This window comes from Rutidosis leptorrhynchoides, chromosome 6 (genome assembly GCF_046630445.1).
Source record: "Rutidosis leptorrhynchoides isolate AG116_Rl617_1_P2 chromosome 6, CSIRO_AGI_Rlap_v1, whole genome shotgun sequence".
NCBI classification, from domain to species: domain Eukaryota; kingdom Viridiplantae; phylum Streptophyta; class Magnoliopsida; order Asterales; family Asteraceae; genus Rutidosis; species Rutidosis leptorrhynchoides.
This window is the reverse complement of record NC_092338.1, coordinates 154,036,423-154,108,511: the sequence shown is the minus strand read 5'-3', so window position 1 is coordinate 154,108,511 and position 72,089 is coordinate 154,036,423. Positions and strand designations below refer to the sequence as shown.

The 72,089-nt window shown below is 32.2% G+C and overlaps 3 protein-coding genes across 4 annotated transcripts; 1 reads left to right on the top strand and 2 right to left on the bottom strand.

The window, feature by feature from the left end:
* The first annotated feature begins 20,789 nt into the window (after positions 1-20,789).
* LOC139856197 (homeobox protein LUMINIDEPENDENS) lies at positions 20,790-28,985 on the top strand. Of its 2 annotated transcripts, none has more exons than XM_071845450.1 (13): positions 20,790-21,133; positions 21,419-21,446; positions 21,553-21,683; positions 21,776-22,116; positions 22,214-22,307; positions 22,398-22,491; positions 22,650-22,779; positions 22,892-22,943; positions 23,128-23,168; positions 23,272-23,348; positions 24,455-25,048; positions 27,037-27,581; positions 28,052-28,985. In XM_071845450.1, exons 1-13 carry the CDS (start codon positions 20,954-20,956, stop codon positions 28,766-28,768), a joined length of 3,024 nt encoding a protein of 1,007 aa, XP_071701551.1. In that variant the 5' UTR covers positions 20,790-20,953; the 3' UTR covers positions 28,769-28,985. The 2 variants fall into 2 exon arrangements, with proteins under 2 accessions (XP_071701551.1, XP_071701550.1); XM_071845449.1 differs by having other exon boundaries at positions 23,128-23,177.
* A 26,909-nt stretch (positions 28,986-55,894) lies between these two features.
* On the bottom strand, positions 55,895-59,707 carry LOC139855495 (wee1-like protein kinase). Its single transcript, XM_071844723.1, has 10 exons — positions 59,397-59,707; positions 58,879-58,939; positions 58,727-58,796; positions 58,359-58,571; positions 57,967-58,034; positions 57,782-57,891; positions 57,628-57,668; positions 57,397-57,545; positions 56,838-57,191; positions 55,895-56,199 (listed from the first exon to the last, which is right to left on the bottom strand). The coding sequence occupies exons 1-10, from the start codon at positions 59,705-59,707 to the stop codon at positions 56,101-56,103; spliced, it is 1,476 nt and encodes a 491-aa protein (XP_071700824.1). The 3' UTR covers positions 55,895-56,100.
* A 1,380-nt stretch (positions 59,708-61,087) lies between these two features.
* LOC139854185 (uncharacterized) lies at positions 61,088-61,918 on the bottom strand. The gene has a single exon (XM_071843505.1). It carries the CDS (start codon positions 61,916-61,918, stop codon positions 61,088-61,090), a length of 831 nt encoding a protein of 276 aa, XP_071699606.1.
* Positions 61,919-72,089: the final 10,171 nt, after the last annotated feature.

Here is a 72,089-nt window from a genome sequence, read left to right as displayed (position 1 = left end):
ACCATTCATGTTATTCATTAAGCATTTGGAGAGCTTCATTTGAAACAAAACCGTGAAACAATTTGAAATATCGGAGGTTATACTGTTGAACAAGAACAATTCTACTACGTTCCAAACTTTTTTTAATTATTGTATCTTGCGACTGCACGATTCGATCAATACAACCTAAAAATCTATCCAAACTAGTATTTGCACCCACCAAATGTTTTTTTAACTTCGCGTGTTGACTCCCAACCCTATTGGTTGTGTTATTTCCAAAGTTGAGATGTTGATCGATCCAGACAGACACGAACATTTCTTTGAATTCGTTCAACCAATTCTTCTTTATGTATTCTAAAACACCTAGGAAAAAACCGTATTATAAATATAAAAGAAAATAATCGAGGTCAAATAGAATATATTAAATGTGAATATAGAAGACGTACGTAGTCCACGTCTACGTGGATATTTTATAAGGAATGATTCCAGCGTCATTGAATTTACTAGTAACTTCCATAACGAAAAAAATTCATCCCAATCACGTTTTATCTTAATAGTTGGCCTACACTTCTTTATTATATTCTGCTCAATGTGCCACCTACAAAGTAATCGAGTAGCATCCGAAAAAACTTCTTTGCATGCATTCACTAGAGCCATTTCCCTATCCGTAATTATAACACGCGGGAGCATGCAGTTCTCCAGCGTTGACTTTAGACAGTTCAAGACCCATGTATAGTTAACTGTATTTTCATTATGCATAAAGGCAAAAGCAATCGAAAATGTCTTCTTGGTTGAATTTACACAAACAATCTGAACAAAAGGCAGTTTGTACTTGTTCGTTTTGTAGGTGGCATCTATAATTAACACGTGTGGGAATGTACGCCAAATATTGTATGATGTTGGATGAACGAAAAATAAATTTTATAACTCGTTTAAAGCAGATGTAGTAAAGTCATAGACATAACCTTTAGAATGCAAAACGGACATGTGGACCTGCATTGGAGATTTGCCAACTTGCTCGACCATGCGAATTTTATTACGTGCGTTGTAAATATTCTTGATGGTAGACACATTTCTTGAGTTCCGCCTTTTAATTTCATATAGAATATACGTGGTAGAATATTCATCATTGTCATATCTTTAACGAAACTTAATTCATTATTAGAAAGTCTCCTTACATACGGATGACCCTCCATATAATGTACAAGTTGATGATTATGTTCATCACATATTACCCTTAATGTCCATGAATTATATTCATTAGAATATCTGCATTATAACTCAAATGGACAATCGGTTTTTTTAGTACCAGAAACTTTACTTGAATCTTTAACATTATATTGGCCGCTACGATCACACATCAATACGACTCTATAGACGAAACCAGAATAATTTTTATTCGACCTTTTTGTGACAACGACAACGCCAAGTGAGTATGCTAGGTTTCGTACCCAATCCCTTAATTCTTCATAGGACCCAAACGTCTGATAAATGTTTTTATCATCGATATTAATATTAATATTAATATAGCATTATATAACTTATTTATTAATTTTTTTTACTTTTTTGTTGTTAGACATTGTACCTGATTAGTTATAAATTCTGATGTCCTCGTATAAAAGTTACCTCCTTCAATTGAGTCATTTTCGCTAAAAAGTGACATCTGTAAATAATAGTTAAAAAAATTACATAAATATTTCACTGAAAAATGACATCTATCTATAGTTAGAATAAAAAATATAGTTAAAATTAAAACTTATTACATAAATATTAAAAAATATAGTCACCTCGTACTATGTTCAGTATCATTATAATAACTTAAGGTGTATTAATTAATGAAAAAAGAAAAAAAAAGTATTTGAGGGCATATAATGTAACTAATTTATATTCTGCCTATTAATTTTAGACTCATTTCAATCGATGTTATATTTGAGGTTAGCACAACACCACCACTAACTTAAGAACAACATATGCATGTATTTTCTTTAAAAAAAATTGCTCATTATTTATCCATACAACACAAGTCTGATATTTTTACGTATAGAACACAAGACTATATGTTAATGTGTATACTACCCAAACGAAAAACAAAGCAACAAAATAAGAGGTAGCTTATTAAAATTTATTATTAAAATAAATATTGAGCAAAAAACAAAGGACTCTAAATGAAAATTGGTGATAAAAGTACAAGTGGAGGGTCCTGCCATCCTCTTTTCCAAATCTCCCAGACCCCCAATTTCTTCAAAATCTTCATGGAACTCAATTTCTTCCATTGATGTCCAGATTTTTTTTTCCAGCTTTAAATCTATAAATAAATACACAGTAAAATTTTGGAGGCACCGGGGGTATCTAACCCCGGTTGCACCTATGGAGATCCGCCCATACCCACCACTGCAGCACCACTACCGTCCCACCACCTCCGTCCCAACTCATTCAGGCTACTGACTCAATATATGAAGCCAAACTAAAATATACAAAGACAAAAAGAAAATAATAAGAAAAAAAAAAAGATATAAAGGGTCTTACAATGATACAAGGATGAAGGATGAAGATGATTGTGATGCACACCAGGTTAAAATTTTGTATTTTTTATGATTAATGCTTGTATAATTTTGCTAGTGTGTTTATTGTTACTGTACTAATTTTTAACAAATATATATAAAGATTACTTAAAAGCAAGAAGTTTAATTACTTGTTGTTTCCAAAAATTCTAGTTAGAGGTTACATTTACTTACATTAAATCATTTTTTAAAATTAAATTAATTACAATAAGAACAGGAGTTGTATTGATTGTATAAAAAGTAAATGTAATTTTCTAGGAAGCCCACAACAAAAAGCTGACAAAAACAGTGGGTAAAAGTTTGACTTTTTTTTTATACGGTATGAATTTTCATGAACCTTCTCTCTCATCGATATATCTTCTCTCTCATCGGTATATTTAGCAATACCCTAAAATTTTGAGAGTCTCAAAAAATTTGGCATGCTTTATAAAATCACGCGTGAATCTTTTTAAAAAAGCTGCCATCGTTTTTTTTTTCTTACTTCTTAATTTTTTTTTTTTGATTTTTTTTTTGTAATACCTTAAATTTTATAAAAGTATCTTAAAAATAATTCTAAAAGTAAAATATATATGACATCAGCAAATGGGCTCTCCTTTTTTCTATTTTTTTTATTTTTTTTTACAAAGGGAGTGGGCTTTTTATTACATCATCTCCATAGCCTAATATAAGATTCGAATAGATCATAAACAATTTTACATAAACACTTTCTAATGTAATACTCTGACGACATTCACACTTAATTTGTCAGTTATGAGCTTGAGATTTATAACATCATACACATGAGTTATTTTATATTTTATAACATCATATGTGTGACGACCCGAAAATTTCTACCAAATTTAAACTTAATCTTTATATGATTTAATATTTTCGACACGATAAGCGAAGTCTGTAAAGTGAATCTCAAAATTTTTCAACTACTTTCATATATTCAATTACCCTTCGACTATTCTCGACGATTCACGAACAATTATATGTAATATATATATATATATATATATATATATATATATATATATATATATATATATATATATATATATATATATATATATATATATATATATACACATGATAACTTGAAAACGTTAACAAAGTATTAAATGTATTATACTGTATATCAAACTTATTGGTTTTAATATCTATTTGATTTATTTAGCTACGGAATTAAAAGATAATGTCAAACGATTGAATTAAAAGATATTTTTATCATTTATCAAATCCCACAAAGATTGTGATATGTTTATGGGTCTCTGTTGTGAAGTCCACTTTGATTTAAGAAATCTTTTCCTTTTTAATAGTATTTAGAATAGATGATAATGTATACCACAGGTAAGAACAAAGTGTCAATTAATGGGAATTAGACAAAAGTTAGTGGAGAACTAAATTTTATAGTATTCTATTGATTTAGATTCAAACGTGCGAAAACGTTTTTCAATATAATAGAAATTGATTATTAAAATATTTTTATTTAAATAACATAATTTGAATATATACTATAAGTTAGAATATTAATTGTTAGAATTAAATATATAAATAACTCGCATTAAAATAAAACATGTATTTAAAACGTGTTTATATTGAATATATATATATATATATATATATATATATATATATATATATATATATATATATATATATATATATATATATAGTTTCAATTATTTAGTAAACGATAGTAGCATTCGTTTATTGGTTCGATCGATATTTGAATAAGTTAATTCGAACTTATGAAAAATTAAAAATAAGCGTTGGTGTATAAATGAATTATATAAATCTTAAGTTTTAGAATATAATCGTTTAATTTTTATGATGTAATTTTTTTAATTTATAAGAAGAAACGCAATTAAATCAAAGATGTACAAGCTGTAAAGCACAACGTACAATAATGTAACTTAAATAGTTGAATTGAAATTAATTCATTAACTATTCATATGAATAGTAAATGAAATAAAATTAATTAATTTACTATTCACATGAAAACGACATGATAAAAATTATTAATTATAAGTTACTCCCTCCGTCCCACATTAATCATCCACTATTTCATTTTGGGATGTTCTAAATTAATTGTCCATTACCAAATATGGAAAGTAAATTTAATGAAGTTTACCATATTGTCCCTAATCAATTAATTAAATTACAAAAGTAAAAGGGTTCCTAATTAATTGATTGAGGGTAAAACTATAAAGTAAAGAAAAAGTACAGAAAAGGTACATGTGACAGTCACTTTTTCTTAAACTGTGTGATTTTTATCTAAGGACAATTAATATGGGACGGAGGGAGTACATAACATACCCCTAAAGTATTTAAGAAATACGACTTTTTAAAATTTTAAAAATTAATTAATTCGATTTACGGTACTCATGCAAGGCACGGAATTTGTAATCTTTACGTGTTTCGCGTAATTCGTCGGCATAAAATACCAAAAATTGAGGCTGATTCACTGTTTTAACATGTTTATCATTTATGATAATATTATATTATATTATTTAAATTATTATTATTATATCTATATATATTTACCTATCGATCTGCGAACACTTACATTACTCCATATTATTGTTGCTCTGCCTCACAAACATAAACATATTCATATACATATACTTCGTAGTAATATTATTATAATATTTCTTAATATTATTATTATTTTTATGTTACAAAAAATAAAAATATACATAAAATACTACGACGAGGTTATGTTCGGGTGATTTTCAATTCGGGTTTCAAGTTGGTTTTAACTAAGAAAATATTGGGTATTGTTCGTGAATCCAAGACAACCGTTCAGTCGTCTACTATCATTATGTCTACGCAATTCACCTACAATATTGAATCTCAATATTGAACAGTGAGTTTATAGATCCCCTTTTAAATACTTTTAATATTTTTGGGCTGAGAATACATGCACTTTATTTTATACGCAATGGACACAAGTACTTACTTAATTCTATACTGAGTTTAAACCGAAAATCCCTTAGCTTTGGTAACTAGTAACTGCCAGTTATAAGAACTGGTGGGCGCGAGTAGTTGTATATGTATCCATAGGGCTTGACATCCCTGTCCGTTCCAGGTATAGAGACCCTAGCCTGAAGGATAAAGCGGATGTATACTATTTGAGTTTAGTACACGTTGGTTTGCGTGTATTATACATGTTGGTTGCATGTATATTAAAACAGGTGTACTTATTATATATACGTTAAGTTTAGTTACCAGAGTGCTCAATTTCGTAGAATATTTTGATAAACGTTTTGGATGAAACAACTGAATTCTTGTGGTCTACCTTTATATACAGATTATGCGCAATATTAAAACTATGAACTCACCAACCTTAGTGTTGACACTTTTAGCATGTTTATTCTCAGGTTCCTAGAAGTCTTCCGCTGTTTGCTTATACATTGTACAAGCTATGTGCATGGAGTCATACATGCTTTATTCGAGAAAACTTTGCATTCACAAAATCATCACCATGTATCTTATTTTGACTGTTGTAACGATCCTTCCAAATCCCTTTGGATGAATACATCATTCATTAATTTCATAGTGAGGTTTTGACCTCTATATGATATGTTTTGTAAACATTACATTCTTTTCAAAAGGTACACAATAAATGAATATCAATTTCTAAGGTTTTCAACGTTTGATGATTTCTACATATAGACAATCACCATAAATAATAGTTTACCATAATACATTCGTTAACAATGCAGTCAAAATAAGATACACGGTGATGATTTTGTGAATGCAAAGTTTTCTTGAATAAAGCATGTATGACTCCATGCACATAGCTTGTATCACATATAAGAAAACCGCGAAAGACTTCTAGAAACCTGAGAATAAACATGCTTAAAAGTGTCAACACAAAGGTTGGTGAGTTCATAGTTTTAATGTTGCGCATAATCTGTATATAAAGGTGAATCACAAGTTTTCAGTTGTTTCATCCAGAAACGTTTATCAAAATATTCTACGAAATTGGGCATCCTAGTAACTAAACTTAACGTATATATAATTTATACCCTTTGTATAATCATCTTAATAATACACGCAAACCAATGTGTACACTTCTCAAATAGCATACGTCCGTTAAAAGGCTAGTGCTCTAGCTCGGACGGGGATATCAAGCCCTATGGATCCATATACAATTACTCGCGCCCACCAGTTCTTATAACTGGCAGTTACTAGTTACCAAAGCTAAGAGATTTTTGGTTCAAACTCAGTGTAGAATTTAGTATGTACTTGTATCCATTGCGTTTAAAATAAAGTGCATGTATTCTCAGCCCAAAAATATATATTGCAAAAGCAATTAAAAAGGGAGCAAATGAAACTCACCTTAACAGCACATAAAGTAATTCACCGGAATGTGACCGAAACTCGGAATGTAAAATAACCGTAGATCTCAACCTAGAGAACATATATTGGTCAATACATGTCTAACAAATTAGGTCTGGTCATAGTGTATCACAATCCTAATGCTCGAGATTATCATACAACGTCAATAAAAATCAACTTGATTTAAAATGACATCCAAAATTTATATATGTTTATTATATAACTTAAATATAATTGTTTTATATATATTTATCAGATTTTATTAAAGTAATAATAATAATAATAATAATAATAATAATAATAATAATAATAATAATAATAATAATAACGATAATAACAACGATAACGATAACAATAACGATAATGATAATCATTTTAACAATAATACTTTAAAATTATAGATAGTTCAATTGGTGATATCTTTTAATCCGTTCATCAAAACAATACGATATCTAAATGAAAAGTTTATAGTTTTTCGCCAGCTTTCCAACAACATGCATATCATATACCTTATCTCAATCGCATATGTATCAAATTCATGATTTATCATAAAATATCTAACTACGAAACTAAACATACAAGCATGCATAATCATATATACTCGAGCACTAGTCAGGGATACACTATTAATATATAAAATTTAAGTTATGAGTGCTCACGTATCAATATTGTAATTCAATATTGCAGGAAAGTACGTAGACGTAATGGAGATGATAAACACTAGTTTGACCTCATGAGCATACCCCCGAACATTACCCATAACCTCCATAGCTATAACCCATAATTTCTTTGGCTTCATCCCGCTCATAAAATCCGTTTTGAAATTAATGCACTCATGACCTCGTCGTAGTATTTTATGTATATACTAATAATAATATTACTCCTAACCATAAGATTAATAATAATATTAATCTTAATAATAATAATAATAATATAAATAAAATAAATATATTACGGAGTACAATATAGATAGAGAGATTGAATGTGAATTAATCCGGACGAAATCGATATTTAAAGAGGTTTCTTGCCCACCTACCCTCTCCATGCGATCGCATAGGGCTTGAGAGGTATAGCCATGCGATCGCATGGCTATATGTACATGGCCACAATCAATTCTTTAAACTTGCCGACACTCCCAACGTTTACATATGTATCATATGTTTATATATTATTTAATATATAATATATTTAATCTTTAGAATTAATTAAATATTATATTATATTTACGTGCGTAGTAAAAAAGTAATTTTTACTCAAATGACTCGTACGTTGTCACTCGACTCATGTATCACTTTCGATTTTTCGAGCGCACTTTCGTACATTTAGAAAACTAGCCTTTTACGTTTAGTGACTCGTACCCTTATAAAAACAATAGATTTAAACAATGAAAATAATCCCACTCAAAGTGTAACTTTATTCATTTGAGTGTTTTGGTCATTTGCTTTTATAAATCAAGGTCTCGTTGTTTCTTAAAATATATCATTTTAAAATCAAACGTTTTATGACACGGTTAATATTTTTGTCACTTTGTAAATATTTATATATATTCATTTGGAAATATAAATTTATATATATTAGAATATCTATATAAAATTTAGTTTTTCAAAACTACCATATTTCAAGGTTTGTTTTAAATCGGTTTAGAAAATATTTTAACACGTACATTTATACTTTTAAATAGCTACAATTCATTTATGCACTTATGTTTTCAAGTTGTAATATATACACATATTCATATATAATTATTTACGTTCATTTAATGGTTCATGAATTATTGGAACTTGGTTGAGGTTAAATGAATGTATAAACATAGTTTAAAATTCTTGAGATTTAACTTAACAAAGTTTACTTATCGTGTCGGAATAATATAAAGATAAAAGTTTAAATTTGGTCGAAAATTCCCGGGTCGTCACAGTACCTACCCATTAAAGAAATTTCGTCCTCAAAATTTAATAGAGGTCGTCATGGCTATCAATGAGAATGTTATTATGACGCATATGAGTTGGTAAATAGAATTTTATCACCATTGAGTAATATGGGTAAAATGATTTGATTATTTGAAAAGTATAAGTGAAGCTATCACAAAAGGGATGAAATGAGAAATAAAGTTTCGTCTTACTTTTTGACGTTGTCTTGGTTGAATTCCGGAATTCAAGGGATTTAAAGAAAATCTTCTAAATCTAAAAGATTTGATTCTTCGGCGAATAAGGAAATTAGGATCTCTCTAATTAAATGCGGAGATCTGCCTTGATTTCTCTATCAAATATTTCACTATAAATTAACTTCTTCCGGTTTGTCACTTTTACCATTCCTATACTTAATTCTCAAATTCAAAAGATTGTGAAAATGCTTAATCCAGTTCTGATCCTTGTCCTTATCCTTACTATCGCAACAATCATTCTCCTTTTCCAACTTCCACCAGAGGAATCTGATTACTTCTACTTTGCTCTCGGGGTTATAGTGCTTTTAATTCTCCCGTGTCTTTATGTTGCGATAAACATTGATATTCACGGTTTGTAATTTATGCGTTGTTATCGGGTTTTATATCTCCCCTTATATTTCAATGTCCCTACTTCTGTCTTCTATAATCATTGTCATCCACAGTTAATACTCCCTCCTATTTGCTGCGATTTATACTCTAATTTCTATTTCAGAGCTTTGTCCCTTCGTTTCTTCCTCTTGCGATTAGGCATATCTTGTAATGGTCCAGAATTCGCATATATAAATTTCGGAATGAACATTGTTAATGTTCTAGGAAGGAAATGATAATGGCACGATTTTGATTTGTCAAATTACCAGAATATTCGGAAAAGACCAAATCATCAAGAAAATATTTTCTTGATATGTTTAGAGGTTAAATATAATGAAAGAGTTATGTAACATGGTTCATGATGAGGGTATGATCTGTGAACCTTTATCACGTTCCATTAGAAACTCAGCATGACTTACTGTAATATAATCATGTTGATCAAGTGTCATTATATTATACTAACTCATGCTTCAATTCCCAACAGTACTTCAAAACATCCATTTTTCGAATTTTTCAGATTTTAGAAACTAAAATAGTTTCTTTTATGATGTAACACAGATAGCGCGAAGAGATAAATAATTTCGAATAATAATAGTTATGAAGATATCTTTAGAAATATCGAAGATATTTATAATGAAAGATATGATAATATCTTAGAATTTCTAATATCGAAGGATGATGAAGAAGATTTGTTCATAAAGGTTTAGAGTTAGGAGCAAGGTATTCGTTAATGACTTCAGCAAATACTGAATCATTTGGATTCTTTGAAGGCAGGTTTAGTCTTTGTGATTTGTCCACAGCCTCCTTCATGGTCTGCTCAATCCGTTTTCCAGTTCCAAACCTTCTCTTTTTCTCAGCTTTACCACCATACTATTCTTTATCATCAAACTTTTGACTGTTAAGGTCGTTTACAGTTTTTGCTGCTTCATCAGTATTCAAAGTTATCATAATTGAATCGTCGGTTATCAATCCGAGGTGTTTTCAAAAGTTTGAAGGGTTTGCATGAAGATTGTAATTGTCAAGATACATATGATGTTCTAGAATTTTGAATGATACAAATATTTTTTCTGGGTTTATGAATAGAAGTGATGTTCTAGCACAGTTTTGAAGTCAAAGTATAGCTTTGAAAGATGTAAGAATCTAAGAGTGATGTTTTCTATTAAATCTTGGCTTGGATTCTGATTTTTCAAAATCAGAATATGTAATCAAATTTGAATGCGAATGGTTGTTTTGATTTCTAGGAAAGAATGTATATCGTTGTGAAAGTAGTGAGTATAGTTGACGATTTGCTGAATCAAAATTGAATAATGTAATATATTAATTGTGAATTCATATATCTTTCGGGTATTACCTACCCGTTAAAAGTTTCACAAGTAATATTTTGTACCCGAGAATTTTATTACAGTCTTTATGAAAATATAAGTATGTATATTTTCTTCAGATGTAATACAGATTTAATGAGTTAATATCATATTAAGCTCATTTGATTTTCAGCTGAATCAGAAATGAATAATCTCTAAAACATTAAAGATTTAATAATCTTCGCGGAGTATTTCACTAATGTAATCAATACTTCGTTATTCAGTTTTATTGATATTTCCTTAGTGAATCATGTTGGTGCTTATGGAACTCTTGCTAACTTCGCAAGGTACGAATGATGTTTTCTAGAAAGTTTCGAGTACATCGAAAATGAAAGTGTAAAATCAAACGTGTATTTAAATAATACACTTAGTTTATTATGAAAAGGAATTCATTGAATTTGAAACAGAGATTGTAATTAACGATGGTTATGTCGTTAATGAAGGATGTACATCATTGCATATTAGTAATATGAACTAACCGAGTAGTACCTACCAGTTAAGATTCACACGTAATAGCTTAGTACGAAAAAATTTATTTTGATTTCAAAATTCATATATATTAAATATACATATAATTTCTTCAGGGGAAATGATTTAATACTTCATATCTCGTTGATACAATATACGCGTTGTTAATTTGTGATGATGTTGGTGATTACGGAATTGGCGGAACTTGTAGTGCTACAGGTTTTTCCGGTGTTGGTGATACTAACGGTACTGTTGATGCTGCTGGTAAAACAAGTCTAGCTTGTAAATCGTGCACCATTCCGGTCAGGGTTTCTACTCTTCCTTCTATCGTTTCGGTCCACTCATCTGATTTACGGTTATGGATGGAATAGATAATTTCTAAGACTTTAGATATTGCATAATCGACGCAGAATATTTCTCCAATGAAGTTATGAATCAATACTTCATCGATTATTGTTGTTGGTACTCCTTGGTATCTATGGTGAGTATGACGTTGATGCTCAAGGTACAAATTGTGATGTTGAAGTGTGGGATGTGGATGTTGTTGTTGGTGGTGGTGATGGTACTGTTGGTGTTGTTAATGGTGGTACTGTTGCTGCCGGTGCTGCTGCTGGTGCTTGTAACCTTTGCACCATATTCTCAAAAGCCACTACCCGAGCGCGAAGCTCGTTGACTTCTTCTATTACACCGGGATGATTGTCGGTTCGGACGAGCGGATGAATAAGATCTAGAATGTGAGATAATATATAATCATGATGAGATACTCTAGAAATGAGAGAGAAAATGGTATTACGAACAGGTTCGCCTGTAAGTGCTTCAGGTTCTTCGCCAAGAGGGCAATGTAGTGGATGGAAGGGATCGCCTTCTTCTTGTCTCTAATGATTAAGTAGACTACGAACCCATCCCCAATTCATCCAGAATAGATGATGGCTAATTGGTTGATCCATTCTGGTTACACTGTCTTCGGAGTTCGGGTGAATATCCATATCGGAATAGCTATCGGAGTTTAAGGAATTTGAACTAGATACGTGATCCATCTTGTATAATCAGGGAATTGATTTTGATATGAGATAGACTATAGGATTTAGTTTGGTATTCTCCGATACATAATTTACATATGTATATATAATACCAAAATCCCATAAGTTACGGAGAAATTTTCAAAAAGTGTAAGACAGAGTTTACTGTAATAGATATGCTTAAGATACGAAATTTGTCCATACACTATCTATGTAATCAATGCAGTAAAATGTGTCTTAGGCTTAAGATAATAACAGGTAATTTCTGACAAGAAATAATAATCAAAACTCGGTACAAACAGATACGGTCATAGTCCAGACTCACTAATGCATTCTAACAATTACCAGTTAAACACACTAATGCAAATTCTGGTTCCCTATGACCTCAAGCTCTGATACCAACTGTGACGATCCTTCCAAATCCCTTTGGATGAATACATCATTCATTGATTTCATAGTGAGGTTTTGACCTCTATAAGATACGTTTTGTAAACATTGCATTCTTTTCAAAAGGTACACAATAAATGAATATCAATTTCTAAGGTTTTCAACGTTTGATGATTTCTACATATAGACAATCACCATAAATAATAGTTTACCATAATACATTCGTTGACAATGCAGTCAAAATAAGATACACGGTGATGATTTTGTGAATGCAAAGTTTTCTTGAATAAAGCATGTATGACTCCATGCACATAGCTTGTATCACATATAAGCAAACAACGGAAGACTTCTAGAAACCTGAGAATAAACATGCTTAAAAGTGTCAACACAAAGGTTGGTGAGTTCATAGTTTTAATGTTGCGCATAATCCGTATATAAAGGTGAATCACAAGTTTTCAGTTGTTTTATCCAGAAACATTTATCAAAATATTCTACGAAATTGAGCACCCTGGTAATTAAACTTAACGTATATATAATTTATACCCTTCGTATAATCATCTTAATAATACACGCAAACCAACGTGTACGCTTCTCAAATAGCATACGTCCATTAAAAGGCTAGTGCTCAAGCTCGGACGGGGATATCAAGCCCTATGGATCCATATACAACTACTCGCGCCCACCAGTTCTTATAACTGGCAGTTACTAGTTACCAAGGCTAAGAGATTTTCGGTTCAAACTCAGTGTAGAATTTAGTATGTACTTGTATCCATTGCGTTTAAAATAAAATGCATGTATTCTCAGCCCAAAAATATATATTGCAAAAGCAATTAAAAAGGGAGCAAATGAAACTCACCTTAACAGCACATAAAGTAATTCACTGGAGTGTGACCGAAACTCGGAATATAAAATAACCGTAGATGTCAACCTAGAGAACATATATTGGTCAATACATGTCTAACAAATTAGGTCTGGTCATAGTGTATCACAATCCTAATGCTCGAGATTATCATACAACGTCAACAAAAATCAACTTGATTCAAAATGACATCCAAAAATTATATATGTTTATTATATAACTTAAATATAATTGTTTTATATATATTTATCAGATTTTATTAAAGTAGTAATAATAATAATAATAATAATAATAATAATAATAATAATATTGATTATTAAATAATAATAATAATAACGATAATAACGACGATAACGATAACGATAATCATTTTAACAATAATACTTTAAAATTATAGATAGTTCAATTGACGATATCTTTTAATCCTTTCATCAAAACAATACGATATCTAAATGAAAAGTTTATAGTTTTTCGCCAGCTTTCCAACGACATGCATATCATATACCTTATCTCAATCGCATATGTATCAAATTCACGATTTATCATAAAATATCTAACTACGAAACTAAACATACAAGCATGCATAATCATATATACTCGAGCACTAGTCAGGGATACACTATTAATATATAAAAGTTAAGTTATGAGTGCTCACGTATCAATATTGTGATTCAATATTGCAGAAAAGTACGTAGACGCAACGGAGATGATAAACACTAGTTTGACCTCATGAGCATACCCCCGAACATTACCCATAACCTCCATAGCTATAACCCATAATTTCTTTAGCTTCATCCCGCTCATAAAATCCGTTTTGAAATTAATGCACTCATGACCTCGTCGTAGTATTTTATGTATATACTAATAATAATATTACTCCTAACCATAAGATTAATAATAATATTAATCTTAATAATAATAATAATATAAATAAAATAAATATATTACGGAGTACAATATAGATGGAGAGATTGAATGTGAATTAATCCGGACGAAATCGATATTTAAAGAGGTTTCTTGCCCACCTACCCTCTCCATGCGATCGCATGGGGCTTGAGAGGTATAGCCATGCGATCGCATGGCTATATGTACATGGCCACAATCAATTCTTTAAACTTGCTGACACTCCCACGCATGGCTATATGTACATGGCCACAATCAATTCTTTAAACTTGACGACACTCCCAACGTTTACATATGTATCATATGTTTATATATTATTTAATATATAATATATTTAATCTTTAGAATTAATTAAATATTATATTATATTTACGTGCGTAGTAAAAATGTAATTTTTACTCAAATGACTCGTACGTTGTCACTCGACTCATGTATCACTTTCGGTTTTTCGAGCGTACTTTCGTACGTTTAGAAAACTAGCTTTTACGTTTAGTGATTCGTACCCTTATAAAAACAATAGATTTAAACAATGAAAATAATCCCACTCAAAGTGTAACTTTATTCATTTGAGTGTTTTGGTCATTTGCTTTTATAAATCAAGGTCTCGTTGTTTCTTAAAATATATCTTTTTAAAATCAAACATTTTATGACACGGTTAATATTTTTGTCACTTTGTAAATATTTATATATATTCATTTGGAAATATAAATTTATAAATATTAGAATATCTATATAAAATTTAGTTTTTCAAAACTACCATATTTCAAGGTTTGTTTTTAATCGGTTTAGAAAATATTTTAACACGTACGTTTATACTTTTAAATAGCTACAATTCATTTATGCACTAACGTTTTCAAGTTGTAATATATACACATATTCATATATAATCATTTACGTTCATTTAATGGTTCATGAATCATTGGAACTTGGTCGAGGTTAAATGAATGTATAAACATAGTTTAAAATTCTTGAGATTTAACTTAACAAACTTTGCTTATCGTGTCGGAATAATATAAAGATAAAAGTTTAAATTTGGTCGGAAATTCTTGGGTCGTCACAACTGTAATGTCAAAGGATGTATTATTAAAAACTATTATTTATGGTGATTGTTTATATGTGGAAATCATCGAATGTCGAAAACCTTGGATATATATATATTCAATTGATAGTGTACATTTTCAAAATAATGCAATGTTTACAAAACGTATCATATAGAGGTCAATACCTTGCAGTGAAATCGATGAATGATGTACTACCTCTAAAGGGATTTGGACGAGTTATCACAATATGGTAATACACTTAGATCAATATATATAACATATTTCATATTAAAGCCATACAACTCACCTTAAATGTACGAAGCTTTAAATTCACTTTACGTAGGATATGATGCATAAAACTGATCTACCTTTTGAGAACCAAGACCTCTGAAATTCAAGCAAATCCCATTGATTGATTGTTAGTTAATTAATGAATGGCTAAGATTAACTCTTAAATTTTTTGATAACTCATTTTTGGTTTTCTTTTAATATAAGTAGAGAGTAGAGATAGAGATTTGTTTATTGGTTCTGTATTCTTACAATGTTGTTTATTATAATAACTATATTTTTACCTTCTATGGGAGAGCCAATGTGCTCGTTCATAGGAGAATTTCCTCGCTTACCCCAAAAAATTCCAATCGGCACTGTTCATTCCAGCCAATTTTGACTTTATTTTGACTTTAAAAAACCCGACACTTTTTAAAGTTAAAGATTTTACAACTTAGGTATATAAACAAACAACGTATTGGATCATTTGGTAAAGCGCTTGATTACATAACAAAATTGGTAGTGTTCGATTCCCACTAGCTCTTTTCTATTTTCAACTATTTTATCTTTTCAACTCTTTTAGCATTTTTTTTTTGTTTAAGCTCACTTTTTATTTATACACCCTCACTTTTATTATAATTCATCTCCAACCTTTTATAAACAATCTTTTTTATATATAATTTTATTTTATTCTTTGCTTACAATTTTTATTATATTTCTCCCCACATTTTACTATTAATCAACAAAGATATCCATATTACAAGTTTTAGTTAGTCTAATAATAAAGATTAAATTATGCTTGTTTAGTTTTTGGAATGGATTATTTATTTTTTACTAGTGGCCAATGCCCGTGCGTTGCACGTGGACGTTGGTTTGTGTTATAGGTCGGTTGGGATTTGCGTTTGATGTTCAGACGGTTCTATTCATTTTTTGTGATAAGTGGATGCGTTTGGGGATATAATACCCAACGGATGGGTTAGAACGTCACAACGCTAAAAGGATACAAATATTCGAAACACTTAAACAAATAGTATTATGCATGGTTTTTTTTTTTTTTTTTTTTAAAAAATGCTACATTGTCGCCATCATGGAAGTTGGACATTTCTAAACACCATAAAGATGAGTAGGGGATCTGATGAAGGGCTGCATGAATGTGCAGGATGCAGTATAGAAAGTATGAGTTGTAAACCAAGTGTATTCCGGCAAAATAGTTATATTATTTGAGTAGGAGATCTGATGGAGGACCAGGTTCGACTGCCTCAAGGTGTGAATTGCAAAGCAGGGTGTTTGAGAAGTATGCAATTTATCTGGCAACATGCCTGTAACACACTGCAATTGAGGTCATATGGCAGTCAAAATGCAGCTAACGTTATAAATAGAGTCACGGCTTACCTGAGATGTAACTAATGCGTATATGAAACTAAAGCCATTTTTCATGAGGGTAAGCGCGGGCAAAACACAATGTTAATAAAGTCATAAAGTGTTGAAAATTGAGTTAGTTTTAAATATTGTCACAACTTACCGTAAATGCATAAGATATCTACCTTGAACGAATGCCAATTTTCATGAGTCTAAAGCTTCATTTATAAGGTTATTCAGTGAAAGGACGGTGATGTGAGAAACTGAAAACATCATTTCAACACCCCCAAATTACAATGATCATGCCCTAGTTATTTATATTTATAATATATAATATATAATATAATATGTGATCCCTACAACTTCCAAAACCACAAAGCTTTAATGTTACTTAACTCATATTAACTAATACTAATTAATAATTAATTTAATAATTTTAAAAGTTAGAAACTCTTTACAGGATAGAAACTTCCAAAATCACGTTGGCAACACCTACGGATTTCTAAATAATATGACTTCTCACGTCTCTATTGGGAACGACTTCAAAACCTTTAAGCAAATACACTAAGCCTTCCTTAAGCCTTGGGATAAAACAATGGGCAACAGTGCTTTTCGCAGTCAATTGGATGACATTACCCTGCAAAGCATGTGAAACATCTCATCATTATATATATTAGGTAAATGCATACACACGCATGTACGTGACACCCTATAGCCATCTAAGTATTGTAAACATGGCTAGAAAACTAACCAATGCTAATTGATAGAAGGATGCATACAATATTTTTTTTACTACACTTCAAAATAGTTTAAGATATTGTATATTATTTCAATAGAACAATGAAATTATAACTAATCATTAGGTCTCAAATAATATTTATGAAATTTCAAATAATGACAAACCAACTAAACAAATTATTGTTAACAAATTATTTAATTTGAAACCTATATGTCTTGACATGTATATGCAAATAAAGAAACAGACCTACAAATGTGTGTGTATATATATATATATATATATATATATATATATATATATATATATATATATATATATATATATATATATATAACCAACATCTTTTAAATGTCAATTTATTTATCCATCATTTATGCATGTATCTTATAGGGTTAATAAAAATAACAATTGCTAATAGGCAGATTATCAGCTATGTGTACATATTGTTTTGGAAAACTGACCAAAAAAAAAAAAAGAAAGAAAAAGCCATACATGAAAGACATGTTTATGCAAACATATAGATACAGATATGTATCCATAATCAAACAGACACGGACATATATATATTTGCATATATATTTTGTATAGAAATACCTTCTAATTTTATAAAAATGCTTAGAGCAACTGTGTATATGTTACACAGTGTTTACAAAAGCAACCAATACAAATGAATAGAAATAGCAATAAACCTCACACATGTATAGACAGAGGCGGTTTTATGCACCTTATCAATTTAAATATATCTATTGTTGATCTACATTCTAATATATATATATATATATATATATATATATATATATATATATATATATATATATATATATATAAACAACATCAACAGAAAACATAAATATAAACATGTACAGAATAATAGAGAATGAAAATGAGAATTGTGTACCTTCTCATCAGAAGCAATAAAGTCAGTGCTTAGGTATTTCTCGTATGCAGTGTGGGTATCCCACGTCTGACAAATCGTGATCTTCACCTCCGCTTCCATACCTATCTGCAATTCATGGAGGTAAGCATAAGTTCTTTGGTAGCCTGTTCATTGCAAGTTTCAGTAGATAGTGCCATTGGAAGATGCGTTGTGCTTGATAATGCATAATACTAATGTATAAGCTAACAATTTATACCAACATCTCAACGGTGCGTAATGCAGTTATGTTTTGAAATCATAATTTAATTAGGAATATCAATGGACCTTCTAATCAAATTCCCCAATTAAATTTGAGGGAGTTACGAATTATAATTTAATTGCACGAAATCAATCGAAGTAAGTAACGTAAATAATAGTAGATCATATCAGTTTTCTGAGGAATCTGAATAGACCCTCACCGGAATAGAACGGCTTCTTACCTGAGATTACATGTAGGCCGGAGGTGCGGCAATTGGCGATGGAGATAGACGGCAGTGACATTTTAAAAAAATACGGCGACCCATTTGCGCTTCGAAGGTGATTGTGGCGGTTATACAGTGAACTGAGATTAGAGAAGATTGAGGAAGAGGTGGTTTTTTAAAATTCATACGGGACATTGCATAATGTTTATAAATTTATTAAATATATACATTGTTTTATTAAATGTGAAGATCAAGTGGGTTATTTTTTTTTTACTAAATTCAAGTGGGTATTTTCTTAACTAAATCAATCCTATATGGATGGGTAAGAAAAGTTTAATAATAATTGGAGGAAATTAATAAGAATGGAGTCAAATAAATATATTACACATAATAATAATTGTAGATTTTATATTTAAAAGTTAACATTTACCATGTGGTTAATACTTAATAATGGGTTAAAAGTGGTTAATACTTAATAATGGGTTAAAAACTTAGGTAAAATGATGAATTAAATAACCTAATTTATGACATTAGGAGTCAAAATTTAGTTATATATGGACGTTACTCTTCGTTAAAATATTTTAATTGAAACATATAGTTATGTATAATAAAAAAATTATCGTGCACAGCGAAACACGGACCCCGTTGCTTGTTTTGTTCAATTGTAATGTGTATGATTTGCTAATCGTTGGATCACTTCAAGCAGACTTGTCCCGTCTGATCAAATGTTGTAACTCGTAAAATCTTTCAACCGCCTTAATTTTAATTTAATATTTTTACGCCTTTTGTTTTGTTAAAAGTAGTAATAGTAATTAGGAAATTTGGAAAAAACTTAATATCAATATGTAGTTTTCTCTAAATACGTTATAGAGTTGTAATTTTACTTGAATCCAATAAGTTGATTGAAATCCAACGGACCAATCATAGTGTGACACGTGGCGCGACAATCACATGTGATTGAAAAAAAATTTAAATTTTTTAAATTTTTTTTTTTTTCGAAAACTTTTCAAAATTTTTTTTTTTTTAAATTTAACATGTCAAATCTAATCACATGTGATTGTCAAACTCAATCACATGTGATTCTGCATATCAAATCCAATCACTTGTGATTGAAAAAAAAATTCAAAATTTTTTTTTTCAAAAAAAAAAAAATTCAACAGGAAACAGACTTTAATTCGGTGATTTGATCAAGTTTGTTAGCGTTTCGTGATCATTTTTTCAAAATTTCAGACTTTAATTCGGTGATTTGATCAAGTTTTGATCAAAAACTTGATGTTTAAAGGTTTTAGCACAAAATTTACTAAAATTTGTCATTTTATTAAAAAAAAAAAATTCAATCACATGTGATTGGATTTGACATGCAGAATCACATGTGATTGAGTTTTACAATCACATGTGATTAACATGTAGAATTACATGTGATTTACTGCATGTTAAATTCAATCACATGTGATTGAAAGCAAAAAAAATTTTGAAAAAAAAAGAATTTCGGGAAAAATATTAAAAAAAGAATTTTTTGTTTTTGAAAAAAAAAATTAATTTTTTTTTCAATCAATTATCTCGCCACGTGTCGCACTGTTATCGGTCCATAGAATCTAACTTGTCTAATAAAAATTTACTTGCCCTTTTACGTTAAGCGGTCGGACTCGGTCCCTCGTCTCTTGTATCGTGCAAATTTCTAAAATCAATTTCCAAACCCTAACCCTAACCAATTAAATTTACCTCTACTTCCAATAAATCAAATTCAATTTCGCACCATAAAACCCTAATTACTCTCACAATTATGTTATCTTAACTCAATTAATCGATTACAGATGGCGATTTCGAAAGCAAGTGATCAGGTCGCACTAGTAGTATCATCGAACCCTACGACGTCGTATGAGAGCTTGTTGGAATCACAGAAAGAATTAATAAGCAAACAGATCTATGAACTGCAAAACATCGTTATCACGCAATGCAAACTCACCGGTGTCAATCCTCTGTCTCAAGAAATGGTAATTTCAATATTTTTGTAATTATTTATAATTCAATATATGTGATATGTGATAGAACTCTAATTCGTTTCAGTCAGCTTTTGCTTGATGAATAATCGTATAAATTTTGGATTTAGGTTATATGAACATACTTAATTATGAATTTTGCTGCAGAAAAATATATAATTATAATGGTTATTGAATTAGAGGAGCAAATAGGATTATAGATTGGATTTAGGTTATTAGAATCGTCATTAGATGTGGTATAATTTGTGCTGATTTATGTATTTTGTTTTATATGTGCAGGCAGCGGGTGCGCTTTCGATAAATATTGGTAAGATGTCTAGTTGCTAGTTGCTACTGATTTGCATTGAAGGTTTAGGTACTGTTTTCGTTGATACTTTTTGTGCAGTTGTGTCTTAATTGTATCTTGCTTGCAGGGAAAAGACCTAGAGATTTGTTGAATCCAAAAGCAATAAAATACATGCAATCGATTTTTTCTGTCAAAGATGAAATACGCAAGAAAGAAATTCGAGCAATTTGCGCTCTTTTTGGTTTGACAGCAACACAGGTTTTTGCTTAGTTTTCCATTTTGTGGATATATGAAGAATGTGAGTTCTATTGTTTTTGGATACCATTTCTTATTTTATACCATCTTTTTAGGTTAAAGAATATTTTAATAGTCAACGCTCAAAAGTTAGGAGATTTATGCGATTATCAAGAGAAAAAGCAATCCAATCTGCTGAAGGTGTGCAGCAGCAAGATGGGTCGTTGAGCTCTAATGTGGAAACACCCGCCCAACCAGTTCCATTGAATTCAATGGGCCCACCCATTGTAGAAGCACCTAGTACAGTGCAAGCTGAGGTGTTGCCTGATACAAATGACTCGGATAAGTTTTTTATGTCCAATATTTTTAGTATGTTGAGGAAAGAAGAAACATTTTCTGGGCAAGTCAAACTGATGGAATGGATCTTGCAGATACAAAATGATTCAGTGCTTTATTGGTATTCTTATTTTTTTCTCCATTGAGTAGCTATCATTGTCTAATTGTCTATTAAGCATAGATATATAAGATTTAATCATCCTAAGATGAAATTGCAGGTTCTTGACAAATGGAGGTGTGATGATTTTAGCTTCGTGGCTGAGTCAAGCAGCAATCGAAGAGCAAACAACTGTTCTTCATGTCATTCTTAGGGTATATATATTTTGCAGCATAAATTTTTGATACATGTATACTATTCAATATGTATTTTATTTATAAATAACTGAATGGAGCTATCTTTAGGTTCTTTGTCATCTGCCCTTACATAAAGCTCTCCCAGCACACATGTCAGCGATATTGCAAAGTGTCAACAAACTTCGGTTTTACCGAGGATCAGGTGTGTTTTATGTGGTTGGTACTGTCAAGTTATTTGTTTTTTTTTTTGGTAGGAAACTGTTTTGCATACATATAATTTAAGTTTGTAAACATTTACGTAGCTTCTTTAGCTTTTAGCTTTTTTGTTATTTGAATCTCATTATCTGTTTTGAAGATCAGATATCTCAAACAGGGCAAAAAAATTGTTGTCTCGATGGAGCAAGATATTTGCAAGAAGCCAAGCAAATAGAAAGCCCAATACCAACATTTCCCCAGTTGATGCTCAGAATGAGATGCTACTGAAGCAAAGGCAAGTTATTTTATTATATTTTTATTTATTTATTCTTTTTTTGTGTGTTTCCACTTGTGCCGATATTTTTGCCAATGTTTCTATATTGATTGTTTTTTAATGGTATATTTAGCATTGTTGAAATCATGGAAAATGAATCATTGGAGTCAACAGTAGACAACCCTGTGAGTTTCTTTCGCTCCATCTATCAAAAATTTCCCATTTTTAGTTGTTCTTTTAGGCTTCTTCCAATAATTTCCTAATATTTTGTTCAAATCAGAGAGTATAAATGTGATAAATTTAAGTTCATTGTCACATCATGTATTGTGTATTTACTTATTTTATAAATATCAATTTTTCCTTGAATAGGGAGCCATATATGCATTGCAAGAGAACTCTGAAAACTCCAGGTATATAAAGTAATAATAATAATTGTGTTGATCAAGTTGAGACACAGTTGTAAGAGCAATAAGTTTGGAGTGCTTAACCTGATTTCTTGATTCTCATTCCCAGGCCACATTCGGTGAAATTGCTCACAGCGCCTTCTGATGACCCAAATACAAAGCTTCCTAGAGGTGTATCTTCATCTCGTATCCTTGGGGTTTTTGCGTTTTTTATGGAAACCGATAGCGTTATTTTTAGTAATCTAACATACACCAACCACCTTTGTAATAGGAAACAACAAGTATTAACTATTAAAGTCTATATATAGCTTATACATGATTCCTCAAAATAAAATTAACTATCAAACGTCACCAAGCATATATTGGGGTGGGTAGTGAATGGTCGGAAACGGTCATTGGATTCCGTATATGCCATGTACATCTGAGTAGAAAATGTGTTCTTTCTCCGCATACTCTTAACAGGAAAACCTTACGGAAACTGATTAAGAACATATTAGGACTTGCGGTGGCAATTTTGACCTGTATGGCTTAATTTGGTGTATGTTCTATATCTCAAAGGTCTAGCAAACATGTAAATTAGAAGTATATCACCTTAAAAGCTAACGGTGTAAGGCTGAGAGTCGTGAAAGTGTATTGTAATGCGCATAACCCGCTTAATAACTATATCAATACATTAGATTTCTCTACTAGGTATACTTTTTTATCACATAATGATAAGAAAATGAGCACAAATTTAGGTTTACAAATCTGTTGAAAGTTTCATGTTTGGTACAATCACAAAAAATATACAATATAATTATGCTCATACAGATCCCTGATGGCCATTCTAGGGCATTTTGATTGTCATTCCATATGTTGGTCATTTTTGAATTTTGAAAAGGGTTTGTCGAAAGAAATGAATTTGCAATATCATTAGATAACTTCTGGCAGTGCAAAATGGCATTTTTATTTATTTATTTATTTTTTGGTTTTTGAGTAATTTTGAGTCTGCCATCTTTTTATTCATGAAGGAAGCTTGTATTGGTATCTTCTTTGTTGGGCAAAAGCTAATACAGTAATGGTAAAAGGAAATTTCAGAACAAATTAAACAAATCTATTTCGTTTGATATCAAATGTACTACCAACTATGCAACTATACATGAAAATGTGTTTTTTCTGAACTGTTATGCATACGTTGATCATTTAAGAACGAATATATCTCGTTTAGTGAATACGTATATCAAATTGTGTTGAAGTTGATGAACAACTAGAGGTATGCTGTATGCATAGTTACTTCCTTAACTAGATTTCAGATGCAAGAGAGCGCAGAAAAGTACAGCTTGTTGAGCAACCCGGCCAAAAAGCTGTTGCTCGTACCCCACAGGTTACCCGTGTGATAACTGCACCTCAGGGCCGTCCACTTTCAGCTGATGATATACAAAAAGCCAAAATGCGAGCGCAATTCATGCGAAATAAGTACGGGGAAAGTTACAAAAGCCCTCAAAAGAAAACTGAAGTCCCTCATGCTAAAACTCCTGTTCATCCTAAAGTTGAGGAGCATGCTACTTCTTCTAGCATGACTCGTTCACCAGCTAAAGTTCACGTTAAGCCTCCTGTCCACGTTCATCCTAAAGTTGAGGGACCCACGGGTTCTTCTAGTATGTCCCCTTTAACAGCTAAAGTTCAAGTTGAGCCGTTGGTCCATGATCATTCGAAAGTTGAGGAGCATTTTGATACTAAAGCTCATGCTCAACCCATAGTTGAGAAACGCAAAATGCCAGCGAATAACGTTATGTCGGTTGATGAACCGCAAAAGGTTCTAGTTAACGATAAGAAGATTATAGACTCGGAGGAACCCGTGTGGAAGAAGTGTAAGAGATTGCAGATCTCATGGATCATTCCACCAGGTATATCACTTGTGAGAAAATTTATCTTTTTTCATCTTTGTTTTTTTGGAGCTTACTGTTTGCAGGTTCATTGGACCAATTGGGAACTTCAGCTCATGGCAAAAGGATTCTATATAATACAACATATAATATAAAATGGATTTTTATTTGACAAATATTCTGTTTTTTATGGAAGGTGCAAAATAAGATGGCAAATCTATATCTAATACATGACCATAACTTGGTTCAACAAGATACTCATTCTAAGCCACTATATTAAGCAAATGAAAATGATTAATTAAAACAATCTAGGCCTTAAATTTTACGTATTGGGAATGTACATGTAACACGTTTTAGGTAAGGTAACCAAGAATATATAAAATGTGATACTAATTGACATACCCGAGAATTTTGGAAGGCAGTTGAGACGAGATGTCCATCTCGCGAGATTTCTCTTTCAACGGGGTCAGACTTGGTCAAAGCCACGATTTCTCAGATTTTTTCGCTCATTGCTCGGGCTTTCTCGTAAAATCTCGTAATTTGTCGGATTTTCTCGCTAATTTCTCGGATTTTCCTGTAAAATTTCGTACAAATGTATGTAAATATGTGTGTGTGTGTGTATATATATTAAAAAATCAAAAAATCAACGTAAGTCAATGTTCAAGATAGAAATGTCTAAACGAGATCTGAGTTCTTTAACTTGAGAGACTCATAATCTCATATAAAGAAAATTAACCGGAATTTTCACTTGTGTGAGTCCCTTGCTCGTCCCAGTTAAAACTTTTGCAGTTTAGCTTTTAATCATCACGCTAGAATTGCTATTTAGTGCAAGGTTAGAAAAGTCTCGCAGACGAGTCGATTGAAACGTTAGTCAGTCGCTGACTTTTTATGTTGTTTTATAAGAGAAGATTTAGCATATTAATGGCGACAGCTATGGTATAGATTGTATCTTTATAAACAATCAAACACATGACTTGCATGTTAGGTGGTCTTCAAGCGTACAGTTCAACTAAAAGCTACTGAATAAATTTTCCATAGTGTTTGTCTGTTGTGAGTGGTGCTTAGTAGAGTATGTCTTCATCAGCCTCTGAGTACAGTACTTTTTAGTCATTTGCCAATCTGTTAAACTACTGAGAATAGTACACCAATATGCAGACTGGAAAACAGAGCATAAGAATATGTTACCTGAAAGAATTTTACCATCATCTTAGTAGTTTTATCATGAGATGTCATTATTGAAATTGACTGCTCTATGTTATTTATAATGCATGACCAAGGCCATACAAGAAAGAAAAGGTACCTATTGTGATGCATTCGACAACAACAAAATTCCATTCATTTATTTTGTGCATATGTTAAGCCTTGGATCAAGCTACTTAATAGTGTCATTGCAGATGTGACTTTGCCATCGCAAATAAAATACTTAAACTTCATAACCTTGAGTTCATTCCTCAAACAAAACTCGTTTAACCATTTCTATTTGCAACATGTCTTGTGCGTGATGGCTCTTATCAACTGTGGTGTTGTGAGGTCAATTTCTATTAATTGGATATATGGAAAATAATTGGAGTGTATAATTTCACTTATCAATACGTTATGGCTATTAATTTAGGGATGATGGGATGTTTGTGTGATGTGCTGTTATTATCATGGTGGTTTATAACATATATTGTATATTTTATTATGATTTTTTTTTTTGGCTTAATTAAATTGCAAGTAAATGGTGATTCTTGTGGATCCTATATTTCTGTAATATACTAATATGCAAATTAATTTACGTGCAGACACATAACCAATCGTATGTTAGATTTTGTGAGTTATATCTCAGATATTATAGGTGGTTAGGTGACTTTTAAATGTTTGTCTAAAATCTTTGGGGATATAATAACATCATGATGTAATTGATTGTGATCCTGAATGTGTTTAGACCATGAGCGTTGAAGTTGGATCTTTTAGTGTCGTTTTGCTCTGTAAGTTACTCATGATTTTTTTTTTCCATTGCTCTGCAGAAATGATGATCAATAAGGAGTGGAGTGTGTGTTGTGGTGAAAACAGCAAAGAAGTTGATATCCAAAACAACCGAATCAAACGTGAAAAAGAAGTTTTTTACAAAACAAAACTTGAAATCCCATCAAACCCTAAAGAACCATGGGACATAGAAATGGACTATGACGATTCACTAACACCCGAAATCCCATCTGAGCAACCACCAGACGATGATAACAATATGGTCGTTGAACCAACACCCGACCCTACAAATAATAACGATGCGGGTCCCAGTACAGTAGCTGAAAATAACAAGAACATGCCGGAGCCGGATCTTGAATTGCTAGCAGTGTTGCTTAAAAATCCGGAAATTGTATTTGCGTTGACCGCCGGTCAAGGTGGGAACTTGACGAATGAACAAATGGTTAGACTTCTTGATGTAGTCAAGGCCAATGCGGCTAGTGGTGGGTCGATAAGTAGTCTCGTAAATGGGTTAGTTGAAAGGAAAACATATGAGAAAGTTGAAGTTTCACTACCGTCTCCAACTCCGTCTAATGATCGTGTAACGGTGCGTCAGCTATATGCACATCATCATCTGATGTATAAATATACATCTATAATAATAGCTTATAAAATTATTTACAAAGTTCACCATTGAAGGAATTTTATTTTAGAATTTTTTATTTTAACGCGTTTGGATGGTCTTATAAACAAACTGGTCAAGACCCAAGTAAGAGCCGTAGAAGTTTTAGTAATTATTTTTATTAAGAGTACGGATTTAATAAAATTTGGTAAAAATAGACTTTATCTCATGGGTTTATTTATTTATTAGAGAATTAATTATTCAAAGATGGTGAAGAAGAAAGATTTATTACAAGGGGGTTCCTCTGTTTTAGTTGATGGGTTTAATGGCAGATAAATATTCCACCGGAGATTCAGTAGCTAATTGAGATACTATTAAAAAAATATAAAGGAAAAAAAAATTATTAATTTTTAATTTATTCCGGGATTTTTACTGATTGTTTTCTTTTGATTCAGAGTGGATGGCAGCCGGAAATTGCTAAAAATCCATTTTCACGGCAAACAGTGACGCTTAACAGTGACCCATATGCCATTCAAGGAGCCCATTTTCAAGAAAGTAGTTTGTTGGCTTCGACGACGACGGTTACACCGTGGGCCCAACACCAACGATTTTCCGATTTCGCTCCTGATCAGAGAAATATTCAGGCCAATGCTAATCAGTTATATTCAGATATGGTCCTTGATCAGAGAAACATTCAGGCAACAGAACACGGTTTAGCGTTACAAGGAACCTCAAATTCTTACTTATGGACGGAACGTAGTGGGTCCCAGTTACAGTCTCAACGACACGTTATACACGAACCACAATTCCCACAGGTTCAATCGTGGACTGGTCGGAATAGTTTAGGTCCGGGCCCATACTCTCAAACAGAGTATAATAATACAAGTTACAATGCATATGGTACAGGAGAATTTGTACAACCGGGCGTGTCACGAACGGGTCCAACATGGGAGAGAAATGGAGGATCGTATCGGGGTGAACCCGGGTTCGAAACTTGGAGTCCTACCAATAGTCCGATTAGGTCAAATGTTGATAGGCGGGAATATTTGGACCCTCATGGGCAGAGCTACAACTATAGACAAGATATGTCGAGAATGCAACCGGATGCTTCTCGGTATCGAAATCTTGGTGGTAGGAATGATGGTTCTCGGTGGCGGGACCGCAGGAGATGATATGTTGACCACGGGCTGATAGCTGTTACTTTTGTAGCTAGGCATTTGGGTTAAAAAAAACTTGCGAAAGAAACCTCATGGATGTCTTGATTTACATATTGGCCAATAGACAATGAAACAAAAATTGGTTTATCTTTTTTTTTTCTATTTTAAATGAGTCATAAAAATTCTAAAGTTAATTTAAAAAGGAGACACCTGCGAAACAGAGAAACACGGAGAGAGGTTGAATTAAAGATTATTTAAGTATTTATTAACTTTGTTACGAGCTAAAAAAATTAAATTGGGCTTTAGTGTTGTTTGGTCCAAGTTTTCATAAGATTCCGTTCAATTAATAAGTGCCCGCAAGCTGATTCAATTGGGCCTGAATGTTATTAGGTCCAACATGCTTTTGAAAGGAACATATTTAATTGGTTTGGATTGGATTGTTAAGACGCAAAGGCAAAACCACAAGTAACCTACAAAATATTAGTTTTAGTAATTAATTTTTAAATTTTAGGTTTGCATATTCTATACGCATAGCAATAGTCTCCGCAGAATCGTATGATCCGTTAACTAAAAATTTGTATTGTACAAATTAAAAGGTTACATTGTATAGGGTTTATGCTTTTCTTGATATTTATTTACTTATTTATAATTATTACTAGAAAAAATTCGACCGCGCGTTGCTGCGGTTGTATTCGGTGCGCGGTCGAATTTGGATATACCTTGTTTGGTACCTAATATATCTAATAGGTTGGGTTGTTTGTTGGACGTGTATGTATATGTATGTAATTTAGCCCGAAATATTTAATTTTTTAACGATATCCGTTTCACGTATAGTTAGTCGCGTCGTTTTTGTAAAATTAATTCGAGTTGAAAGGTGGTCTCGGAAAAATTTAATTCACACCGAGCGTGAATATAGGGCCCGTTATTTAGTGTTTTTTTAACGATGTCCGTTTCGCATATAGTTAGTCTCGTTGGGTTCGTGAGATTTTTTCGAGTTGAACGGTGGCCTCGGAAAAATTTAACTCGCACCGAGCGAGAAGATGGGGCCCGTTATAAATTTGGGTGGAGTAAGTTTTTTTTATTTTAATAAAATTATATATTTACACTTTTTACCCCTGAAAAAGTGTAAATTTGAGGGGGCGATGTGTAATTTGTGTGAAAGTTGAGGGGGCCTTTGTAGTGTGAACGCAAACTCAAAACGACATCGCGATATAACTAATAAAAAGTGTAAATTTGAGGGGGCGATGTGTAATTTGTGTGAAAGTTGAGGGGGCCTTTGTAGTGTGAACGCAAACTCAAAACGACATCGCGATATAACTAAAACGATCAAGAATCCCATGTCATTTAGTATACTAGTTTATGAGCTTGTGCGTTGCACGACAGTTTTGTAAATTAGTTTTCGATAATTTAGTATTGATGTTGATAAAATGTATAATACAATTACAATGAATAACTCCTTTACGGCTCTAGTTATTGAGTCAACAGCAAGCTTCGATTTATTGACGACTTGACTAACTCTTAGAGCCTAAATTAAATTTCAGGCAGGATTTAAAAACCATGAAAATTTGATTTTATCATTTTCTTGGTGTCTCAGTTTTCTTTTTTATTATATTTTATTATTTTTAATTTTTTTGCCGCACTTATTAACCGGAGGTCCACTCAGAAGCCATCTCTCTATCCGTCGAATAGAGAGGGAGGACCTTCTCTACTTTTAAAAGTGTTTTCACTCTGGGTGGAGAAATGACTTGTCTTTGTTCTCGGATAGGGGAAGGATTGTCTACATCCCACCTCCCTGATACACGACTTATGTGGTATTGGTTTTTGTTGTTGTGTAATGAATAACTCCTTTATTATTGAAAACGTTATTATTGAAAATATTGGTATTGAAAAAATTAGTTTGTGTAACGACCCGCCAAAATCGCTATTGACGCAGTACGTTATTCACCGGTTTCATTGCGAGGTATTGACCTCTATATGATACGTTTTGTAAACATTGCATTCTTTTGAAAAGACACACCATAAATGAATATCTAAATCCAAGGCTTTCGACATCTGATGATTTCTACATATAGACAATCACCGTAAATAATAGTTTACAATAATACATCCGTTGACAATACAGTCAAAATAAGATACATGGTGATGATTTTGTGAATGCAAAGTTTTCTCTAATAAAGCATGTATGACTCCATGCACATAGCTTGTATAACGTATAAGCAAAAAGCGGAAGACTTCTAGAGACCTGAGAATAAACATGCTAAAAAGTGTCAACACAAAGGTTGGTGAGTTCATAGTTTTAATATTGCGCATAATCTGTATATAAAGGTGGATCACAAGATTTCAGTTGTTTCATCCAGAAACGTGTATCAAAATATTCTACAAGATTGAGCACCCTGGTAACTAAACTTTAACGTTTATATAATAAGTACCCCTGTTTTAACATACATGCAACCAACATGTACAATACACACAAACCATCGTGTACTAACCTCAAATAGCATACGTCTGTTTTATAGTTCAGGCTAGGGTTTCTATACCTGGAACAGACGGGGATGTCAAGCCCTATGGATCCATATATAACTACTCTCGCCCACCAGTTCTTATAACCGGCAGTTACTAGTTACCAAAGCTAAGGGATTTTCGGTTCAAACTCAGTGTAGAATTTAGTATGTACTTGTATCCATTGCGTTTAAAATAAAGTGCATGTATTCTCAGCCCAAAAAAATAGATTGCAAAAGCAATTAAAAAGGGAGCAAATGAAACTCACCTGACAACTTCAGAAATAAATCACAGAGATGTGACCAGATATCGGAATGCAAGTAACCGTAGACCTCAACCTAGAGAACATATGTTGGTCAATAAGTGTCTAATAAGCTAGGTCGGTCCATAGGGTAAGTATAGTCCTATTGCTCAAGTCCGACTCATAAATTTAGCAAAGTTTAGCAAAAGTCAACAAAAGTCAACAGAAGTCAAAGTAAGTCAAACGCAAGTCAAACACAGTCAACATGGTCAACACAAATAAACAATCTCATAATATTACCCAAGTTGGTCAAATAGTCAAACATAAGTCAAACTTAGGTTATCTATTTTTACTTAGAAAAAAATATTATTTACATATATGTATTTTTTAGGTATTTTGTAGCTGATTCCGGATCCCATCAACTTTGATATAATACCTTAGGTCGTGACCATTGGAAAGTATATCATCCCACCTTTCTATAGACAGTTTATTTGACGAAAACGGAGTTACGGTTTGAAAGTTATGGCCTCGCGAAAACAGCCTCCCGAAACATAAACTGCTGATAAAATGTAAACTGCTGATAAAATGCTAAGTGTTCAAAATCAGCAACCATTACCCATTTTCACGCTTGTTTTAAACCTGTTTAGATTTAACAAAATTATACATATAATATATCGTTTTAAAGCATGTCGTAAATACTTTCAATACCAATTAACAGTTTTTATCGAGACTTAACTAATTTCAACTTACGAGTCCGCAAAGTAGACCCAAGAGTCATTTTTAACACTTTACCAAAACTAAAAGTCAGCCCCAACATCTTGTTTTCAGGCTCGTTTTAATCTAGTTTTGAATCAACAAAATCATACATATCTTATATCATTTTGAAGCATCTCATATCTACTTTCTGACCCAATTAATAGCTTTCGCCATAACTTAATCATTTATAATTTACGAGCCTACAAAGTGAGCCCGAGAGTCATTTTGACACTTTCACTAAAATAATAAAAAATTTCCATTGACAACTCAAATTTCAAACCATAATACTTGAGCATGTAAAAATCATGTCATAAGTTTAAAAATGATATTTTAGACGTGTTACATACCTTTGATCCTCAAAATTTCGCATATTGGTCAAAGTAGACGCGTATGACTCAAATGGGTCATAAATACCCATTTTGATCAAAACATGCCAAAAATCATTTTTAAAACACTACAAACTTCAAACTTACTTAAATTGATATATCGGACGTGTCCTCGGTGCCCGTTAACCATTTTGACACTTTTTGGCTTAAACGGGTTAAATGTCCAAACGGACGGTTTAAATTACATGGTTTATACATATACAAAATTACCACTTTAGAACACCCCACACTATATGAAATAGTTAATATAAGTGTATTAAGTTCATACAAAAAGTTTCAAGTCTCAAGTATTGGTCATTATTTTTATAACCCGAAACATTTGCAAAAACACAAGTTTAAAACAAGGTTTACAGCAGCAACTTCTGTGATTTTTAGAAAAATCAGCGCAACTCCAAATCAGTCACCGCCAATTGGAGATGCGGCGTTTTTAAGTGGAGAATCTACCCAATTTTTTGTATAGTCTGATTTGTCCTAGAAAAGCCCCAGTTACAGAATACGTTAAACTATGTTCATGCAGTTTTCAGAAATCAAACAGCATTTTTATTAACATGTACCAAACTTTGAACGAGCGTAAAAGTCTAAAGAAAATTCGAATCGACCCGATTCTTGAGTATAATATCAGTGGTTTTTCAAGTCTAACATCCCTATGAATTTATATTATCAGTTATATGTCATTTAGCATGCCAAAAACGTTCACCTTTAATCATACAAAAACATAACTTCAATCGTTCATAACTTAAGTTCTATAAATCGAAAATGAAATGTCCCGTTCTTATTGATTAAAAACGTTCCATATTAATTGATTTCGTTGCGAGGTTTTGACCTCTATATGAGACGTTTTTCAAAGACTGCATTCATTTTTAAAACAAACCATAACCTTTATTTCATAAATAAAGGTTTAAAAAGCTTTACGTAGATTATCAAATAATGATAATCTAAAATATCCTGTTTACACACGACCATTACATAATGGTTTACAATACAAATATGTTACATCGAAATCAGTTTCTTGAATGCAGTTTTTACACAATATCATACAAACATGGACTCCAAATCTTGTCCTTATTTTAGTATGCAACAGCGGAAGCTCTTAATATTCACCTGAGAATAAACATGCTTTAAACGTCAACAAAAATGTTGGTGAGTTATAGGTTTAACCTATATATATCAAATCGTAACAATAGACCACAAGATTTCATATTTCAATACACATCCCATACATAGAGATAAAAATCATTCATATGGTGAACACCTGGTAACCGACAATAACAAGATGCATATATAAGAATATCCCCATCATTCCGGGACACCCTTCGGATATGATATAAATTTCGAAGTACTAAAGCATCCGGTACTTTGGATGGGGTTTGTTAGGCCCAATAGATCTATCTTTAGGATTCGCGTCAATTAGGGTGTCTGTTCCCTAATTCTTAGATTACCAGACTTAATAAAAAGGGGCATATTCGATTTCGATAATTCAACCATAGAATGTAGTTTCACGTACTTGTGTCTATTTTGTAAATCATTTATAAAATCTGCATGTATTCTCATCCCAAAAATATTAGATTTTAAAAATGGGACTATAACTCACTTTCACAGATTTTTACTTCGTCGGGAAGTAAGACTTGGCCACTGTTGATTCACGAACCTATAACAATATATACATATATATTAAAGTATGTTCAAAATATATTTACAACACTTTTAATATATTTTGATGTTTTAAGTTTATTAAGTCAGCTGTCCTCGTTAGTAACCTATAACTAGTTGTCCACAGTTAGATGTACAGAAATAAATCGATAAATATTATCTTGAATCAATCCACGACCCAGTGTATACGTATCTCAGTATTGATCACAACTCAAACTATATATATTTTGGAATCAACCTCAACCCTGTATAGCTAACTCCAACATTCACATATAGAGTGTCTATGGTTGTTCCGAAATATATATAGATGTGTCGACATGATAGGTCGAAACATTGTATACGTGTCTATGGTATCTCAAGATTACACAATATACAATACAAGTTGATTAAGTTATGGTTGGAATAGATTTGTTACCAATTTTCACGTAGCTAAAATGAGAAAAATTATCCAATCTTGTTTTACCCATAACTTCTTCATTTTAAATCCGTTTTGAGTGAATCAAATTGCTATGGTTTCATATTGAACTCTATTTTATGAATCTAAACAGAAAAAGTATAGGTTTATAGTCGGAAAAATAAGTTACAAGTCGTTTTTGTAAAGGTAGTCATTTCAGTCGAAAGAACGACGTCTAGATGACCATTTTAGAAAACATACTTTCACTTTGAGTTTAACCATAATTTTTGGATATAGTTTCATGTTCATAATAAAAATCATTTTCTCAGAATAACAACTTTTAAATCAAAGTTTATCATAGTTTTTAATTAACTAACCCAAAACAACCCGCGGTGTTACTACGACGGCGTAAATCCGGTTTTACGGTGTTTTTCGTGTTTCCAGGTTTTAAATCATTAAGTTAGCATATCATATAGATATAGAACATGTGTTTAGTTGATTTTAAAAGTCAAGTTAGAAGGATTAACTTTTGTTTGCGAACAAGTTTAGAATTAACTAAACTATGTTCTAGTGATTACAAGTTTAAACCTTCGAATAAGATAGCTTTATATGTATGAATCGAATGATGTTATGAACATCATTACTACCTTAATTTCCTTGGATAAACCTACTGGAAAAGAGAAAAATGGATCTAGCTTCAATGGATCCTTGGATGGCTCGAAGTTCTTGAAGCAGAATCATGACACGAAAACAAGTTCAAGTAAGATCATCACTTGAAATAAGATTGTTATAGTTATAGAAATTGAACCAAAGTTTGAATATGATTATTACCTTGTATTAGAATGATAACCTACTGTAAGAAACAAAGATTTCTTGAGGTTGGATGATCACCTTACAAGATTGGAAGTGAGCTAGCAAACTTGAAAGTATTCTTGATTTTATGAAACTAGAACTTTTGGAATTTATGAAGAACACTTAGAACTTGAAGATAGAACTTGAGAGAGATCAATTAGATGAAGAAAATTGAAGAATGAAAGTGTTTGTAGGTGTTTTTGGTCGTTGGTGTATGGATTAGATATAAATGATATGTAATTTTGTTTTCATGTAAATAAGTCATGAATGATTACTCATATTTTTGTAATTTTATGAGATATTTCATGCTAGTTGCCAAATGATGGTTCCCACATGTGTTAGGTGACTCACATGGGCTGCTAAGAGCTGATCATTGGAGTGTATATACCAATAGTACATACATCTAAAAGCTGTGTATTGTACGAGTACGAATACGGGTGCATACGAGTAGAATTATTGATGAAACTGAACGAGGATGTAATTGTAAGCATTTTTGTTAAGTAGAAGTATTTTGATAAGTGTATTGAAGTCTTTCAAAAGTGTATAAATACATATTAAAACACTACATGTATATACATTTTAACTGAGTCGTTAAGTCATCGTTAGTCGTTACATGTAAGTGTTGTTTTGAAACCTTTAGGTTAACGATCTTGTTAAATGTTGTTAACCCAATGTTTATAATATCAAATAAGATTTTAAATTATTTTATTATCATGATATTATCATGTATGAATATCTCTTAATATGATATATATACATTAAATGTCTTTACTACGATAATCGTTACATATATGTCTCGTTTAAAAATCATTAAGTTAGTAGTCTTGTTTTTACATATGTAGTTCATTGTTAATATACTTTATGATGTGTTTTCTTATCATAGTATCATGTTAACTATATATATATATCCATATATATGTCATCATATAGTTTTTACAAGTTTTAACGTTCGTGAATCACCGATCAACTTGGGTGGTCAATTGTCTATATGAAACATATTTCAATTAATCAAGTCTTAACAAGTTTGATTGCTTAACATGTTGGAAACATTTAATCATGTAAATATCAATCTCAATTAATATATATAAACATGGAAAAGTTCGGGTCACTACAGTACCTACCCGTTAAATAAATTTCGTCCCGAAATTTTAAGCTGTTGAAGGTGTTGACGAATCTTCTGGAAATAGATGCGGGTATTTCTTCTTTATCTGATCTTCACGCTCCCAGGTGAACTCGGGTCCTCTACGAGCATTCCATCGAACCTTAACAATTGGTATCTTGTTTTGCTTAAGTCTTTTAACCTCACGATCCATTATTTCGACGGGTTCTTCGATGAATTGAAGTTTTTCGTTGATTTGGATTTCATCTAACGGAATAGTGAGATCTTCTTTAGCAAAACATTTCTTTAAATTCGAGACGTGGAAAGTGTTATGTACAGCCGCGAGTTGTTGAGGTAACTCTAGTCGGTAAGCTACTGGTCCGACACGATCAATAATCTTGAATGGTCCAATATACCTTGGATTTAATTTCCCTCGTTTACCAAATCGAACAACGCCTTTCCAAGGTGCAACTTTAAGCATGACCATCTCTCCAATTTCAAATTCTATATCTTTTCTTTTAATGTCAGCGTAGCTCTTTTGTCGACTTTGGGCGGTTTTCAACCGTTGTTGAATTTGGATGATCTTCTCGGTAGTTTCTTGTATAATCTCCGGACCCGTAATCTGTCTATCCCCCACTTCACTCCAACAAATCGGAGACCTGCACTTTCTACCATAAAGTGCTTCAAACGGCGCCATCTCAATGCTTGAATGGTAGCTGTTGTTGTAGGAAAATTCTGCTAATGGTAGATGTCGATCCCAACTGTTTCCGAAATCAATAACACATGCTCGTAGCATGTCTTCAAGCGTTTGTATCGTCCTTTCGCTCTGCCCATCAGTTTGTGGATGATAGGCAGTACTCATGTCTAGACGAGTTCCTAATGCTTGCTGTAATGTCTGCCAGAATCTTGAAATAAATCTGCCATCCCTATCAGAGATAATAGAGATTGGTATTCCATGTCTGGAGACGACTTCCTTCAAATACAGTCGTGCTAACTTCTCCATCTTGTCATCTTCTCTTATTGGTAGGAAGTGTGCTGATTTGGTGAGACGATCAACTATTACCCAAATAGTATCAAAACCACTTGCAGTCCTTGGCAATTTAGTGATGAAATCCATGGTAATGTTTTCCCATTTCCATTCCGGGATTTCGGGTTGTTGAAGTAGACCTGATGGTTTCTGATGCTCAGCTTTGACCTTAGAACACGTCAAACATTCTCCTACGTATTTAGCAACATCGGCTTTCATACCCGGCCACCAAAAATGTTTCTTGAGATCCTTGTACATCTTCCCCGTTCCAGGATGTATTGAGTATCTGGTTTTATGAGCTTCTCTAAGTACCATTTCTCTCATATCTCCAAATTTTGGTACCCAAATCCTTTCAGCCCTATACCGGGTTCCGTCTTCCCGAATATTAAGATGCTTCTCCGATCCTTTGGGTATTTCATCCTTTAAATTTCCCTCTTTTAAAACTCCTTGTTGCGCCTCCTTTATTTGAGTAGTAATGTTATTATGAATCATTATATTCATAGATTTTACTCGAATGGGTTCTCTGTCCTTCCTGCTCAAGGCATCGGCTACCACATTTGCCTTCCCCGGGTGGTAACGAATCTCAAAGTCGTAATCATTCAATAATTCAATCCACCTACGCTGCCTCATATTCAGTTGTTTCTGATTAAATATGTGTTGAAGACTTTTGTGGTCAGTATATATAATACTTTTGACCCCATATAAGTAGTGCCTCCAAGTCTTTAATGCAAAAACAACCGCGCCTAATTCCAAATCATGCGTCGTATAATTTTGTTCGTGAATCTTCAATTATCTAGACGCATAAGCAATCACCTTCGTTCGTTGCATTAATACACAACCGAGACCTTGCTTTGATGCGTCACAATAAATCACAAAATCATCATTCCCTTCAGGCAATGACAATATAGGTGCCGTAGTTAGCTTTTTCTTCAATAACTGAAACGCTTTCTCTTGTTCATCATTCCATTCAAATTTCTTCCCTTTATGCGTTAATGCAGTCAAGGGTTTTGCTATTCTGGAAAAGTCTTGGATGAACCTTCTGTAGTAACCAGCTAGTCCTAAAAACTGGCGTATGTGTTTCGGAGTTTTCGGCGTTTCCCACTTTTCAACAGTTTCTATCTTTGCCGGATCCACCTTAATACCTTCTTTGTTCACTATGTGACCGAGGAATTGAACTTCTTCCAACCAAAATGCACACTTTGAAAACTTAGCGTACAATTCTTCCTTCCTCAATACTTCTAACACCTTTCTCAAATGTTCACCGTGTTCTTGGTCATTCTTTGAGTAAATAAGTATGTCATCAATGAAAACAATGACAAACTTGTCAAGGTATGGTCCACACACTCGGTTCATAAGGTCCATGAACACAGCTGGTGCATTAGTTAAACCAAACGGCATGACCATAAACTCGTAATGACCGTAACGTGTTCTGAAAGCAGTCTTTGGAATATCATCTTCTTTCACCCGCATTTGATGATACCCGGAACGTAAGTCAATCTTTGAATAAACAGACGAGCCTTGTAGTTGATCAAATAAGTCATCGATTCTCGGTAGTGGGTAGCGGTTCTTGATGGTAAGTTTGTTCAACTCTCGGTAGTCGATACACAACCTGAATGTACCATCTTTCTTCTTGACAAACAAAACAGGAGCTCCCCACGGTGATGTGCTTGGTCGAATAAAACCACGCTCTAAAAGTTCTTGTAATTGGCTTTGCAGTTCTTTCATCTCGCTGGGTGCGAGTCTGTAAGGAGCACGAGCTATTGGTGCAGCTCCTGGTACAAGATCTATTTGAAATTCAACGGATCGATGTGGGGGTAATCCCGGTAATTCTTTCGGAAATACATCGGGAAATTCTTTTGCAATGGGAACATCATTGATGCTCTTTTCTTCAGTTTGTACTTTCTCGACGTGTGCTAGAACAGCATAGCAACCTTTTCTTATTAGTTTTTGTGCCTTCAAATTACTAATAAGATGTAGCTTCGTGTTGCCCTTTTCTCCGTACACCATTAAGGGTTTTCCTTTTTCTCGTATAATGCGAATTGCATTTTTGTAACAAACGATCTCCGCTTTCACTTCTTTCAACCAGTCCATACCGATTATCACATCAAAACTCCCTAACTCTACTGGTATCAAATCAATCTTAAATGTTTCGCTAACCAGTTTAATTTCTCGATTCCGACATATATTATCTGCTGAAATTAATTTACCATTTGCTAATTCGAGTAAAAATTTACTATCCAAAGGCGTCAATGGACAACTTAATTTAGCACAAAAATCTCTACTCATATAGCTTCTATCCGCACCCGAATCAAATAAAACGTAAGCAGATTTATTGTCAATAAGAAACGTACCCGTAACAAGCTCCGGGTCTTCCTGTGCCTCTACCGCATTAATATTGAAAACTCTTCCACGGCCTTGTCCATTCGTGTTCTCCTGATTCGGGCAATTTCTAATAATGTGGCCTGGTTTTCCACATTTATAACAAACTACATTGGCATAACTTGCTCCGACACTACTTGCTCCGCCATTACTCGTTCCGACACCATTTGTTCCTTTCGTTCTATTAACCCCTGGTCCGTAGACCTCACACTTCGCCGCGCTATGACCATTTCTTTTACACTTGTTGCAAAATTTGGTGCAGAACCCCGAGTGATTCTTTTCACACCTTTGGCATAGCTGCTTCTGATTGTTGTTGTTGTTGCTGTTATTATTGTTGTTGGGATGATTGTTGTAGTTGCTGTTGTTGTTGTTGTTGTTGTTGTTGGGCCGTTTGTTGTAGTTGCGATTGATGTTGCGATTGTTGGGATAATTGTTGCGATTATTGTTGTAATTGCTGTTGTTGTTGTATTGGTGATTCTTATCACCGTTTTCCTCCCACTTTCTTTTGACTTGCTTCACATTGGCCTCTTCAGCAGTCTGTTCTTTAATTCTTTCTTCAATCTGGTTCACTAGTTTGTGAGCCATTCTACATGCCTGTTGTATGGAGGCGGGCTCGTGTGAACTTATATCTTCTTGGATTCTTTCCGGTAATCCTTTCACAAACGCGTCGATCTTCTCTTCCTCATCTTCGAATGCTCCCGGACACAATAGGCACAATTCTGTGAATCGTCTTTCGTACGTGGTAATATCAAATCCTTGGGTTCGTAACCCTCTAAGTTCTGTCTTGAGCTTATTGACCTCGGTTCTGGGACGGTACTTCTCGTTCATCAAGTGCTTGAATGCTGACCACGGTAGTGCGTACGCATCATCTTGTCCCACTTGCTCTAGATAGGTATTCCACCATGTTAACGCAGAACCTGTGAAGGTATGCGTAGCGTACTTCACTTTGTCCTCTTCAGTACACTTACTTATGGCAAACACCGATTCAACCTTCTCGGTCCACCGTTTCAATCCGATCGGTCCTTCGGTTCCATCAAATTCCAAAGGTTTGCAGGCAGTGAATTCTTTGTAGGTGCATCCTACACGATTTCCTGTACTGCTAGATCCAAGGTTATAGTTGGTATGTAGCGCAGCCTGTACTGCGGCTATGTTTGAAGCTAGAAAAGTACGGAATTCCTCTTCATTCATATTCACGGTGTGTCGAGTAGTCGGTGCCATTTCCTTCAAAATAGTTAAATGGAACAAGTTAATCATACAGAATATTAAGAGTAGTTAATAGTATTTCGTAGCATAATATGAACTCATTTATAAAAGCTTTTTCTTCATATTAGCGTTTTATAAGTTTAAATTCGGGTAGTACCTACCCGTTAAGTTCATACTTAGTAGCTAATATACAATTCAACTACTACAATTCTATATGAAAAACTGATTATAATAATATTTCGCGTTCAAACTTTTATACAATATTTTACAAACTTACAATATCGCTTATTTTACATAAAGCATGAAATATAGCACACAATAACTTTGATACAAGATAGTTGTGAAGACAATTCTAGCTAGTACACAAGTCGTTCAGCAAAGACAATAAAGACACGTAATTCATACGTCCAGAAACAAGTCATGCATTCTGGTTTTACTAGGACTACTTCCCATCCTTGGTCTTGTGCAACATAACCGTTATGGCCGTTGATAAGACAGCGTGTTGTAACGTCATCAAAGGGACGAGGGTTACGTAATGTCCAACAGTCCCGTAATAATCTAAAAACCTCATTTCTTACCCCAATTACCGACTCCGTCACTTGTGGAAACGTTTTGTTTAATAGTTGTAGCCCGATGTTCTTGTTCTCACTTTGGTGAGAAGCGAACATTACTAATCCGTAAGCATAACATGCTTCTTTATGTTGCATGTTAGCCGCTTTTTCTAAATCACGAAGTCCAATATTCGGATATATTGAGTCAAAATAATTTCTTAACCCGTTGCGTAAAATAGCATTTGGGTTCCCCGCAATATATGCGTCAAAATAAACACATCGTAACTTATGGGTTTCCCAATGTGATATCCCCCATCTTTCAAACGAAAGTCTCTTATAAACCAAGACATTCTTGGAACGTTCTTCGAATGTCTTACAAACTGATCTCGCCTTAAATAGTTGTGCCGAAGAATTCTGGCCGACTCTAGACAAGATTTCATCAATCATGTCTCCGGGTAGGTCTCTTAAAATATTGGGTTGTCTATCCATTTTGTGTTTTTAAACTGTAAAATAGACAAGAGTTAGATTCATAAAAAAATACTTATTAATACAAGCAATTTTTACATATATCATAAAGCATAAGAACACTATATTACATATATTACACCACACGAATACAACTATCTTATTCCGACTCGCTCGTTTCTTCTTCTTCGGTTTTGGTTCGTTTTGCCAAGTTTCTAGGGATATATGATGTTCCCCTAATACGAGCCGTCGTTGTCCACATTGGTTTAGAAAAACCTGGTGGTTTAGAGGTTCCCGGGTCATTGTTACAACTTAAGGACTTCGGGGGTTGACGATACATATAAAGTTCATCGGGGTTGGAATTAGATTTCTCTATTTTTATGCCCTTTCCCTTATTATTTTCTTTTGCCTTTTTAAATTCAGTTGGGGTAATTTCTATAACATCATCGGAATTCTCGTCGGAATCCGATTCATCGGAGAATTGGTAATCCTCCCAATATTTTGCTTCCTTGGCGGAAACACCATTGACCATAATTAACTTTGGTCGGTTGGTTGAGGATTTTCTTTTACTTAACCGTTTTATTATTTCCCCCACCGGTTCTATTTCTTCATCCGGTTCCGATTCTTCTTCCGGTTCCGATTCTTCTTCCGGTTCCGACTCTTCTTCCGGTTCCTCTTCGGGAACTTGTGAATCAGTCCACAAATTATTCCAATTTACATTTGACTCTTCATTATCATTAAGTGAGTCAATGGGACTTGTTCTAGAGGTAGACATCTATCACATAATATCAAACACGTTAAGAGATTAATATATCACATAATATTCATATGTTAAAAATATATAGTTTCCAACAAAAATGTTAAGCAATCATTTTTAAAGAAAACACGGTCGAAGTCCAGACTCACTAATGCATCCTAACAAACTCGATAAGACACACTAATGCAAATTTTCTGGTTCTCTAAGACCAACGCTCTGATACCAACTGAAATGTCCCGTTCTTATTGATTAAAAACGTTCCATATTAATTGATTTCGTTGCGAGGTTTTGACCTCTATATGAGACGTTTTTCAAAGACTGCATTCATTTTTAAAACAAACCATAACCTTTATTTCATAAATAAAGGTTTAAAAAGCTTTACGTAGATTATCAAATAATGATAATCTAAAATATCCTGTTTACACACGACCATTACATAATGGTTTACAATACAAATATGTTACATCGAAATCAGTTTCTTGAATGCAGTTTTTACACAATATCATACAAACATGGACTCCAAATCTTGTCCTTATTTTAGTATGCAACAGCGGAAGCTCTTAATATTCACCTGAGAATAAACATGCTTTAAACGTCAACAAAAATGTTGGTGAGTTATAGGTTTAACCTATATATATCAAATCGTAACAATAGACCACAAGATTTCATATTTCAATACACATCCCATACATAGAGATAAAAATCATTCATATGGTGAACACCTGGTAACCGACAATAACAAGATGCATATATAAGAATATCCCCATCATTCCGGGACACCCTTCGGATATGATATAAATTTCGAAGTACTAAAGCATCCGGTACTTTGGATGGGGTTTGTTAGGCCCAATAGATCTATCTTTAGGATTCGCGTCAATTAGGGTGTCTGTTCCCTAATTCTTAGATTACCAGACTTAATAAAAAGGGGCATATTCGATTTCGATAATTCAACCATAGAATGTAGTTTCACGTACTTGTGTCTATTTTGTAAATCATTTATAAAATCTGCATGTATTCTCATCCCAAAAATATTAGATTTTAAAAATGGGACTATAACTCACTTTCACAGATTTTTACTTCGTCGGGAAGTAAGACTTGGCCACTGTTGATTCACGAACCTATAACAATATATACATATATATTAAAGTATGTTCAAAATATATTTACAACACTTTTAATATATTTTGATGTTTTAAGTTTATTAAGTCAGCTGTCCTCGTTAGTAACCTATAACTAGTTGTCCACAGTTAGATGTACAGAAATAAATCGATAAATATTATCTTGAATCAATCCACGACCCAGTGTATACGTATCTCAGTATTGATCACAACTCAAACTATATATATTTTGGAATCAACCTCAACCCTGTATAGCTAACTCCAACATTCACATATAGAGTGTCTATGGTTGTTCCGAAATATATATAGATGTGTCGACATGATAGGTCGAAACATTGTATACGTGTCTATGGTATCTCAAGATTACACAATATACAATACAAGTTGATTAAGTTATGGTTGGAATAGATTTGTTACCAATTTTCACGTAGCTAAAATGAGAAAAATTATCCAATCTTGTTTTACCCATAACTTCTTCATTTTAAATCCGTTTTGAGTGAATCAAATTGCTATGGTTTCATATTGAACTCTATTTTATGAATCTAAACAGAAAAAGTATAGGTTTATAGTCGGAAAAATAAGTTACAAGTCATTTTTGTAAAGGTAGTCATTTCAGTCGAAAGAACGACGTCTAGATGACCATTTTAGAAAACATACTTTCACTTTGAGTTTAACCATAATTTTTGGATATAGTTTCATGTTCATAATAAAAATCATTTTCTCAGAATAACAACTTTTAAATCAAAGTTTATCATAGTTTTTAATTAACTAACCCAAAACAACCCGCGGTGTTACTACGACGGCGTAAATCCGGTTTTACGGTGTTTTTCGTGTTTCCAGGTTTTAAATCATTAAGTTAGCATATCATATAGATATAGAACATGTGTTTAGTTGATTTTAAAAGTCAAGTTAGAAGGATTAACTTTTGTTTGCGAACAAGTTTAGAATTAACTAAACTATGTTCTAGTGATTACAAGTTTAAACCTTCGAATAAGATAGCTTTATATGTATGAATCGAATGATGTTATGAACATCATTACTACCTTAATTTCCTTGGATAAACCTACTGGAAAAGAGAAAAATGGATCTAGCTTCAATGGATCCTTGGATGGCTCGAAGTTCTTGAAGCAGAATCATGACACGAAAACAAGTTCAAGTAAGATCATCACTTGAAATAAGATTGTTATAGTTATAGAAATTGAACCAAAGTTTGAATATGATTATTACCTTGTATTAGAATGATAACCTACTGTAAGAAACAAAGATTTCTTGAGGTTGGATGATCACCTTACAAGATTGGAAGTGAGCTAGCAAACTTGAAAGTATTCTTGATTTTATGAAACTAGAACTTTTGGAATTTATGAAGAACACTTAGAACTTGAAGATAGAACTTGAGAGAGATCAATTAGATGAAGAAAATTGAAGAATGAAAGTGTTTGTAGGTGTTTTTGGTCGTTGGTGTATGGATTAGATATAAATGATATGTAATTTTGTTTTCATGTAAATAAGTCATGAATGATTACTCATATTTTTGTAATTTTATGAGATATTTCATGCTAGTTGCCAAATGATGGTTCCCACATGTGTTAGGTGACTCACATGGGCTGCTAAGAGCTGATCATTGGAGTGTATATACCAATAGTACATACATCTAAAAGCTGTGTATTGTACGAGTACGAATACGGGTGCATACGAGTAGAATTATTGATGAAACTGAACGAGGATGTAATTGTAAGCATTTTTGTTAAGTAGAAGTATTTTGATAAGTGTATTGAAGTCTTTCAAAAGTGTATAAATACATATTAAAACACTACATGTATATACATTTTAACTGAGTCGTTAAGTCATCGTTAGTCGTTACATGTAAGTGTTGTTTTGAAACCTTTAGGTTAACGATCTTGTTAAATGTTGTTAACCCAATGTTTATAATATCAAATAAGATTTTAAATTATTTTATTATCATGATATTATCATGTATGAATATCTCTTAATATGATATATATACATTAAATGTCTTTACAACGATAATCGTTACATATATGTCTCGTTTAAAAATCATTAAGTTAGTAGTCTTGTTTTTACATATGTAGTTCATTGTTAATATACTTTATGATGTGTTTTCTTATCATAGTATCATGTTAACTATATATATATATCCATATATATGTCATCATATAGTTTTTACAAGTTTTAACGTTCGTGAATCACCGATCAACTTGGGTGGTCAATTGTCTATATGAAACATATTTCAATTAATCAAGTCTTAACAAGTTTGATTGCTTAACATGTTGGAAACATTTAATCATGTAAATATCAATCTCAATTAATATATATAAACATGGAAAAGTTCGGGTCACTACAGAAAACATATGATATCTAAACGAAAAGTTAATAATTTTTCAAGCTCTTTTCAAATATTATCATGCCAAGAACAGATTGTAAACTCAACTTTCCCAGATTAGCAATATCAAATACGAATTTTCAAACCAAAATCAATTAATTACAATTTTTGATCTAGAAATCGAAATCGCGCAATATCTATATGAAAAATTAACTACTCTTCGATAGCAATTCAATTATGAACTTTGATTAACTGTATTTAACATGTAAGAATGAGTTTATATCAGTTCAAAAATGGGATTTCATTATAACTACTCAAATGATCAATTAAACACCATTTCATTTGTAAATATTCAAGGACTTGAGCACTAGAAACTATATCTACCATAATATGTATCAAAAATATGAAAACTCAAAAATTAGAGTTTTTAAAACTTACCCTAATCAAGAAATTATTGGTACAGATGTGTAGAGCTCTTCGAGAGGAGTCCGAATATGTAAACGATTTTATGATCAAGTGATTTCTTGAAGGTGTTTTTGAGGAAGGAAGATCGATGAAGATGATTAATAGTAGATGGGTGTTCTTAAGAGAAAAATTGTGTACGTGGTTGTTTGATGAAATGAATCTGATATAGATAATATAGATAAGATAGAGTCACGGGTAAATATCTATCTCAATAATGGATATCACGGGTATTAACTGTATAGTCACGGGTATAGATATATCATGGGTGTAATATTAAATAAACACGGGTTATAAATTTTTGTAGTCACGGGTTTAATAGTAAGAAATATAGATATAATATATAGTCAAGGGTAATTAACAATGGCATTTACGGGTATCCCTGAAATATATATATATTAGATTTTTATCCGTTATCTAAACCCAATGTATTTTGCCTTAACATGTTTCTGTGATTGATAAATTTTATTTTAAAAAAAAATACATCTATGTATATTGTTCGAAACCTTTTATATTTAATTCCAGTCAATTATTAAGATTATGTTTAAATATCACTATAATATTTAAATTATATGATAGAGTAATTATAATGTTTATAAGTCATGTGTTACGTAAATTATGGGAGTAGTTGGCAAGTGGGTTGCGAATTTTTATATCCATTATATAATATAAAATATTACAATAATAAACTGAATTATTAGTTTGAATTATTAAACCGAATTATTAATTTGAATTATTAATTCATTTATTAGTTTGAATTATTAGTGTATAAAACTATATATCTAGAAACGTTCGCATAATACGCGTATAAATACTTGTTGAATAAAAATATAAGTATCATCATCCTACTTAATTAAAATGATTTTCAAAACTCAATTATTATATAATCTAATTATTAAAATTAATAATCATACATTTTGTTATCTTAAAATATATTTTTTTTTCCGTTTCACTAACCGTAGTGTTTTCAAAAAAAAATGTAACCAATATTAATAGTAGTATATTATTAAAAAAAATTACATATAAAATTGTAGAATTTAAGTAACGGTTGTTATGTTTTTTAACGGAAAGTTAACGGAAAAAGTCGGGTTATTATAGTTTGATAAACATTTGTATTAAATATAATTGTAATGCAACAATCAATTGTTCTCATTTAATGTTGCACAGTTTTTAAACACATATACTTAAGTTATATTTAAATTAAATAAAACTATGTGTTGTAGTTGTACGGATTTTTGAATGAGAAGGTTGATGTAGTTCGCGAGAGTTTGTTTAGTTTATATTTTGAGTCAACTACAACATAAAAGAGAAAACCATATGATTAATTAATTAAAAAAAATTAACAAAAATTGTTGACGTGACACGTGACAGAATGTAACCACGAGATGCCACGTCAATATATAGATATATAATTTTATGAGCCCGTGCATGAAAGATGTATAAATTAGTTATCCGTAACGTTAGTATTGATACTGATCAAATATACAATATAATTACAATGCAAAAAACTCTTTATGATTGGTAACATTATGTGACGATCGCTCCAAATCCATATGGACGAACACGTCATTCATTGATTTCATTGCGAGGTATTTGACCTCTATGTGATACATTTTGTAACATTGTATTCGTTTGAAAAGGTATTTCATAAATGAATATATAAATTCCAGGTTTTTAACATCTGATGATTCCTACGTATAGACAATCACCATTTAAATGGTTTACAATAATACATCTGTTGACAATACAGTCAAAATAAGATACATGGTAATGGTTTGGTGAATGCAAGTTTCTTGTATATAGCATGTATGACTCCAAGCACATATCTTGTATCACGTATAAGCAAACAGCGGAAGACTTCTAGAAACTTGAGAATAAACATGCTTCAAGTGTCAACACAAAGGTTGGTGAGTTCATAGTTTTAATATTACACATAATCCGTATATCAATGTGGATTACAAAAGTTCAGTTGTTTTATTCAAAACGTTTATCAATAGGTTTTACATAAAAGGTGGATCACAAGATTTCAGTTGTTTCATTCGAAACGTTTATCAATCGGTTCTACAAAATTGAGCACCCTGGTAACTAAACTTTAATGTTTATATAATTTGTACCCTTTGTATAATCATCTTAATAATACACGCAAACCAACGTGTACGCTTCTCAAATAGCATACGTCCGTTAAAAGGCTAGCGCTCTAGCTCGGACGGGGATATCAAGCCCTATGGATCCATATACTACTACTCGCGCCCACCAGTTCTTATAACCGGCAGTTACTAGTTACCAAAGCTAAGGGATTTTCGGTTCAAACTCAGTGTAGAATTTAGTATGTACTTGTATCCATTGCGTTTAAAATAAAGTGCATGTATTCTCAGCCCAAAAATATAGATTGCAAAAGCAATTAAAAAGGGATCAATGAAACTCACGCATATAGATATTGTAAAACAGTTATTAAATCATTTGCATGTATTCTCAGCCCAAAAACATAAAGAGTAAAAGGGAGCAAATGAAACTCACGCATATAAATATTGTATATCGGTTAATAAAGCATTTGCATGTATTCTCAGCCCAAAAATGTAGAGAGTAAAAGGGATCTTATGAAACTCACGCATATAAATATTGTATATCGGTTAATAAAGCATTTGCATGTATTCTCAGCCCAAAAATGTAGAGAGTAAAAGGGATCTTATGAAACTCACAGTTTAATATTGATATACAATATTGCAGGAAAGCACGTAGACGCATCGGAGATGATAAACACGAGGTTTGATTCACAAAAATACCCCCGAACATTACCCATAATTTCCTTGGCAATAACTCATATTTTCCTTAGCTCTTTCCCGCTCGAAAACATATTTTGAAAATTACTTGGACAGCACTCCGTCGTAATATTTTTTGTACATTATTATTTTTGTATCGCAAAAATAATAACACTAATAATAATAAAAAATAATAAGATTAATAATAATCTTATTAATAATAATAATAATAATAATAATAATAATAATAATAATAATAATAATAATAATAATAAATAATAAATAATATTACGGAGTATATATATATTTGTGTATGTGTGTGATTTAAATCGAGCGAAAACACTGAAATTTATAGATGTGGCCTGAAATCTGGAGTCATGCGACTCGCATGGAAATGGCCTTCTGGCCATGCGACTCGCATGAGGACCAGGGACAGCTCACATTATTTTGGCTCCTAGCTTGTCGACATAATTAAATATTAATATAATATATATAATTTAAATAATTAATTATATATTATATTAAATTCACGTGCATAGTTGACTTGTAATTTTTGTTCCGATAAGTCGTACGTCATCACTCGACTTATGTCCCGGTTCTGGTTTTTCGAATGTCCTTTCGTACGCTGAGAAAACTTGCATTTTACGTTTCGTGACACGTACCTCTGTCAAGATATAGCCTTAAGTTATCCATAAACTATACCACTCATAGTATATCTTAAACTTTCGAGTATTTTGGTCATTTACTTCTATAAATCATCGTCTCGTTATTTGTTAAAAATACATTTTAAAATAGTGTTTTACTGTAGCAAAGTTACTGTAGCAAAGTCAATTTCACTGTAGCAAATAGTGATTTTCGAAAACACTGTAGCATTTTGAGTAATGTGGCAATTTGAAAACACTGTAGCAAATTAGTGTTTAACTGGTTCATCTTAAACGCTTTAGTTAACTTATCTAAATATCAATTGAATCAATAAACGAATGTTACTATCGTTTATTATATATATGTATATATCTTTTTAATATACATAAATCAGTTTTTAAATACACATTGGACGTTATTTATAAATAAATTTTAATAATAAATATTTCAACTTATCATATACATTCAAATAGATATTTAAACCAATAAGTTTAATGTACGGTATCAAACAATTAATACATTGTTACCTTTTCATGTTATAGTATATATGTATCTTTTTACATATAATTGTTCGCGAATCGTCGAAAACAACCGAAGGTATTTAAATATATAAAAGTAATTCAAAAATTTTGAGATTCAGTTTTACAGACTTTGCTTATCGTGTCAGAAATGTTAATCATACAAAGATTAAGTTTAAATTTAGTCGAAATTTCTGGGTCATCACACATTAGTATTGAAAATATTAATGTCATAAACCTTATTATTTGAATATAATTAGAATGCATCAATCATTGTTCTCATTCAAGGTTACACAATATAAAATTTATTTACCCGAAGTTTTACCTTCTATGGGGAAATCAATGTGCTTGTTCATAGGGGGTTTCCTTGCTTACCCAATTTTTTTTTTAAATTAATTTATATATAAGTATAGAAGTTTTATTGGTGTATTACTAAATAGTGGTATAAGAATCATCTTCTAATATATTATATTATATTTACTTAACTATTTACAACAAAATATAAATAAATTATTTTTATTTTAATACAGTACAAAGATACCAATACATTCTACTTAAATGATACATGACACTTAACAATAAGATCAAGGAAACAAACAATGAATAACATAAAAGGATAGATATATGCCCGGAATTATTGCCACATATTTAAGTTTATACTCCGTATATATTTACTAATCGAGAAAATATCTAAAATTAATATGAATCCTATTACGTTGTATATGATTCCATTTACGTTGTACGTAGTATATGAATTCATTATTATTAATATATATTCATTATTCATTATTATTTATTATTATAATGATAATAAAAAAGTTGAATCGTCATATCTTTATATAAAGAAATCATTATTATTTTATTATTATAATTATAATATAATATATATATATATATATATATATATATATATATATATATATATATATATATATATATATATATATATATATATATATATATATATATATATATATATATATATATATATATGGAAGTTAGAATTAGCTATATCTTTATCTTTATTTAAATAATAATAAATAAATGTATGGATAAGTTTTGATTGATTTGGAATCTCCTAAGTGTATAAGATAATTACTATAAATTGTAAGTTAACCACAAGTCGTCACATAAGCAAATTTAACCAGAATTAATAATAGACTGACACGTAGGATTATTGGCACGCGTTTTATAATAATGTATAGATAGATAGGGGTAATAATTACTCCGTATAAGTATTGCTAAAAAAGCATTGTAACAATAATACAATGAACAAGCAACGTACTATTCATCATTTGACACTTATGATTTACTTTAACGCTATTTTAATATTCTCTGAATAATTTTCTCTCAATTACAGTTCAAGTTTAGATTTACCCTGAAACTTGAAATGCGGCACATTCGAACAGTACATGGTGAAAGAATGCGGTGTGTACGCAATGACCACCCGATCCAGTGAATATTCATCTGATCCACTCGTTTCGTGATGGATATGGATGAACCTAAATGGATATGGATACGGATATGAAAAGTTCCACCTATGGATATAACCATTAACACTCAATATACATATACAAAAATAGATATAGATATATGTTTAGATATTCAATATTACAAATGCACTTACCGTTAGATATACCTTTTGCTTTCAACCTTATAGTGAAAAAACTATGATATATTACAATAATATGCGTATATCAAACAAATATACATACAAATTACATATTTAATCTTTCACGATCTATGTTTAATAGTGAATTCAACAAACTTTATTCTATATTCGACAAAGATTACACATTAATCACTTGAGCATAACCCAAGTGGCAACCGAGTTTCCAATGAAGCAGGAGACCTAGGTTCAATTCTTTGTAACGCCTAAGATTGAATTAATAGGGTTTTTGACTAGAGGTGGCGTCAATGTGCGCAACCCCCAGTTACTGATCTCGTCGCTCGAGGGGCTAGTCACTCAGGGTTTTTCTCGCTAGGAGGAACCAATATGGTTGTCGCTGGGAAGTTTTCCTCTGCGAATCAAAAAAGATTACACATTCTTGTAAATAGATTTTAATTACGTTATGTTATAATTATTTCTATTATACTACGTTTTTGTTTTCATCTATATTAGCAAATATTATTAAAAAAAAATTATTATCCAGTGGATTTTATTATCAATTAGCATGCTTAATCTAGTAATATGAATATGGATGGATGAACAAAAATTAAATGTATATGAATACGGCATCACAAAAGACAATCTTAGATCAAATCGCGGTATATTCCCTTGAACACGGCGGATCCCACAAAATTAGGCTCATTTTTACACGATAGGACTCTCGGACCAACAATGGAACACGGCACATTCAATCCGAAACACTAACAACTCAAAACACAAGCGGATTATACTAAAATTTACTAAAGTATTAGCGGTATCAGTTTTGCTGGTTCACTTCAATTGTCTTTATGAACTTTTCCAGTTCAAGTGTTTTTTTTTTTTTTTTAAAGACAAACTCACACACCCATCTAATTCTAACACGAATATATACAATACGAAATGTCCTAAGCAAGACTCGAACCCTCAACCTCAAGATTGTAATGGTAACCTCGATACCGCCAAGCCATTGACTCGTTGGTTTTCCAGTTCAAGTGTAAATTGAGGTATTGTTTTAAAATCTCGATAATCCCAAATTATTCCTTTCTGAAGGAGACCAATTAGAATTTCAAAAGTTCATCTAATTAATCAGTTAACACCATTAAATAGGTCAAAACTAGATTTAGATAGTCAAAGTAAAATTTGGTTAAGAAGAAATAACAGAGCTGTAAACGAGCCGAGCCGAGCCCGAGCTTTGTAGTGTTCGAGCTTGGCTCGTTTAATTAGTATAAAGCTCGAGCTCGAGCTCTGCTCGAATCGAGTTATGATTTTTAAGCTCGAGATCGGCTCGTGATACTTGTTAAAAGCTCGAGCTCGGCTCGTTATCAGCTCGTTTTTTCAAAAAAGTTTAAACGGGTTTTAGCTCGAAATAAGCTCGGCTCGTTAAGTCCAAACTCGAGCTCGTTAATCTATTTGGGTAAACTTGTTAAAGAGCATTTTAGTTGTAGGTCATAATTTCATTCACTGAAGCTTTATAGAGTAATATGGTTTAAATTCAACATCTGAAAATATAAACAAGAGTACAAGATAAAAATAAACAAAAATAATTCAACATGCTAAATCTATACAACTAAAGCATTTTTAAACACGATAAAAAAAGCTTGTAGTCTTCATTCCATGTTCAACAAGCCACATTCATTGATGAACACAAAGATACATCTGACGATATTCTTGATTTCAAGTTCAAAACTACCATTTCTAATCACTTCAAAAGAATCTGTACAAAATGAAAAATTGTAAATAAAAGTCCATAAGTCATAAATCAATAGCTAGTCAAACAAGAGTAATCTAAAATCAATTTTACATACCAATAATGTAACAGACTTACAGACCATTACATTTATCTTTTCAAACAAAGACTAACAATTTAACACACTTACTACTAAGTAAATAAATTGCATACATAAAAAAAAACCATAAAGTTCTACTATGAAGAAGTAGGTAATAGATTCTTAGTTTCTTACACATGAGATGATTAATTGTGATATCTAGTTAATTCGTAGTTCTTCTGACATTTTTGAGAGGAAGATAGTGATTGTGCAAGTGAAGAAAGATAAAGAGTAATTTGAGAAGGTAAGAAAATAAAACAATAAAATTGAAAAAATAAGATGAAAGCTAAATAGTGAAGGACTTGAGAAAAGAAATAGATGTGAAAGGCTCGAGGCTCGAGGCCTATTCAATTTAGATATTCGTGAAAAACGTACCGGGCATTCAGACATCATTGTTTCTTTTTCTTATTTTTAAAGTAATTATATATATATATATATATATATATATATATATATATATATATATATATATATATATATATATATATATATATATATATAGAATAACCAATCGGGGGAAGCAAAATTATTTTTATTTTTTTCGTTTTTTGAAAAAACTTTGTTCACGAACATTATAAATTGGATGAAAATAAGAACATTTAGAAAAGACACTTCGTGATGAATGTTATTATTTTGGCGGGAAAACGCTCGAAGAAGTAATATATAACAATTATCGTATTTTTCGAGCGTATGTTGAGGTTTTAGACATTAGGGTTTAGATATCAGGGTTTAGATATTAGAGTTTATAGGGTTTAGATATTAGGATTTAGAAATTTAGGGTTTAGGGTTTAGATTTAGAATTTAGATTGAGTTTTTAACACGAACGGTTTAGAGTTTAGGGTCCATAAACCCAAAACACCAAACCCTAAACCCTAAATCGGGCTAAATTTTACTTCACAAAACATGAAGAAAAAAAAACGTTAACATTATTCACGAACAATATTATCTTGAATGTTATTTTTGTCGATCGTTTTCCCGCCAAAATAATAACATTCATCACGAAGTGTCTTTTCTAAATGTTCTTATTTTCATCCTGTTCGTGAACAAAGTTTTTTCAAAAAACGAATTTTTTTTTTTTTTTTGCTTCCCCCCGATTGGTTACTTCCCCATTGATCCTGCCCCTATATATATATATATATATATATATATATATATATATATATATATAGGCTCGCGAGCTTAAACGAGCTTTACAAATAAAGCTCGAGCTCGAGCTCGTTTATTAAACGATCTCTAATTTAGGCTCGAAATCGAGTTTTTAACGAGCCGAGCTCGAGTAGCTCACGAGTAGCTCGGCTCATTTATAGCCCTAAGAAGAATCAATCAAAGTCAAAGATAGTCAACATTCTAATATAAATATCTAAGAAATTTAAAGTAATTGAACATTTGAACTTATATGTTCATGTTTTCTTATATAGTTTTACCTCTAATTTCAAATATTATTATTTTTACATCTAAAGTCCAATAGGATTAACCCCGATTAATTCCAAGTTTGACCAAATATTCCTACAAGATTCTTAACAATTAATGACCCAGATTAGCAATTTTTACAACCTTACATTGGCTGTAGATCATCATATATCAAGCTTACACATAAAAAAAAGGTTTCTTTTTTACAAAAGAGGGGGAAAGCACCATCGAATGCAAAATTTGGTGCATGGTGGAGAAACAATTCTTACAAAAGTAGCTTTACAGCTCGTGTCTGATGTGATGTGCTGAAAGTTGCAGCTTTTCAATCACTTGAAAAATATTACAGGTGGTCTGAGAATGAGGTTCACTTGATTTTAGATACTCTGTGAGGCCGATAGAATATTGGGTTCATGACTAGTTCCTTAGCAGATGGTCTTCGAACTGGATCAGGGTCCAACATTGCCTGCAACAGATTCACAAAAGAAACCATTGTGTAGAAGTCAGCCCATAGTTATAGTAAATGTTAATTCTATAATTAAAAAAATGTAGACTGTTAACAATTCGACGAAGCTTTTAAAGTAACAAGTGAAACCGAATAGGTAAAAAGATTATAAAAACAATATATAACTCATAGAAACATATTATTGAATTTGAAAACATAACATTACACCTGCATCAGTAGTTGTGGGAAATTGGGGTAGTTGGGTAACGGATCTATACATGTTTGGGTCAAAAACTAATACTTAAGGCCAAGTCAAGTTAACCTGAAAGAACTTTTGTTTTACTTCAGAACCTTTTGTAAATTAACTTTAAGGTTGAATATGATTTCATAACCTATATCATTTTCGTAATAATCTCTACTTCTTATATACTTTTTAGGAGCTTATGTGCTTATAGCTACACTTTTAAGAACATTTGACCCGCTCAACCCGTTTAATCTGTTTCATTTTAAACTACTTCATGTGTTACCTATTTAACACACTATAGATAAAACATAACTAAAATTGAACCCTTTGTACATACATAAACCAAAATCCCACCTCATAAAGTCAGTAAAATCAAACTATTTGCCAAATTAAATGATGGGAAATAAGTAAAAACCTTGAGTGTATTCTGGAATTGCACTGAATGACCAGGAAGAAGAGGGAGTTTTCCTTCCTTGAGATTTTGAAAATAGGGTCCAGACTCGGGCAGTGTTGACCCTCGTATAAGTTCATAAATAGTCGCTCCAAGAGAGAAAATGTCAACTTTGTCTAAATGATCATAATTATCATTCAAAATTTCTTGCGGCATGTATCTTGCATCACCTTCATCAATCGGTAAGCTTCCATCAAGAAGACTTGCACAACCAAAATCGCCAAGCTTGTAAACACCGTTTTTCACGTATATATTTTCAGGCTTAACATCTAAGTGAACTATGCCTTTCTCGTGTATAAATTGCAGAGCCTTGGCTATCTATAACAAAGAAACAATTATAAAGATTGTGTTGTTGAACTTTAAAGCCAAGGAGAAATCAAATTAGTCCAAGAAACTATCGGTGACAGGTTAAAGTGTATATATATACTAATTTATCACTAAGGTACCATAAGTGGAGTGAACTGTTTTAATGTAGATGATACTTAATATAATATGCAATATATAATTAACGAAGCATATTAACCTGGTGCATTGCTTCCAAAACTTCACCTTCCCGGTTCAGTCTCGTTGAATGGTTGATCGATAAACTGTGATCACAAAGTTCCATCTGTATGTAGAGTTGCTCATTTTCGAACCAAGATGTATTATATCCAACAACATTATCATGGTATCCTGCAAGTTCATTTGAGGACCCACTTTATTGTAGAGTATATCAAGGAAAATTGATAAACAAATAGAATTTCAAGCTACTCACCTAATGCAGCTAGAGCTTGAACTTCCATCAAAGCTTTTTGCCTGTACATTGTGTCCCTTATAAGTCACTTTGAATCAATAGAATGCTAATACACAAAGACATACGTTTGTACACGTCAATATTGAAGAGACCTATGGAGGGATAAGTGGAGTACCTTTCGGTGTCTTGATATAATTTCCTGGTGCTGCGTTTCACAGCATACATACAACCATCAATTCTCTTCAAGACCTTAAATACACAGCTGAAGTTTCCAGTGCCTATTTGCTGGAAGAGGGAAATATTAGTTGAAAAATGTGTCGTGGTTTATGACAAAAAAATATATAGTTTCAGTCACTATACCTCTATTTCATGAAAATCAGTTCGGTAGCGTGAAAGGCCATCACCGCCAAACGTAGCAGGAAGAAAAACTGCAATTTATGAGGCGTATATTAGAGTAAAGGTTCCATGGGAAATGACACAGATATCAGAATTTTCACATTTGCCAAGTTACAAAATCTGTATCATCCATTAGTGTATTTCTTTTTTAATGGTTCTAGAAAACTTGAGCAATACTGGATAATTGGAATCAGATATCAAATAAACGATAAAACGTCATGTCTTTAACAGTTGTGTTTTGGTAATGCTTATGTTTGTTTTTTTGAAAAAGTTAAAAGTCTTGGTAAACTGCTAGATGAAATTTATTCATGAACATGCATTGTAAATATTAAATAAGAAGTGAAGAAGTTTTCTACCTGCACATTTTGATCTCCGATCACCAAATGGGTCGATATCTTTTTCTGAAGTATCCTTGATGTATGGGTTCTTCATACAAGGAGGAGGCATTACTCGACAACGTAATGCCACAGCAGACTGGGAAACATACCCCTGCTTGCTTACTTGAGGTTCAGCTACTGGTTTATCATATGTTTCACTTTCTACTGGTAAATCATCTTCCAGATGGATTACTGCTGTTACATTGCAAAATGGTTATTGGATAGCTACATAACCTTTCACACGTGCAACAAATGAATACAACAAATAACCATATAAAACAAGGTGAGCAAACCATCTAGTGAAATTTAGAGGAGGTAACAACCAACCAACAAACTGAGTAACTGACCTTGTCTTTGCCTTTGACTTTTAACAGACTTTAACTTCTCTGGTGATCTCGGGCATGGAGGCTCTTCAAACTACACAAATGAACAAACTTGATTTCAATATCAAAATATCTGAACTGAAAATTAGTTCATATCCAACCGCTTTCTGTTTTACCTTATTGCACTCTAAAGTAACTGGTAATGGTGGAGCTTCAGGAGTAATGTAGTCAGGCGTGCTGCAAATAAACAACTCATCAATATGTTCAATTTCGCACAAACATACACAATGACAGCACACTAGTCCTTAAGTCATTGTACACGTCAGATACTGAAATTAATCCATTATAATAATATACAGAGTAAAGTAAAAGTAAAATATATCATACTCATGAACTATGAAGATATAACTGTCAACTATTATCATGTGAAACTTCAAAATAAAATTAAAAAAATCACACTTGTAGCAATTATAAGAACCCTAGAAATTGAAAATCAACTGAAGTAGCTGAAATCACTAACCAAGAGAATCTATTTAGTAAGATACAATATATTAGCCTCTAGGTCATCAAACCTATCCAATTCTAAAATTAATCAACAAGGTTAGGAGCATTTAATAACGAGTCGAATTTATAAACCCTAGAAATTGGGGACGAACTAAAATAGCTCAAATTAAAACAAAAAATCGAAAATTACCAGAAGAAATCCTGACTGAGAATGCAATCCTTGTCATCAACATTAAAATTAACATCACTATCAACATCAAAATCCAAAACCTTCACCGACGGAAACGAAGAAATTGACGGTGCAGATTCCGATACATTATGAGCTGATTCATCCTCTAGAAGATTCTGGAACCTCTTACTGTTCTGATGAAGCGGCGGTTTGAAACTGATTTGACTTAATTGAACCGATAAATGTCTCGCTAATGATCCTTTCATATGCTTATTTGTTTCTCTTTTGCTACTACTGCCGCTTCTTTTCCTCTTCAAAATAGTGCTCTTCATGAATCAATTATCGTTTGTTTAAACCTCCAATCGATATACGTATATGATTCTGTATCTATGTATGTTGATTTTGCAGAGTTGAAACTTGTAGTGTGACTGTAGTGTGACTGTGTGTATATATATATAATGTTTTTTTTTTTTTTTTTTGTGTTGGGAGAAATGAAAATAGAAATTCAAAATATGCGCGGGTGAAATTTGGGTTTTCGAGGCACGTGTGGATGGTTCAGTGTTTATTTAACCTTTTTATCATCTATGGTTGTCGGTTTTTGTGATTTATTTTTCCGTTGAATCGAGACCGTCCGTGTATTTCCCAGACTATTTTAAGTTTATTATGGTGGAGCCCACTATATACTGAGATGGAGCTAGTGTACGTAGTAGTGTATAGTGTAAGTTTTAGGCCTGTAATTATAATGTGGGTTGTTGGGCTAAGAGGACGAGGCGTTCGATTTTTCGGTGTTAATTTCAGTGTTCATTTTTTATATTGAAATTGACTGACAGTGTGTAAGGTGGAGGTGTCCACTAGGGATGGCAATGGATCGGGTGAGGCCGTATCCATATCCATATCCATTTATTTTTTTTACTTTTCATCCATCCATATCCATATCCATATCCGTCGGGTGAAGCGGGTTAATGGATAATTATCCATATCCGTTTAAATTTATTTTATTTTTAACAATTATAAACGGTGGTTCACTATATACGATCAAAAGTAATATTTTTAATAGTTTATGCGACCGAAAGTCACATTTTACTAATCTATATAACAAATATTCAATAGATAACCTATTAAATGTGTAAAGATGTCGACATGTAAGTTGCTTACTTTTAGTTACATGGAATCACATTTGAACACCAAAGTACGATAAATACATTTGATTATTTAAACAAAACAAAATATAAGAAGAAAGTTATATTTTTAGAGAAAATATAAAGAAAGATGAATATGAATATAATTAATGAAATATCACTACATAAATGATACTAATTTGAGTGATAAATTTATATATTTAGTTATTTCGGGTGAAAGCGGGTTCATCCATGGATGAAATTTTTTCATCCACATCCATATCCATATCCATTTAGATCGTCCATATCCACGAATAATTGGGTGAATCGGATGGATATCCACTGGATCGGGTATCCATCGCCATCCCTAGTGTCCACAGTGTTCATTTCAGTGTCAATTTCAGTGTCTATTTTTTTTTAAATTGATTTTTAAATATTGTATTTAACTAATTTAATATAAAAACAAAATAATTGATTAAAATTCATAAAATAAACTATTACATTTATTAAAATTCATAAAATAAACCATTACATTTATTAAAATTCATAAAATAAACTAGTACGTAATAAAATTCATAAGTCGTCACAAAGATCCTACAAATGTTCAACCAAATCAGATCGTATGCCTTCATGCACTTCTCTATCACGTAACTCCCTTGTTCTTCTTGCACGAGCGTCACACCTATCGATCCACGTACGTTGTATATGTTGGACGGGCTCAACTACCCAATCATTCTCAGCAAGGTTATATCCATTGTCTTCGATAATGACGTTGTGTATCACGATGCACGTGTACATTAGTTGTCTCATTATATTCACTTCGTAAGCTCGTGCAGGTTGCTGAAGAATATGCCAACGGCCTTGTAGGATCCCAAACGTTCTTTCAACATCTTTGTGAGCGCTCGCTTGTTTCTTTGTAAAGTAAGTACGTTTTTCATCAACGGCACTTGAAAATCCCTTAACAAATGCCGCCCAAGTTGGGTAAATACCGTCAGCTAAATAATACCCTCTGCTGTAATGAACCCCGTTTATTTGATAAGGAACGTCGGGCATTTCCTCATTAAGCATTGAGTTGAACAAATCACTAGTGTTTAGCACATTAATATCGTTGTTTGAACCCGCTACACCAAAATACGCATGCCAAATCCAATTATCATACGAGGCGACCGCTTCAAGCATAATAGTTGGGTGAATGTGATCACCTCGCATATACCGTCCTCTCCACGCAACCGGACATTTTGCCCATGCCCAGTGCATACAATCTATACTACCCAACATGCCCGGAAAACCATGAATCCTTTCATGACCTTCATACAAACGGTGAATGTCGTGCAAAGTAGGCTCTCTTAGGTACACGTTAGCATACAAATCAATGATACACCTACAAAAGTTGTGTAAAGATTCCCGAGCAACTCGTTCAGACATTTGAAGATACTCATCCAACGCATTCGGTGTATAACCGTATGCTATGTAACGACCCGACAAAATCGTCATTGACGGCGCCGCTAACTTAGGTCCCGTTGCGTGGTCGTAGTCCCTATATGAGACTCGTTTGACTAAAATTATGTCGCATTCATTTGAAAAGTACAAGACTTACAAAATTTAGTTTACCAAACGGATCGACAACAAGTTTAAGTTTACAAAAGTATAATGTATAAATGAAATAAACTTGCGACATAATATAAGTTGAAAGTCACGGTTGCTATAAATAGTGTAAGTATGTAAACAATATGTTTGAATCCAAAGGTGCTATCACTAGCGTATGCATGTATGTATGCTTGACTCCAAGCAATAAATCAGAGTGTATGCATGTATGCTTGACCCCACGCAAGTATGAGTGTGCGCGGAAGCATGTATCAAATAGCCATGTATGAACCTGAGAAACATATAGAAAACTGTCAACGAAAAACGTTGGTGAAATCATAGGTGTTTGTAATAAACGTTGTTTTTGAACCACAAGATTTAGTATTCCCATAACGTTGATTATCAAAATCGTTTGCATTCCAAAAGTATTGTTCGCGAGCACCCAATTATCAAGACTTAACGTTTCCTTCCATAGAACCCCATCACAATAGTGTTAGAACATACACTGTTTCTCGAAAATATATTTCATCCGTAGACGGTAGCGAACCGTCTGAAATGAGGGTTTGTCAAACCCGTATGGCCACACAATATAAGTTCTCGCTTACACCCTGCAAGTGTAACTAATGATAATCGAATTGAGGATTTTTGTTCTAACTCGTTGTGGAATGTTTGTTTCATCGTACTTGTGTTCAAAGTATAAAAGTAAGTAGTACAAAATGTAACAAAGTATATGTTTCTCAGCCCACAATTTAAAAGTATAAAAAGTTGTTGAAAAGGTGGGACTATGATCACACCTCGAGTGCACGAGTATAAATGTACTTCACAAAGTAAAGGTATGCATGAAAGTTGCTTAGCTTTGACCTAATCAAGTAAGTTGTATCAATTAACCAGTTACGACACAAGGTCGGGTGAAATGTGTTCAATTAGTCCTATGGCTCGTTACGACTCGAATATATATAGCATGTGAGTCACGTTGTCAAGTTTCATGCAAGAATCAAGTATAAAAGAAAGATTAGAACGATTGCATAAGTATTTGGTTAAGTTTGACTAAAAGTCAAACTTGGTCAAAGTTAAAGTCAACGGGGTCGGGTCGGGTATTCGACAATTTTTCTAAGTTGTATAATTATATATGAGCATGTTGGCCAAGTTTCATGTTAATCGGAGGTGTGTAGCATAGTTAGAATTAAACGGTGAACGACCAAGCGAAACAGAATCTGGCAGTTTATCTGGACGGCGTCCAGATTTGCTGGACGGCGTCCAGTATTGAAGGACTGGACGGCGTCCAAGAATCTGGACGGCGTCCAGATCAGCATACAGACCCTGTTTTGCTGAAACACACAAGTGTACGAACCAAAACCCAAACTAACACAATTTGTGAACCGAAAACACTTAGAACATGTTTCTTATATCGTTGGAAAGATATTTTGACAAGGAATACAACTAAACACATATCATCAATCGAGTTCATCATTTACAACAACAAAAACCTCGTCAAATGATCGTTAAATGTTCATAATTCAAGTTTCAAGTTCGTAAAACGCATTTCTTGACTAGGGAATCCAATTTACACATACGATATGCCATTTTGAAGGTAATGAAACATACTGTACAACTAAACACTTACTAACAACGTTTCATGGTATTCAAATCATCAAAAGTCCATTTTAAGAGCTATCAAACCCTAACTAAGAATCACAAAATCAATAATCATGTTAGTGATGTTTTCCCAATCAACCTACACATCAAATTGAAGCTAGTGATACTAGTAACACAATTAAAACATGAACTTTAACAATTTAACAACATTTAATCACCCAAAACTCAAGATTAAGCACACCCATTTCAAATGTTCAAACTAGTTACTCAAAACAACAAATCGAGCAAACAAAACATGTATTCATGTTATACTTGAGCCATAGACGCTAATTAACACCATTTCAAGTATATAAAGCGAATTTTATCACACCCCCAAATAGGGCCTGGGGTATTTGTGACTAATTATATCAAATCACAGTTGTATAAACGAGAACGACTCTACATGAGACGTTTTATTGAGTTTTGCAGCGGAAGATAAATATGTCTTTAATTGATATGATATGTAATGAAGACTCCAAGCATAGCAAGCAATCATCATCAAAGCAGTAGATATATAGCGGAAGCAATATTTAAGTACCTGAGAATAAACATGCTTAAAAAGGTCAACACGAGGTTCAGTGAGTTCATAGGTTTGTCATAAATAATGATTTCAGTAATATTGTTAGACCACAAGATTTGTTCTCATAAGTAGATCACTCAGATCCAGTCAAGTTGATCTCCCGCAGGATCAAAAAGTTATGCCAGTGCGTGATATTTAGACTAAATGTTGTTTGCCCCGTGACAAGTTGTTCTGTCCTTGTCGTTTAATTTCATTATCAAGTAATACAAAGACTTAGTCAAATGTATCGGGGACGTTACTCCCGATAGGCCTATCCCCAATAATTAAGAATGCCGCAACAATTAAAAATATCACTGTAGGGACTTAGTCGGACATAGCCGGGTATAGCATAGTTTAACAGTTGGTACTGATATTTAGACTAGACTTTCAAGTTTACCCCGTACAAGTTATCGTTTATACTTATCGGTTGGGGACTTGCTGGTCATAGCCCAACATATCACAGTGTAATAGTTGGTACTGATATTTAGACTAGACTTTCAAGTTTGCCCCGTAACAAGTTATCGTTTATACTTGTCGGTTGGGGACTTGCTGGTCATAGCCCAACATATCACAGTTTAATAGTTGATACGTGTATAACATTTATAAAAGTTGCGCATGTATTCTCAGCCCAAAAATGTAAAGAGTAAAAGGGATCATATGAAACTCACATTAAATAGTAGTTAAAGTATTCCACGCAAGAAGGAAAGTAAAGCAAGTAAGTGATCTGGATATCAACCTTGAGGTATAACGTTTGATTAGTTAATGTCTAACTTGACATAAAGTATGTTTATTAATATAGCAACTATATTGACAGTGACGGTTTTCGAGAAAAGTTCCTATTTCTCAAAAGTTTCTATTTTTGGAAACCTACTATTTATGAAAAACTTCCACTTATAGTAAGCTTCTAGTTTAAGAATGTTCGGGTTATAATTCTTAACAAAGATGTACAATCTCGCCCAAACTTCATCGCTAACATGCAAGTCACTCGAATGATCTATTGTTACCGAGCGGCCCAGGATCTCTTGACCAGAATCTAAGTCTTGGCATTCGAGATCCACAAGCGTCCCATAATGGTAACAAGGATCACCCTAGGCCACAAGTAGCGGTGATGTTTGTAGTCTTTGTACGCTATCTTTAATTATAACCTTCACGTTAGGTGCGTATATACATATATATTCATTAATTCGATTTTAATTATAACTCCTATATATTAATTCATAAAAATACTTTTAGAATTTTTAGTAACATATATTACTAATTATAACATGTTATTTATTTTAATTTTAATTACATATAATTTATAATATTATTTACATATTTCGGTAAAAAAATAATAAACCGAAGTAAATAGTAAAAAGTAAAAAGTAAAAAAGTAAAAAGTAAAAAGTAAAAAGTAAGAAAAGAATACTTACTAGTAGTAATTCTTCAAAGAGAGAATGAGAGAAATTTTGGTGTGAGTTTGAATAAGAAATGAGGGGTATTTATACTTGAAAAAATTAGGTAAAAAGAATAAAATAATTAAAAGAAAAAGAAATATTTTAATTTTTAATGGGATTTTAAAATTCAAAAGTATTAAATGTTAGGTCATGGGATAATGCACAAAATAAAATAATAAAAGTAGTTTTCCATTATAATTTTTAATTAAAAAGTAATTTATTTATTTATTTATTTATTTATTTATTTATTTTATTAAAAAAACTATTTATTTTAAGGATTTTTTTTTATATATTTTTTTAAAATAAACAAATTGATTTACTACTTTTCCAAGAATATTTGTCAATATTTTTTTTTATTCATAATAACAATACTGATAATAAAGATATTAATTATTGATATCTTATTTAAAAAGGATATTAATAATAATAATATTAATATATCAAATTAATGCGTAATTATTTACAAATAATTGTTCGTGAATCGTCGGAATTAGTCGAGGTTAAATGAAATCATATAAAGATTTTTGTTTAAATTTTGCCGAAAATTTACGGGTTATCACAGTATCCCCCTGTTAATAGAAATTTCGTCCCGAAATTTAGTTGTTGCCATCAGTCGGCGTTGTTTGTAAACATGTGAGGATATTTTCGTTTTATTTGGTCTTCACGTTCTCAGGTATGCTCGGGGCCTTTCGTGAATTCCAACTAATAGGATATTGTTTTATTTCTAGCATTTAAATCTTACGATCCATAAATTCTACGAAGTGCATTTTATTATTAATGCGGAGGTTATCTAAAGAATTTAACAAGAGTGTCATTGATTAGGTTTTCCTCAGAAAGAGATGATGACGTTATGCCACAATATTTGGGTAGATAAAACAGAGAAGAGTTCATGAAAATCATAGTCATGAAATTTGATAGAGATCGTCGTTCTTTACAACAAGAATGATGAATATGAGTTGAAAATTATAGTTTTATCGACATTTAATAATATGGATAAAGTAATTCGATTATAGAAAGAGTATAAACGAAGCTATCGTAAAAGATTGAAATGAGGAAATTAAATGTTCGACTTAACTTTTGACGTAGTCACGATTGATTTCCGGGATTCAAGGAATTAGAGGAAATCTTCGTAGTCTATAGGATTTGATTCTCCGGTAATTAAGGAAATTAGCATTTTCTTTAATTAAATGCGGTGAATTGCCTCGATTGCTGTGTCTGGAATTTCGCTATAAATTAGCTTCTTCTGTTTCATTATCTTCACCACTTCTATATTTTCTTTTCTCAATTCATATTTCCAAAAGATTTGTTAATATGCTCAATCCAGTTCTTGTTCTTGACCTTATATTGGTTATCGCCACAATCTTCCTTCTTTTTCAACTCCCACCAGAGGAGTCTTTTTACTTCTATTATGCTCTAGGATTTATTGTGTTTTTAGTTCTCCCGTGTCTTTATATTGTTATATGCATTGATATACACGGTTTGTAATTTCAGTGTTGTTATCGGGCTTTATATTTTCCCTTATATGTCGGAGCTCTTTGCCTTTTTATTCTCCTCTCAACTCTAAGTAAAGCGAGTAATGGTCCATAATTTGTAGGTATGAAGTTTCGAATGATCATAATATACAAAGCAGAAGGAAAAGTAATAGCACGATTTGATTTGTCAAATTATCAGAATATCTGAAAAAGACCGAATCATCAAGAAAAATATTTTCTTGATATGTTTAGAGGTTAAATAGAATGTAAGAGTCGTGTAACATGGCAAATGATGATTATAAAGTCTATGAATCATCATCTTCCATTAAAAATTTAGCATGACTTACTGTAATATAATCACGTTGGCCTGACGTCATTATATTATACTAACTCATGCTTCAATTCCCAGCACTACTTTAAATCATTCAAAATTTAAACTTGAATTTTACAGAATATAGAAACTAAAACAGTTTCCTTTATGATGTGATAAAGATATCGCAAGGAGACAATTAATTGCGGTCAAGAATCGTTATGAAGATATCTTCAGAAATATAGAGGATATTTATAACGAAAGATACGGTGATATCTTAGAATTTCTAAGATCCAATGATGAGGAAAATTCTTCTGTTTCCTCTGCATTTAATGCTACCATATCGGAATCATTGGTTATCAATCCGAGATGGTTTCAAGATTTTTTTTTTTTAGATGATTAAACGCTGATTGTAATCGTCAACGAATCTAATGGTTAACGAATAGGCGTTATTGATTTTAAAAGTGATGAGTGATAATTTCGGTAGTTTGATGTGATAATTCATTGCAGAATACGAATGAATGAATGTAGTAATCTTTAGGAAGATAACACCTGCTAAAGCTTTACTTGAATTTCGATATGTTAATTTCAGAATGTGTAATTGATTTTGTATGAAGATGATTGTGTATCATTGTGAAGGTAGTGTGTATAATTAATGATTTATGAATCGAAATTGAAGAATGTACAGTGTATTAATGTGAGATGTAAATATTTCTCGGGTATTACCTACCCGTTAAAATATTTTCACAATTAACAGTTTGTACAACAGAATTTACAATCTTTATGAATATATACGTTCATATATGTATTCCTCAGATATAATCATGGATTTAATATAATATTAAACTCATTTGATTTACGGTTGAAACGAGAATGAATAATCTCCAAAACCTTTAGAGATTTCATAATTGTCGCGAAATATTTCGCTAATGAAGTTATGAATCAATACATTCATCGTTACACTTGATTTATTATGAAATGGAGTTTATTGTGTTGAAGCAGTGATTAACAATTGTTAAGTCATTAACGAATGGTGTACATCATAGCATATTAGTGATATAAATTAACCAAGTAGTACATACTAGTTGAGATTCATACGTAATTGCTTAGTACGACAAGATTTATTATTGTTTCAAATCATATATATATAAAGTATACATATATAATTCTTAGCGAAGAATGAGTCAATACATCTTAACTCATTATTACTAATATTTCTTGGTATCTATGGGCGTATGATGTTGATGTTTGAGGTACTGAGTGTGATGTTGAGGCGTGGGATGCGGATGTTGTTGTTGATGAAGCTGATGCTGTTGGTGGTGATGCTGATGGTGCTTACAATTCTTGTGGTGTTGGTAATGTTGGTGGTACTGATGGTACTAGTGGTGTTGCTGGTGTTGCTGGTGGTACTTGGGTAGTAGGTGTGAGCCTAGCTTCCAAATCGTGCACCGTTTCCTCCAGGGTTTCTACTTTACGCTCGAGTCTATGGACTTGTTCTACCCATTCCTCTGTAAGGTTTGTCAATTCTTGATATTTAGTTCGAAGTCTTCTAACTTCTTCTAGTAATCATATCTGATTAGAATTTGGGAGTAGAGGATGAATACTGTCTTGGGCTACATCGAGTCGACCTTCGAGGCGGAAAAATCCTTGCGAAAAGAGTGTAAACGGTATTACGAATAGGTTCGCCGGTAAGCGGATCGAGTACTCCGACGTTTGGTGGTAAGTTTGGCTCATGATAAGGAGTACCTTCTTCGTTTCTCCATAGGGTGAGTATTTCACGAACCCATCCCCATCTTCTGAAGAAATCACGGTAGTTGATCGGTTGGTGGGTCCCCGTCATGCTGTCTTCGGAACTAGAGGAATTTGAAGAATCGGGTGAGAAATCTATATTATATGTTTGGAATAGGGTTTGATATGAAATGGGTATTGAATACTGAATGATATATTCGTCTCCTTGAATACGTATTTATAGCAAAAAGATTTCCGTAATTTACGGAGGAAATTTAGGAAAAGTGGTAGACAAGGTCTATTGGGATAGATATGATAATATATGATTTGTCTATACTCCAATAATGGCAGTATGACGTGTCGAGATTATAAAATGATAAGTATGTAATCTAATAATCTTTCGATTAAAGACTTTCAATTCGTATACTGTGATAACCCAATGACATTTTCCGGTTCGCAAACCGATGCATAAAGGTATAAGGCATATAGGTACGTGATATAACAGGGAGTTATATACGTTTGAGTATGAATAGTAACAATTATAGGAGTTTCAAAAATCATGGATAATATTTCATGTAATACATATGTAATACACAAAACCATGATAGATGACATAGGAATGTCAAGAATTTCAGAAATCATGGTGTCGCATTTAAATGCGATGGCGTAATTAGATAATACTTAGGGGAATTAGGAGAGTTCTTAGATTGGCTCGGCATTCTAAGATAAATAAAGTTCCTAAAGCATAGTGTAGCATTTAACAATTAAAGGCACTATGGTCAAGGAAAGTTGTAGTCCTACATTGCTAAGGTACCTAATTGTATAAGGCACACATAAAATGCAATCCTGGTTCTCTACAACAACCTGCTCTGATACCAATCTATCACACCCCCAAATAGGGCCTGGGGTATTTGTGACTAATTATATCAAATCACAGTTGTATAAACGAGAACGACTCTACATGAGACTTTTTATTGAGTTTTGCAGTGGAAGATAAATATGTCTTTAATTGATATGATATGTAATGAAGACTCCAAGCATAGCAAGCAATCATCATCAAAGCAGTAGATATACAGCGGAAGCAATATTTAAGTACCTGAGAATAAACATGCTTAAAAAGGTCAACACGAGGTTGAGTGAGTTCATAGGTTTGTCATAAATAATGATTTCAGTAATATTGTTAGGCCACAAGATTTGTTCTCATAAGTAGATCACTCAGATCCAGTCAAGTTGATCTTCCGCAGGATCAAAAAGTTATGCCAGTGCGTGATATTTAGACTAAACGTTGTTTGCCCCGTGACAAATTGTTCTGTCCTTGTCATTTAATTTCATTATCAAGTAATACAAAGACTTAGTCAAATGTATCGGGGACGTTACTCCCGATAGGCCTATCCCCAATAATTAAGAATGCCGCAATAATTAAAAATATCACTGTAGGGACTTAGTCGGACATAGCCGGGTATAACATAGTTTAACAGTTGGTACTGATATTTAGACTAGACTTTCAAGTTTACCCCGTACAAGTTATCGCTTATACTTGTCGGTTGGGGACTTGCTGGTCATAGCCTAACATATCACAGTGTAATAGTTGGTACTGATATTTAGACTAGACTTTCAAGTTTGCCCCGTAACAAGTTATCGTTTATACTTGTCGGTTGGGGACTTGCTGGTCATAGCCCAACATATCACAGTTTAATAGTTGATACGTGTAAAACATTTATAAAAGTTGCGCATGTATTCTCAGCCCAAAAATGTAAAGAGTAAAAGGGATCATATGAAACTCACATTAAATAGCAGTTGAAGTATTCCACGCAAGAAGGAAAGTAAAGCAAGTAAGTGATCTGAATATCAACCTTGAGGTATAACGTTTGATTAGTTAATGTCTAACTTGACATAAAGTATGTTTATTAATATAGCAACTATATTGACAGTGACGGTTTTCGAGAAAAGTTCCTATTTCTCAAAAGTTTCTATTTTTGGAAACCTACTATTATGAAAAACTTCCACTTATAGTAAGCTTCTAGTTTAAGAATGTTCGGGTTATAATTCTTAACAAAGATGTACAATCTCGTCCAAACTTCGTCGCTAACATGCAAGTCACTCGAATGATCTATTGTTACCGAGCGGCCCAGGATCTCTTGACCAGAATCTAAGTCTTGGCATTCGAGATCCACAAGCGTCCCATAATGGTAACAAGGATCACCCTAGGCCACAAGTAGCGGTGATGTTTGTAGTCTTTGTATGCTATCTTTAATTATAACCTTCACGTTAGGTGCGTATATACATATATATTCATTAATTCGATTTTAATTATAACTCCTATATATTAATTCATAAAAATACTTTTAAAATTTTTAGTAACATATATTACTAATTATAACATGTTATTTATTTTAATTTTAATTGCATATAATTTATAACATTATTTATATATTTCGGTAAAAAAATAATAAACCGAAGTAAATAGTAAAAAGTAAAAAGTAAAAAAGTAAAAAGTAAAAAGTAAGAAAAGAATACTTACTAGTAGTAATTCTTCAAAGAGAGAATGAGAGAAATTTTAGTGTGAGTTTGAATGAGAAATGAGGGGTATTTATACTTGAAAAAATTAGGTAAAAAGAATAAAATAATTAAAAGAAAAAGAAATATTTTAATTTTTAATGGGATTTTAAAATTCAAAAGTATTAAATGTTAGGTCATGGGATAATGCACAAAATAAAATAATAAAAGTAGTTTTCCATTATAATTTTTAATTAAAAAGTAATTTATTTATTTATTTTATTAAAAAAATTATTTATTTTATTAAAAAAATTATTTATTTTAAGGATTTTTTTATATATATTTTTTAAAATAAACAAATTGATTTACTACTTTT

What these genes read in the sequence shown, in the direction of transcription:
- LOC139856197 (XM_071845449.1), top strand. Translation starts at nt 20,954, where the DNA reads ATGGCGATTTCGAAAGCAAGTGATCAGGTCGCACTAGTAGTATCATCG. An exon ending in TGCGCTTTCGATAAATATTG is followed by an intron (nt 21,447 to 21,552) that starts GTAAGATGTCTA and finishes TCTTGCTTGCAG; the next exon opens with GGAAAAGACCTAGAGATTTG. An exon ending in GAGATGCTACTGAAGCAAAG is followed by an intron (nt 22,780 to 22,891) that starts GCAAGTTATTTT and finishes TGGTATATTTAG; the next exon opens with CATTGTTGAAATCATGGAAA.
- LOC139855495 (XM_071844723.1), bottom strand. Translation starts at nt 59,707, where the DNA reads ATGAAGAGCACTATTTTGAAGAGGAAAAGAAGCGGCAGTAGTAGCAAA. An exon ending in TTATATCAAGACACCGAAAG is followed by an intron (nt 57,669 to 57,781) that starts GTACTCCACTTA and finishes CACAATGTACAG; the next exon opens with GCAAAAAGCTTTGATGGAAG. An exon ending in AATTCCAGAATACACTCAAG is followed by an intron (nt 56,200 to 56,837) that starts GTTTTTACTTAT and finishes AATCTGTTGCAG; the next exon opens with GCAATGTTGGACCCTGATCC.
- LOC139854185 (XM_071843505.1), bottom strand. Translation starts at nt 61,918, where the DNA reads ATGTCTGAACGAGTTGCTCGGGAATCTTTACACAACTTTTGTAGGTGT.